We start from the raw sequence: 54,099 nt of genomic DNA on the forward strand, positions 1-54,099 counted from the left end.
ATACAGCTCCCTCTGTGGCCCTTCTTCCCAAGAGCCAGGAGGGATCTTTGGATGTTTGCTTGGTCCAGTTTTGCTCTCCTGGTTCCCAAACAAGCACCCTTTTGCTTATTCATAGTCCCCTCAGAGACTGTGAGACTATAGTCCCCTCAGGCCTTCCCCTCCCCCCAGCCTACTCCCCTTTACAATCATCCTATTCAGGGATGATATACAGTAAACATTTGTATGGTAAAGGCAAACTCACGCTGATTTCTACTGAGCCCCTGAAATACTCAGGTCTTACATGTATATACCCTAACTCACCTGGGCTCTGATTGACATTAGGGCTTCTCACCATAAGTCACCTGTGGTTCTGGAGGGAGAAAGAACACCCCTCACCCCCAACTCAGGCCAATCTTGTCCTGAGCTACTGAGCTTTCCCTAGAGCACGAAGCTCTTTTTGGCTCTCCCAGCTTTCTTTGCCCAAGGTCTTCCTTCTCTCCTCAGGACCTGAACACCAGCTGGTTCTTTAGGTCTCACAAGCCACCCCCTCCAGGAAGCCTTTCCTGAATACCCACTCCAGCCTGGGTGAAGAGCCGCAGATGCACCCCATTATTTCTTGTAGCACATATCCCACTTTGATACATTTCTTTTTTAGTTGTCCGTGAACAGTGTGAGGGCTGACTTTGGGTCTTGTTCACTGTTTTGTCCCTGGCGCCCACCACAGAGCCAGGCGGTTCTGTGGCTCAATACATATCTGTTGAATGAATGAACAAATGTGAAGTGTGCAAGGAGGGGGGAAGCCACCAGAGTCCCAGATGCCACATACACGACGTGGTCTCTTACAGCTGGGAAAGAAGCATTCTCTAAGGGACAAAAACCTGGCTTCCTGCAGATACCTTCAAGGAGTCTGTCACAAGACAACTGGCAACCCAAGGGAAAGAATGGAATAACAAAAGAAACTGGTCTCCAGCTGCCTCGCTCCAGGGAATGTTTGTCAGTGTGACATTCACAGAAACCCTGCACAGGGCTGACTGAGGGGGAGAGCCTGCCTCAGCCAGACAGAAGGGAGTTCAGCTACTGGTGCATGTGTTAGCACTGAGCGATGTGTGGCTTAGAAACTTCTTGGCTCTGCGTTCATTTTTTTTTTTTTTTACTTAAAAAAAAAACTCCGGATATTTCATATTCATATATATATATATATTTTTTTGCCTTTAAGAAAAGTTTTTATTTTCCAGGTGCTGTTTCCAAATTATATTGACAGAGTTCATTCAAAATCTGCTTAGTACAAAATTGATTTGATCCAAAAACATTAGGATTCTAATAAATAAGTGCGTCTTCTTGCTGCATAAATATATATCTATATACATATCTGTATCTATCTATCTATCTATCTATCTATCTATATCATTAGCATTGTCATGAATTCACACTGCTTCAACCCTTTGCTTGTGTTTCTGGTTTACTCTGCCATAAAATGAGTTTCAGAGGTATGTGATAGGGTGGGGACATGTTTAAGTAATAGTTCTGGGTTGAGGGTAAGGAATTTGGGGCTTAGAAAATAAAACGTGGTGAACTAAAGGAGCCCATCTGTACCATTTTGTACCTCAGTTCCCCTTTTCTGGAGCTAGAATAACTCTTTTTTGAGTACTAGTTAATAAAGTCAACAGGTGATTAAGCACTGGGGTTTTTTTTTTTTACTTTTACTTTTACTTGACAGACAGAGATCACAAGTAGGCAGAGAGGCAGGCAGAGAGGGAGGATGCAGGCTCCCTGCCAAGCAGAGAGCCTGATGTGGGGCTTGATCCCAGGACCCTGGGATCATGACCTGAGCCAAAGGCAGAGGCTTTAACCCACTGAGCCACCCAGGTGCCCCATTAAACACTGTTAAAAAGAAAACTGCAGGGAGCCTGCTTCCCCGCCCCCCCGCCCCTGCTTCTCTGCCTACTTGTGATCTCTGTCTGTCAAATAAATAAATAAAATATTTTAAAAAAGAAGAACAAAAAAACCCACAGGCCCAAAATGGTGTCACTGAGGTTAAGACCCCAAGTCGGTAAAGCAGGACTTAACATCTAACCCAACTGCAGTTTCAACCCCACCCCTCCGCCAGAAATGTAATGTTTAACCAGTCAACATGGGAATTTTCTGGTTAACACTAGGAAATTTACTGATAGGCCCCTTCAGTTCCCCTCGGGAGGGTGACTTTGCCTAAAACAATGGATTCTTCGCTAATCATTTGCTTTTATCTATTCCCTCTCTACCTTTAAAAACCTTTCCTTTTCCGTAGCCTTTTGGATCTCCTGTTTGCTTGGTAGACTGGATGCTGTCTGATTCACAAATCAATTAATGAAGCCAATTAGAGGGATCGTCTGACTGGCTCAGTCGGAGGTGCATGTGACTCTTGACCTCAGGGTTGAGAGTTCAACCCACAATGGTGTAGAGATTACTAGAAATAAATAAATAAATAAGTAAACTTAAAAAAATAAAGCCAATTAGATCTTTAAAATTTAAATTTTTTATTGTTATTTCATAGCACCTACTATGTGCCAACATAACATGGCTGTAAAGGGAAGTGATTGGTCTATGCACTTCTTAATCTTTTCTGGGAGGATGTTTTACAGATCATTGTGAATGATGAACAGCACAGCCCTATATGGTAGCCACTAGCCACAACTGGCTATTTAAATTAATATTAACCAGGGCTTGGTGGGGCAGGGTACGGTGAGGGTGGCGCTCACTCAGTTAAGCATCTGACTCTCGATTTCAGCTCAGGTCATCATCTCATGGGCTGTGAGATCAAGCCCCGTGTTGTGGGGCCCCATGCTCATCACGGAGTCTGCTTGAGATTCTCTCTCTCCCTCTGCCCCTTCCCCAACTCTTTGCGCTTCTCTCTCTCTAAGGAACTAAATCCTAATAAAGTAATAAAGTAATATTAATTAATTACAATTAAAAGTTCAGTATCTCAGTTGCAGTAGTCACATTTTGAGAGCTCGACAGTCACATGGTGCTAATGACTACCACACAGAACTCAGACACAGAATGTTTCCAGCATCACATGAAGTTCTATTGGACAGCACTACATATATATTCTCCCCAGAATAAAGACTTTTCTGTTCACATGCAATACTTTGCATCCAACTTTACAACCTTCACAATTTTGCAGGGTTGGGGTGGGGGTTATTCACTGGTCCCTAAGGCCCCAGAATCCAAGAAAAAGAAGCCCTGATATGACAAGCAATTTGAGGACTCCATCTCAGAATATAGCAAGTTGGGGTGCCTGGGTGCCTCAGTGGGTTAAGCGTCTGCCTTCAGCTCAGGTCGTGATCTCAGGGTCCTGGGATCGAGTCCGGTATAGGGACTCTGCTCAGCGGGGAGCCTGCTCCCCCCACCCTGCCTGCCTCTCTGCCTACTTGTGATCTCTGTTAAATAAATAAAATCTTAAAAAAAAAAAAAAGAATATAGCAAGTTGACAAAAATAAAGCAACAAAGCTACTACAAATTCAGTAAGCTCACTGCTTTAATTTTACCTCCTCACGTAAAAGGGGGGATGCCTACCTTCTGGCCACATTCAAAAAAAACATCAGCTTAGGGGTCCCTGGGAGGCTCAGCCTTTAAGTGTCTGCCTTCAGCTCAGATAATGATCTTAAGGTCCCGGGATCCAGCCCCACACCGTGCTCCCTGCTGAGCAGGGAGCCTACTTCTCCCACTCCCTCTGCCACTCTCTCTATCTCTCTCTCAAATAAATAAATAAAATCTTTAAAAACAACAACAGCAGGGGCACCTGGGTGGCTCAGTCAGTTAAGCATCTGCCTTCTGCTCAGGTCATGATCCCAGGGTCCTCACATCAGGCTCCTCCCTCAGCAGGGATCCTGCTTTACCCTCTCCCTCTATTCCTCCCCCTGCTTGTGCTCTCTGTCAAATAAATAAATAAAATCTTAAAAAAAAAAAAAAACCCACAAACTATCCCAATAGCAACAACAACAATATCAGCTTATTATCCAAAAATAACTGAAAAACAATGTTAAGGATTTTGTGCAGTCTCTGAAGGAGACACCAAAGAGGAATAATATTCACAACACACTGTAAATCTTCTTCAATTATCTCTCCTATCTTTTTCCTCTTATCCTCCCACACATGGCACTTGCTTCCTGAAAGCTCTCTGCATCCAAACCCCCTCCAAACCTAGTCTGCTGCTGCTTCTCCCCTTCCTCCCCTGCACAGCAAAGTTCTCTGTTATATAGCTCTGCAGAATATGTTTTATTTTATTCCATCACACAAATACAGTGGCAAAGAATAACAAAGAGAGAGCTCCCAGGGTGATGTGACCAGGCACACATTCCACAGTGATCCAACCCCACAGCTCTCCTTGGCACCCTGGACCAGTTTCTCTGAGATGACTCATTTTCCCACCAATGGTTTACTTCCCACATCACTTCCTCTTCGGTCCACTGCTCCCAAGGACCAGAGTCTGGGAGAAACTCATGACTGAGCCTGACCCAGAAGAGAACATTTTGCTGGGATGCCAGAGGGAACTGATGTCATAGGGAAAGGGAAAAAACCAGATGGTCCAGTTCATAGAATGTTTTATCCCCAGTGATAATTGTTTTACTATTACTTTTTATTGGGCACTGCCCTACTCCCTAGTGAATGGCTTGCCTGCCGTGGGAAATACATTAACTCTTAAAACTCTGCCAAGGTCAAAGGCTTCTTTTCAATCTGAAGATAAGCCCAACAGTGCCATTTTATCTTCATATTAGGAATGATCAATGTTCTAGAGCTCTTATGTATTTTAGGTGAAAGCTTATCCCTGTAGAAAGGGCAGTCCTGTCCCATGTATCTGAGAACTCTGATGCCCATCCACTATCATCAAGTCATGCAACCGAAATTAGTGGAGAAGGCACTAGATGTGACTAGGCTGTCACACTTCTTATCCTTCCTTATGTTCTCCACATACAACTGAACTCGTCATCATTCTCCATTCCCTATAGATTACTTTCTTCTGCTTTACTCCCCATCTCAGAATGCTACCCATGCATAACCAGTTCCGCAAGCTAAGAACTTGGAAATCAACCTGGACTCCTCCTCACTCAGCCCCCACACCCAGTCTATCCCCATGTCCTATGATGTCGTCTCCTTGGGATAACTCACCTCCTTAGTATAAATCTCTATTACCTTACGTCAGGCCACTGGCGTCTCTTGCTTGGAGGACTGCAGTGTCTACCAGCTGGGGTCTCCCTGCTGTTTGCCCCCATGTTACTTCCCCATGTAACCTACCAGTCAACAGGCCATTTGGAACTATCTCTGTTCTTTTTTTTTTTTTTAGTATTTTATTTATTTATTTGACAAAGAGAGAGAGAGAGCGTGAGCGAGCGAGAGAGCGTGCACAAGCAGGGGGAGTGGCGGGCAGAGGAAGAGGGAGAAGCAGATTCCTCGCTGAGCAGAGACCCCGACATAGGACTTGTTCTCAGGACCCAGGATCACGACCCAATCCAAAGGCAGACATTTAACCAACTGAGCCTTCCAGGCACCTCTAACCCCTGTTCTTACCTACATGCACTTTTAGGCCAATTTGACTATACTATCATAACTTCCCAGAACGGTAAGAATCCATTGCAAAATCACAAATGAATAACGTAGTTTTAAATAAAGGACTCCACAAAGTCCGAGGGAGGGGCTTACACTGCAATACACAGCAACACTTCCTACACAGACCCTTTGTCTGCCCCCCCCCCTCATTATGGCAGGTAGTGCCACACCCGTCCCTCACTCATTTCTTCCGCAGCTGCACTCTAGTCTAATTAGCTTTTGGTCTCCTCCTCCCTATCTCTTACTCCATATCTCTAATCCTTTCAGCTGCCACTTCCTTCTGAAACTATCTCATTCCAACATAACTCTTTTTTTTTTTTTTTTAAAAGATTTTATTTATTTATTCCACAGAGAGAGAGATCACAAGTAGGCAGAGAAGCAGGCAGAGAGAGGGGGAAGCAGGCTCCCTGCCGAGCAGAGAGCCCGATGCGGGGCTCGATCCCAGGACCCCGAGACCATGACCCGAGCCGAAGGCAGAGGCTTAAACCACTGAGCCACCCAGGCGCCCCCCAACATAACTCTTTAGAGTCCTTCCTTCATGGTTACTCACTGCTCTCAGTGGAGTCCACACTCCATAATGTGGTCTACTAGGCTTTGCAAGCCCCAGACCCAGTTCCTCCTCCATCTTCCCCACTTGAACCTTCTACCCCAGCCATACTGTAGGGCAGTGAGGATCACCCCTGGTCTGGCGTGCTCTCTTCTATGTGGGAGATCTGTCATATTCCTCTTTTTTCCCTATGATTAACTCCTACTGGTCTTTCAGGGCTCAACCTAAACATCTCCTCCTGGAAGCGTTGCTTATAGTCTCTAAGATTATATTAGGTGGTCTCATAGCGGTTTACCCTTATCACATATGTGCTCTCTATGGCTGTTTGAATAGCAGCTTGAATACACACTTTGAGAACAAAATTATATTACTGCATGCCATGGGCCTCTTATATGGCCTAAAATTTAGCCATAATGCTGAATAGATAAGCAAAAGCTCAAAAGCATGTTCCCACCTAGAGTCTGCGATCTTAGTAGAAAATGGAACCCATGACCCCTTAAGCATTTAAGCCATAATTCTGGCCTTATTTGTGTTCTGACCTGCAAAGGTTAGTACCTGGGTTCAAGGAAAAACAAACAACAAAAAAATCCACCTTTAGGATTCCATGGATGGCCATAAATGCCCCCTAGCAATTTATCTGTGTTCTTTCTAATTCTACACTTGGCCCTCTCTCCACATCAGGGCACAACATTTTCATGTCTATGAACCCTCTGGTGATTGCATGCTGTGAGAGCACAACATAAGCTGCATCATTACTATTCATAAGCAATCTTCCACCTTGAGTCCTAGTAGGCTACTTGGTTGACTCAACTTCTCACCATAGGAGATGACCAAATTGTCTCCAACCGGCATTTTTTGCGGGGGTGGGGAGGCTGATCTTTCCAAGCAACAATTATGTAGAAGTGGTAGGAGTCAGATAGTGGTATTAACACACCTAAACACACCCCAAAAATGGGGAGGCATCTGGACTTCTGGATGCCTTTAGGATACGTAAGCTCCTAAAAGTCTTTGTACTTTGATTCAAGATCATATTTGGCCAGGACTCTTTCCTGCTTGATTTCTGAAGGCTAACAAAGAACAACTAGAAGCTTTACATCATCCAGAATACAACAGATGGTTCTGTTTTATTTTAGAAATAATTTATTGTGCTTTATTCCAATTATAAAAGTAGTACATGCTAATTACAGACAATTTGATAAATACAGAACAGCATAAATAAAAATTTAGAAATCACTTCCAACAAGAGATATCTCCACGAACATTTGGAAAGGTATTTTGTTCTATGCTTCTCTGTTACAAGGAATGAATATATATATGTGTGTGTGTATATATATACATTTTTTTTGAGGAACCTCCAATGTGTGTGTGTTCCCTTGAACAGAACTGGATAGTACTGCTTAAATTTTCTCTTTTTTTTTTCAGAATATAAAAAAACCACACAGTTGCAGTAACTATTTTCAACTTTACAGAACTATACAAGTTCTAAAGTGAAAGTTCCCAAAACTGCATTCTTTGGAGACAACTGGTGTCAACCAATTTAATAGATTCCTTGAGAACATATACTTATATGTGTATAATGTACTTATTAAACAATATATCTTTTTAAGCAGGCTCCACACCCAGCGCAGAGTCCAACATGGGCCCAGACACAACTGTGAGATCAAGACCTGAGCCAAGATCGAGTCAGCAGCTCAACCAACTGAAGCCATCCAGGTGGTCCTTAAATAACATTTTAAATTCATTTTAGGGGCGCCTGGGTAGTTCAGTGGGTTAAAGCCTCTGCCTTCGGCTCAGGTCATGATCTCAGGGTCCTGGGATCAAACCCCACATCGAGCCCCACATCGGGCTCTCTGCTCACCGGGGAGCCTGCCTCCCCCCCCCCCCCCGCCTGCCTCTCAGCCTACTTGTGATCTCTGTCGAATAAAGAAAGAAAAATCTTAAAAAAAAAATCACTTTAATTATAACTAAATTAGCATGACCTTAATATCCTCCAAAATATCATTTAATAATTGTAACATTCAAAATTACTATGTTGAACCACTCTCTTATCAAGGGTTCAATTTTTTTTTAATTGCACAGAATCCAATGAACATACATGATTTATTGTAAGGATTTCTTATTTCCTAATGATAAAATCCTACAAGTGAAATTACTGGACCAAAAGCTATATGTATATTATCAGGACCTGATGTATACCATCGCTCTACCTTCCAAAAAGGATATACACTCAGTAGTTATGCATGGGTGCCTAATTTTTGTTTTTATTTTAAAAAGCTCAGAGGTGGGGCGGTCTGAGTGGCTCAGTCGGTTGAGTCTGAGACTTGATCTCAGCTCAGGTCTTGATCCCAGGGTCCTGAGTTCAAGCCCCACCTTGGATTCCACGCCAGGGTAGAGTCTACTAAAAAAAAAAAGAAGAAAACAACGACAACCTCAGAGGTGGTGTAACTACAAATCAACTACTGTACCTTCAGATTAAATGTTTGGTTTTACTCTCTTGCTATTGCTAGTATTAATGGAGTCCTTGTTTGTTTTTTTTTAAACACCCAATGTGGGTCCCAAACTCACAACCGGGAGATCTAAGAGTCACCCATGACTGAGCCAGCCAGGCGACCCTAGAGTGTGTTTTTAAAAAGTTTCACGGGTGCCTGGGTGGCTCAGTGGGTTAAAGCCTCTGCCCTGGACTCAGGTCATGATCCTAGGGTCCTGGGATCGAGGCCCGCATTGGGGTGGAGGGGGGGTTTTCTCTGCTCAGCAGGGAGCCTGCTTCGCCTCTGCCTAATTGTGATCTCTGTCAAATAAATAAATAAAATCTTTTGGGCACCTGGATGGCTCAGTGGGTTAAGCCTCTGCCTTAGGCTTGGGTCATGATCTCGGGGTCCTGGTATGGACCCACATCGGACTCTCTGCTCAGTGGGGAGCCTACTTCCCCCTTTCTCTCTGCCTACTTGTGATCTCTCTGTCAAATAAAATATTTAAAAATAAATAAAATCTTTTAAAAAATAAATAAAATCGGGGCGCCTGGGTGGCTCAGTGGGTTAAGCCGCTGCCTTCGGCTCGGGTCATGATCTCAGGGTCCTGGGATCGAGTCCCGCATCGGGCTCTCTGCTCAGCGGGGAGCCTGCTTCCCTCTCTCCCTCTCTCTCTGCCTCTCTGTCTACTGTGATCTCTCTCTGTCAAATAAATAAAATCTTTAAAAAAAAAAAAAATAAATAAATAAAATCTTAGAAAAAATAAAAGGTTCCATACCTGCCCCCCAACATTTATTATAAAGATGTCCAGATATACAAAAAGGTTGAAAGAATGGTACACTGAACACACTGAATGCACCCGCCGTCTAGATTCTACAGTTAACATTCGGCTGTATTTGCTTCTGCGCACCTGCCCATGCATCAGTTCAGAGATTTCATTTTTAATACACAAGTTCTTTTTAGATGTCTATTTTTTGTAACGTCCCCATGTTCAGTGCCCTGAACAATGGGTAGTAAATGTGGAAAAGTGCCAAAATGGCAGTCTACCTGAGCTCCTGAGAGGCTCGCCCCACAGGCTGGGAGCTCAGCTTCGAGTTCGAATCCCGACCCCACCAGGAGACCTCAGTTTTCTCACCTGTTAACATCGGAATCCCACCATCTTCGGGGAGGATTAAAAGCACAAATAGTGGGAGTTACTCTGCAGCGACAGCTGAGATAGCTGAGACTCTTTTACACCCTCCTAGTCTCCCCTGAATGTCAAGGCCAAGTTCTGGAGGCCATCTCAAGCCCCTCACACTCATCTTTAGTCCATTTGAGACCCTCAGTTCCAAGCGATTGTAAAATGGGGACAGGATCGCCCAGAGGGCTACTGACCTGAGTTTGAAGGCCGCGAAGGCCCCACCCAGCCCACCGTCCAGGACTCCTTCAGGCCGCAGCGGGGTCAGCCTGCGGCCCGGGCCTGGCTCCCTCCCTCTGGCGCCCCGCACGCAGAGTGACTGCCCGCGGGCCCCACACTGGCCGCTACCCGCGTCACCTCAGGGAGTGCTCACAAAAGCCTGTGAGGTAGCGCTACAGAGGCAGAAAACTGAGGCCCAGGAAGCCTGAGGCACTTGCCCCTCTCCCGGCCACTTGTCCATGAATCCGGCGAGGGAATTGCCTTCAGAGAATTCGGGAAATCGAACCCAATTCGCCCGACTCGAAGCTCTCCCTCACTTTGCTCCCGGGCCCTCCCGTACCTACAGGGGGCGCCAGCCTGCGCGCAAGCGCAGTCATCGCAGCCGCGTCCCCTTTAAGACGATTCCTTTTGCTTCCTCCGACCCCTCCGCTTCCGCTCCGCCGTTCCCACAATGCAGTGCGGCTGAGCGCCTCCGAGCCCGCGGGGACGCTGCGGGGGGACCCCGGCTGAGGCGGCGGCGGCGACGTGGGCTGCGGCGGGCCCGCGGCGTCGGGCGGTGCGGATGTCGGGCTGGGCGGACGAGCGCGGCGGCGAGGGAGACGGGCGCATCTACGTGGGGAACCTTCCGACCGACGTGCGCGAGAAGGACCTGGAGGACCTGTTCTACAAGTACGGCCGCATCCGCGAGATCGAGCTCAAGAACCGGCACGGCCTCGTGCCCTTCGCCTTCGTGCGCTTCGAGGACCCCCGGTGAGGCCCCGCTCCACCCGCCCGCCTGAGGCCTCGGGCCCCTGCCTTCTTTCCTCCCCCTCCCCTCCGGGACCTCCCCTCCCCCCTTCGCGCAGACCCCTCACGGCGCCCCCGGGTGGAGGATGAGGCCTCCTCTCACAGCAGGCTCCGGCCGTCCTTTGCTTCGTCGTCACTTCCTCTAGGATTATTTTTTTTTTTACTTTACTTAAAAACACAAAAGCTGGGCGTTTGGAGGGCCCCGGCCCGCCCAGACCGGCCTCGGGGATGGTACACACGACCCATCTCTCCCTCACCGCTGGAGAGGCACCCTTCAGGGGAAGCGGCCCAGAACTAGCCGGGAGAGGACTTCGTGAACAGAAGTGGCCAGTCGCCCTCCCTGCCCACCCCTCCCCCCAGCCCGAACTCGCCGTTACGGGGGAACAGACTGCGGGGATGTGGTCGTCTTTGGAGGTCGTAAAGGGGTGTCTGTGATGGAATAGATCTCCATCCTCGCGCGCCCCGGCGGGCCATGGTCTCGTCCTTATAAAAGCACCAGGGATTTGGGGAAAACTTCTAAAATGGTCTGAGGGGAGGACTCTGATTTCACTCCACTCCTCTGAGGAGGGAAGCACTGCTGGATGCTTAGCACCCCAAGCGTTGGGAAGCTCTTGATCCCTAAACTGGTTCAAAGAGGTCTTTGTGATTTTGCAAACTTTGTCGGCCCGAGGCCGGGGAACTTTCAAAACTGGTGGTTCTTAGGAGCCACCGCATGGACTGGTCACTGCACTTGGGGTAGATAAGAGCCCGCTCAGCTTCCCAGCAGTGACCCAGGCAGTGCTTTCCATCTAGTCTGCACCTGCCAGGCTTCACTACAAGGACTGTCCATAGGGTGTCTTGCCTTCCTGGTGTGGTAGTATAGGGCAAGGAGGGCATCTGAGGACAGGGAGGTAGGAAGCACCCTGAGGCTTTGATGACTGACAGAGCTCATTCTTAAGCGCCTTGCCATTTGCCTCAAAAAACGGAAGTAGGTATTTTCACACCTAAACTGGAGAAGGTTGCACCTCTGTAACACTGTGTGTTTTTTGAACAGTTACCATGTGTCAAATACCACTTCAGCATTTTCAATAACCTATAAAAGAGGTAGTATTAGCCATATTTTACAATGTAAAAAACACAGAGAATTTAGAGTTGCTGATAAGAGAGAATGCTAGTAAGGGATCAGGGTAGCATTTGAACCCCCTATGCTGTTACGCTGTTCTTTAAAACACAGACTTACTGTATGATATGCTACATTGTCATTTCTTTTCTCCTTCCTTCCATAATAGAAAAGCTGTCTTTTGATATCACTAGATGCCAAGTTTCTAGCAAAGCACTGCACACATAGTATCTTATTTAATCCTTTCAATAACCCTGTGAGATAGGCATATTACATTTAAGAGACATGAAAACTTGATATAAACATTTACCCAAAGAGAGATACTAGTAAGTAGCAGAAGAATGATTTGAACTTGTCAGTCGGTATTCAAAATCTGCTCTTCAACCCTAGCAGTTCTGCCCCTCCTTCACTTCGTTTTAAATACAGCACTAGTCATGGTCCTCATTGCTTTTAACCTTGTGACTAGAATCTTGAGCAATTATGTGCCTGTGACAACTGAATGATACCTTTTTCATTAGTATATCTTTGGCTTTGCTTGTCCATCCAAGCTCTGAGGCCATTCTTTCTCCAGTCCAATACTGGAGAACCAACTTGGTTCCCCTAGAGCCCTAGGGAAGATTGGAAGTAACTTCATTGAATATTTACCTCTTTTGGCAAAGCTGTACCGAGCTTTGGTCTTTACAACTTAATTTTCCAAACCATGCTGAAAAGGTACACATGAGAGTTACATATTTCTCACAAAGCACAAAGCATCTGTCTTTTGAGCTTCATTTCTTTTTAAATGAATTTTTCTTTCTATAGACTTGATGGTACTAGGCTTTGTTGAAGAATATTAAAGGACTAGTGTGTGGTGGGCATTCTGAGAAACTGCTCACAGGGTTAGAGAAATCTACTGAAATCATCTGTCAACATTTTTTTTTCTCTGAATTAGTCTTATAATTCATCTGTTTGCCCCATTTTTAACATTCCATACTTAGAAAACCCTGTGACAGTTGTAAAGTTTAATTCTAATATTATGAAAGGTCTTCACACGAAAGCAGTATTGCATCAAGATTGTTTTGTTTTTCTGATTCATTTTCCCTTTTATACTTGTTATGCAAACCCCTCACTGGGAAGTAAGTCAGCCTCCTGAACAGCACTAACTCCTAACTTTTCTTTGCAGAGATGCTGAAGATGCAATTTATGGAAGGAACGGTTATGATTATGGCCAGTGTCGGCTTCGTGTGGAGTTCCCCAGGACTTATGGCAGTCGGGGTGGGTGGCCCCGCGGTGGGAGGAATGGACCTCCTACAAGAAGATCTGATTTCCGAGTTCTTGTTTCAGGTATGTTCCTTTAAAACTGAATGAGATGATGCATGTAAAATACTTAGCACACAATCTGGCCTCCAAGAAATGTTAGCTGTTACTCTTCAGTGCATAGGACACATGGGGCTTTCTTTTCAATAGCCTTTGCACAGTCTGAAGCCCTGCCATCTTGCCGCTGAGGCAGGTATCTTGCAAATGAAACTGCATTGGTAGTGTAGTCTTGGTAGAACATCAGCTTGCTTCTTATAAAGAAGTTTTCTGGTGTTGAGAGGAAAGAGAGTAGCAAAACCCTGTGAGCTAGAATTCTGTAGAGATGCTTTCTTTTGTAATGTACTGGGTATCAGACTTGCTAGACATTCCAGGAACTAGATTTGAACTACTGCCCAGCCTTGGATGCTGAAAAAGGCCAGATTTTGGTGGTGGCTTTGGAATTATATAAAAAAGAAAACAAAAGAACTTGGAGTTTTAGGGGTTGTATTGCAGAACATAGAATGAAATGTCCAGTGTTGACAAGTGATGAAATGCCAAGCTCAGGGGCGTATGCATCTTTTCAAAATACTAAAGCCCTGGTAAAGACCTGGGCCCTCTGCACACTGCAGGGACATTTTAGGACCATGGTGGAGTGAAATGTATTGAGAAAGCTGGCACTTTTCTTAGATGTAAATGTCACACAGTTACAGCAGACTTAAGAGCAATCCTCTCAGTATCTGCCTATCTTGTGTCCCTTTGTAATTTTTTAACCCCAGAACTATTCCCTCCTTCAGGATGTCATACATATTTTTTTTTCTCTCCATGCTGCTCTGAAATCCTGCTTAGAAAACTATTAGGAAATGGCTGCAGTCCTGAGCTGTGAGCGGTAAACACAGCCTTTGAGAGCAGGAGCACATTTCCCTTTCATGATATCAGGTAGGGTTGTATAATTCCCGACTAGTTATAGCGTCTGAGTCTTACCTTTTCCCCCACTGTATTGAAGAATGCTGGTGATCTTTTGAAAGGTACTTTGTTTAGTTTGTTAGTCATTCACACCTACAGGAAAACAAACTTTAGATTTTTGTTGTGTTGTCACCTTCAGCTATGCCTTGGTTATTATTTCATTGGATACTTTCAAAATTCCCATGTCCTGAGAACCCAGTCAAGCAAGAGATAATTGGTACTGATAAGTTTCATAATGGAGAAAATGAGAACTCAAAGTCTTGGAGTTTTTCTTAAATATGAAGGATAAAGAAAGAAAGGCTGTGAATTCTCAGAGATACTAAACTGTAATGGGGTGGACTTCTTACTCTGTTGGAAGGGCTTGGTCTCTGGAAGATTAGCCTAGAACCAACTTCTAATGGTGATTTACCACACATACTTTAGTACTCTCTGCTGGTTTTATGCCCTTTATGACTTGTCATTGAATTTGAATTTGAATTTGAAAGTAGTGATGGATAAAAAAGGGATCCTAGGTACTGCTGGCTCTTAACAGGTCAGTTAACGTGGCTCAAGGATATGGCCTTTTCTCTTCTGTTGTCCATGCATAGGACTTCCACCATCAGGTAGCTGGCAGGACCTGAAGGATCATATGCGAGAAGCTGGGGACGTCTGTTATGCAGATGTGCAGAAGGATGGAATGGGGATGGTTGAGTATCTCAGAAAAGAAGACATGGAATACGCCCTGCGTAAACTGGATGACACCAAATTCCGCTCTCACGAGGTGGGTTCCCAACTTTTTTGAGCTTGCACCTAAGCCACTCCACCTGAAGCTGACCTAGCAGAAGTAGCAGCAGGCCATGCGCTTGGCATTTGATAACCTCATAGTACCATTAAAGATCTGAAGTGGTTAAAGCCAGGGAATTCATCATGCCCAAACCCTTCAGGGTCATAATGAAGAAGTTTGCAGTCATAGTATTTTTAACCTGGAGAGAATACTGGTGCAGTCTGTCATAATGTGGTGAACTATTCTGTCATACCATCCCTTTCACAACTGGCTTAATCTGCAGTGTACCTCTGTGAACCTAATTAATTACGGTTGTCCCTCTGGGTCTAGTCTGTGCTCTGCAAGCCAACCTCATCATTTCAGCTTTTCTAAGGCTCTCACCTTATTTTTCCCTTCCGAGAGTAATGCATGCAGATTTGTCACCTTGGCATTTTCTTGTAATAACCTTAGTTCTCAGGACTTAGTTCTTGGTCTTTCAGGAAGGCAGCTGCTGCTTTGGATCTCTCAGTTTGATTCATATGTTGACTATCCCTTTGATATCACTGAGATAAGACAGCAGACCCAACTGGACATTGCTTTTTCTGGTTATCTTGTCTTAACTGTGGAGTTTATATATGTCTGGGGTCCATTTCTTTTTCTAAGGATTCATATAGTTCCCTGATTTTATGACTTGGAAAATGCATGGCTTAACAGTGCTCTTGCTCAGGCTGAATTTGGACCAGAAACAAAACAGGACCTGGGGGCGCCTGGGTGGCTCAGTTAGTTAAGTGACTGCCTGTGGCTCAGGGAGTCCCACACAGGGCTCCTTGCACAGCAGGGAGTCTGCTTCTCCCTCTGACCTTCTCCCCCTCATGCACGCTCATTCTCTTTCTCAAATAAATAAATAAAATCTTATTAAAAAAAAACAAACAGGATCTGGTCCTCAGTTATACTACAAAACAGGATCTCAGTAATGATATATCCAATTACTGACTTTACCTAGGGAATTCTGCATCCAGCTTCTTCCATCTTAGCATTTTTAGATTCTCTGAGAGTGTTGGCTGAGGGGAAAGGGCATAGGCCAGCCTGGACATGAGTCCTCTGCCACTTAATAATTTCTCTTGTTTTTTTTTGTTTTTTAAATTTTACTTATTTATTTATTTGACAGAGAGATCACAAGTAGGCAGATAGGCAGGCAGAGAGAGGGGGAAGCAGGCTCCCTGCTGAGCAGAGAGCCCCGGTGCAGAGCTCAATCCCAGGACCCTGAGACCAAGACACGAGCTCAAGGCAGAGGCTTAACCTTCAGGCGCCCCTCACTTAGTAATTTCTTAGCTGAGCTATGCTCTGATCCCTGGTTTCTCGCTATGCAAAACAGGAACAATAATAGCACTGTCTCGTAAGACTTGCCAGGAAGCTAACTTATGAGGATAACTGGATAACTGTATCTAACTCAGGTCCTGACATCTGAGAGGTGTTGAATACAGGTTAGCTTCTGCCATAGGCATCTATCCAGAGATGCATATATGAGGTGGCAGGGGATTGAATTGTATGACCTCTGAGATCCTTTCTGGTTCTTAGATTCAGGGATCAGTGGCAGTAATTTAGTTATATTAACAGTAGTGGCTAGTATTTGAGCATTTACCACATGTGAAGTTGCTGTTTATTATTTGTGTCACCCTGGAACAGATAAGAACATTGTTTTCCTCATTCTTGAAATGAGCTGTTAAGCATACCTACCTCATAGTATTATTGTGAGGGTTTAATGAGATAACATCATGCCAGACAAACAGTAAGTGCTTAGTACTTAACTATTGTTAGGCAGCCATGTTAGGTATTAGTGTGCTATATTCTTCTGGGTCTTATTTTTTCCTGTACTCTTTTTGTTTGAATTTCAGGGTGAAACTTCCTACATCCGAGTTTATCCAGAGAGAAGCACCAGCTATGGCTACTCACGGTCTCGGTCTGGCTCAAGGGGCCGTGACTCTCCATACCAAAGCAGGGGTTCCCCACACTACTTCTCTCCTTTCAGGCCCTACTGAGACAGGTGATGGGAAATTTTTCTTTATTTTTTAGGTGAACTGAGCTGCTTTGTGCTCAGAATCTACATTCCAGATTGATGATTTAGTGTCTTAGGAAATTTTTTTAATTTTTTTTTAAGGAAATAAAATACATAATTTCTACCAGGGCCATATTGGCAGTGAAGCATTTTAAACTGCAGAAATTGTGGTTTTGGTTCAGAAATAAGTTGTATATTTTTCACCCCTGATTATGGGAAAAAAATCAGTGCTGTGTCTTTGTGGGTTGCTCTACTATGGAGATCAGCAGTTACTGTGACTGAGTCGGCCCATTCTGTTTAGAAATATATTTTAAACGTTTAGTAATTGACATGTGTGGTTGTCCTTGATTAAGTTAATAGATTTCACCAAACAGGCTCACTGATTAAAAAGAAAGTCATTGAGTTGTAGCAGCAGCTTGTACCCAACTGGTAAGGAGAAGTGGGTAACTTTATTTGGGGACAAAGGTAGTTGCTATGTTGGTGGTTTGAGAATTTCAATTCCAAGAGTTGCTTCAGGATTATCTTACAGTTCATGGCCAAACTTATAAATGAAGCTGCCTTAAAGAAGGGAGTGTTTAAGATAGGGCAAAGGAATGAAAAGAATAAAACAGACTTTTTAAAGTTGGCAACAGCATAAAGATGATTGAAGATTCTTAAACAAAACCAACTGTGGCAGTTTGGAGGGGAAGAAAAAAAATCTTTAAATTTTGGTTGTCACTTTTACCCCTAAATCTGTTTAATTTATTCTTGGTATCTGAGCTTTCTTAAAACACAAAACAAACCAAAAACCTCCACTATCTTGCATTCAGTAATCATGGTGGGGGTGGGTAAGTTACTTTGTTTCAGGTCTGGGGCTTTTTTTAAAAAGCCACTTTATTGAAGTAAGATTGATATGTAAAAAGTTGTACTTATTTAATGTATACAACTCAGTGAGTTAGGGGTTAAGTGTTTATCCATGAAAGCATTCACCACCATCAAGACTGTAAACATATCCATCACCTCCCGAAGTCTCTTCTCTACTTTTTTAAGATTTATTTGTGGTAAGAGCATTTCATATAAGATCTACCCTGTTGGCAAATTTTTAGTGTACAGTACAGCACTGTTAGCTATTTTTGTCATAGGTTCTTTTCAGAAAAACTAGCTGTGGCTAGCATCCCTTTTGCATGTAATCACTTTGTGGGATAGTGGATCACTGCAGGTTAAGCGTTCACAAGCTGTAGAGTCTAACTTTGAGTACTCTTCAGACCTTAGGAGAAACCCTCCTGCTGGGAACTAAGTGGGTACCCAGGAACAAAATGGAGTTTGGTAAAGATACAAGGTTTCTTGGGTTGATAGAAACAGCAACTAAAAAGTACAACACAGGTTATCACAGAGTGATCAGATGCATGGTCTAATAGTTACATCAATAGAAAAATTCACTCAAGTGCCGTTTGGTAGACAGTCTTTCTGGAGGAGATAGAGGAGGATAACATCTTTACATACTGAACAGTCTGTGAATAAATACTTGATCCATTTCCTCAGAAAGTAACAATACCTCTTACTTCCAGTAGCAGCAGGAACTCATTGCCTTGTTTTGGGTAGATTATTTCCCAATTCTGTCTTCAGAGAGTTAGTTATTAAAACATACTTAACCATCAGTTTTTTTCAGGTGACTGAAGTGGGGCCATTAGTGTTCATAATAGCAAAATACTGTCTTTGGGCTTCCACGGGTTCACAGGGTACCCCTTCCCAGAATTGCTACTCAGTTGTCTGAAAAAGGCTCTTGTTCATCCTGCTTTGGCAAAGAGATATTACCTGTTTGAAAATAGTAACAAGAAAGAATGTTATAGCTGAGTCTGCTTCCAAACTGGTTGTACTGAGCTAACTTATCACTTGGTTTGTCATGAAGAATAAGCAATGCAGATAAATGTAGTTTCTGTTCTATTTTTCTGAGTGTCTGAAAGAACAACAGTTGTAAGTGAAGCCTAGTAAGTGCATCCTTTTCAGTAAGGAGCAGAGACAGTTTAGCCAGTTATGCATATGGGAGTGGAAGGAAAGACTAATGATTGTGAATTCACTTTGTCTCAAGAAGTCTGACACAGAGTTCTTTTTGGAGAAACAGCCTGTGTGATGAATGGATAGGTCTGCTAAAATAGCAGATAGGTCTGCTAAAATAGCAGATTCTGAGAGAGATTATAAAATTTTTTTTTCTCTTCAGTTAATTTGAGGTGGTTTAGTGAATCAGAGGCATGATTAAGAGCCAAGTCCACAATTTCCTAAGCTTGCTTTCTCATTCTTGCTTCAAGCAAAGCTTTCCTTTAATTGGCTGGTCTTGATCAAAGAGAGAACCCCTGAGCTGGGGGGACTGATGTTGTTTCTGAGGCTAGTTAGAATGGTTCTCTGGGATGATCTCCTGAACCTGAAGCTGGCACTTGGAAAACCATCTACCTGAGCATTTAAGCTAGTCCCATTCCCAAACATTCAGAAGGGTGCAGCAGTTCAGAAGACCCATGTGTCTGCAGAGCAGATTAAAAAGTTCAACCCACCCAAGATTCTGGACTTTAGTATTAGCCCAGAGTCATTTTTAAGTTTTCATTTAAGTCACAGTAAATTTTAAAGATGCAAATTTCAACAACAAGGTTGCAAACTGATGGCTTACAGGATGCATCTGGCTTGCAGGTATGTTTTATTTATGTGGTATTTTATTTTATTTTATTTTATTTTTTTTAAGATTTTATTTATTTATTTGTCAGAGAGAGAGAGGGGGAGAGAGAGCGAGCGAGCACAGGCAGAAGCAGAGGGAGAAGCAGGCTCCCCGCCAAGCAAGGAGCCCGATGTGGGACTCGATCCCAGGACGCTGGGAATCATGACCTGAGCCGAAGGCAGCTGCTTAACCAACTGAGCCACCCAGGCGTCCCGGTATTTTATTTTTTAAAAAAGTCTTGGAATTAGTTCCCATACTTAAAATTTGGGAACTACCATACACACATGAAAAAGCCATATGTCCAGGTTCTCAGGGAAAATGGGCTCCCAGTACTGTCTGGCACTGAACGAGAAGTAGTAAGTGCTAGTTGCGCCTTTACGCAGAGCTTGAGCTTCAGGTTTGATACCATGTACATACACATCTCCCCGCCCCAGTCCCCATTTTGCTCATTCCTATTACAGATTGGCCCTTAGGGGTGAATGTGACCCCTATACTCTATTGCCATCTAACTTTTTTTTCCACTGTTAATATATGTGGGGTTTTTCATTCCACTTTTATTAGGATAGAATCGACATACGAGGGCGCTTGGGTGGCTCAGTTGGTTGAGCGACTGCCTTCTGCTCAGGTCATGATCCCGGAGTCCTGGGATCGAGTCCCATGTCAGGCTCCCAGCTCCATGGGGAGTCTGCTTCTCCCTCTGACCTCCCTTCTCATGTTCTCTCACTCTGTCTCTCTCTCTCGCTCAAATAAAGAAATCTTAAAAAAAAAAAAAAAAAAAAAGAATCGACACATGACATTGTCTAAGTTCTACAACACAATTTTATATATATATATAATACATATATATTATATATATATCAAAATGATTACCAGAACAAGAGTACTTAATATCCATCATCTCACATTAGTTTTGTCCTTGTGATAAGAACTTTTAAGATCTACTCTCTTAGCAACTTACAAGTACAGAATACAGTATTAAGTATAGTCATTCCACTGTATGTTGAAGTTTGTACCTTTTGACCACCTTCACCTAATTCCCACTCTATACTTCTTAAAGTACTTTCATGTAGCAAATTTGGACCTCACAGCTCCCACTATATTCTTAGTTCACTGAGGGACAATCTGTTAAGCCACTTTGGGGAACACATACCTGGGGGGGCCACAAAATACTCCTCCACAACTTGATGGGCATTTTGTAGTAGTTCTTCAGCACAGTTGCCTTCTACCACACTGTCAGATCTCAAGTACAGATATCTACAAAACCAGAAGCTCAAGGTTACCTTCTCAGAGAATAGGCTTCTGTGGCATGGGTGAAGAGGGTTGAGAATGGGAGAAAACAGAGCAGCATATTCTTGAGGTATGGTCACTACTCCAAGATGGAGGAGCGCATGGTCAACAGTTGACCAAATAACTATCGGCAGTTTATAGATTCTCAACCACTCAGTGAGGTAAGTGGTAATCATTCCTCAGAACTGATACATTCAGTAAATATTCCTGCATCGTTACTATGGGTAAGCTGCTTTTGGTGGATACAGGTAAGGCATTTACAAGGTTTTAAGTCTAATAGGTAAGCAAAGCTTGCCAAGGGAGTAGAAAGGGGGCACCTAAACCAGCCTGGGTAAGGAACAGGTACTTAGAATAGGTGATATCACTGCTAAAGGGTGGGTAAGAAACTGCTGCATGGGAAGGGGACTTCCAGGCAGGTGAGGAAACTTGCTTGAGTAGTTGTAAGTGACTTAGATATTAGGTCCCAAGTGACAGGACTGGAATCAGCACAGTTCTTGTACACCAAAGATGAGCTGCTTTTCACTGCAGCCACCTTCATGGACATGGAGGTTCCTGTCCTTGCACAGCTGAAGAATATTCCACTGTTCTCTGGGCCTACTGGCTTCTTTAAAGTGTCCATTGAAACCAAACAGGAGTTGAACATATCAGTGGGGCTTCACTGCTGTTTCAAGGCTTAAAAGTGCCAAAAAAAAAAAAAAAAAAAAGTCTGAGCCTGCTTCCAGACATTTGGGCTGAAAAATGAGCAGTCTGCTCAGTCACTGATAGAGTAGCCAAGCTCCTTCTGCTTTGAACCAGACATAGACTGAGGGCTAAACCTAATGGGACAAAAGGGCAAGGATGTGACATGAACATCCAGGCAACGGCTGCAGAGGGTGAAGTTGTCATGGTAAGATTCTCTTAGGAAAGGACTTTTTCTGTTTCTTCTGTGGCACCCACCCTAGGGCCAGACACAATAAGCACTCATGATACGGACTGTGTAGAGCTGCAGTCTATTCCAGGATCTGCACTCTAACTCTGTGGCCTTGGACAAGTATGGATCTTAAGATCCATAACTCCATAACAAAGACCTTAACTTTCTTGCCAAAAAAGTGAAGGTTGCATTTAATTTTTTTTCCCCTAACTATATAGAGGCTTATGAAAACTTGGAGAACAAAATAAAAATCCTTTGTAAGGTGAACATTGGACCTTCTGGAGTTTGCATTTCTGCTGGGTGATACAACAGAATGGCTAAGAGCTTGGGCTCCTGAGTCACAGATAAATTCAAATCTTAAGGCCATACACGGCACATGTGCAAGTTACTTATCCTCTCCATGTACCTGTTCTCTTATTTGTGGAATGCGTCACAGAACTGCTGGGAAGATGAAATGTTAAAGATCTGATAATTGGGGCATCTGTTCTCATTGCAGTAAGAGGTGGGTGTGCTGAACAGCCCCTCCTCCTCTCAAGAGTTAGCGTACCTGGGCACACCTCAGTCCCCACTCCTCATTCAGAGTATATCCCTGCCCTTAACCTGCTGGGATCACGCATTACCTGCCTAGCCCCTAGCAGAGGCTGCTAATTGTTCCTGGGCACTTGGAGAGTTTGATGAAGTGAGACTCTACTACCACCAACAGGTGGTTAGAAGCTATTGCTTCTCCACAGTAGATGTAATAGCAATTGATTTATTCACTCATTAGACAGTCGGTTTCCTGTTAAGTAGTGTTTCCAGAAAAAATTCACTCCTTAAAATACCATGCATTTTCACATAATTACTGTTTATGATGGAGTTGTTTCCAGAAGAAATCCACACCTTCCTATTTTCATAATCATAGGCTGCTGAACTCAGGGTCTCTGTGAGGGTGGCACATCAGTTATTCATTTGGCAAGTTGCTTAACTTTTTCTTTCCTTCCTTTTTGTTTTTTGTTTTTTTTTTTTTTAAGATTTATCTATCTGTCAGAAAAAGAGCAGAAGTAGGGGAAATGGCAGGCAGAGGGAGAGGGAGAAGCAGGGTCCCAGCTGAGCAAAGAGCCAGATGCAGAACTTGATCTCAGGACCGTGGGGTCATGACCTGATCCAAAGGCAGACACTTAACCAACTGAGCCGCACAGATGTCCCGCTTAACTTTTCTTGATCTCATAATCATGCATATAACTCCCAAACAGGATCAGGTGCCTATCAATTACTGATTGACTAAATGTCTATCTCACTTCTCTTTCTCAGGGTTCTACAAGAGAACTTAAGCCCAAATACTATAGGACACCCATTCTGATAATAAATCAACTGTGGGCTAATATTAATTATATACTATCCTGGGAAGCACTAAAAAAGAATCACTTGAATCTTACGTGTTCTGGTTCAGATGAAATCCTGGTTGAGAAAAGCTCACAGACAAAGCACTTTAACCAGTAACTGTGGGAAATGGTAATAAAAAGCAATTTAATGGAAAGCACTACAGCAGCACTGAAGAAGAAATGCCTTTATTGGCCATTGGACTGACCAGATAGGAGTGCTCTGCTGCTGGTGTCAGGCTGCCAGGAGTCATTTTTTTCTGGGCACAATTCTATTTCCATCATCTACAATCCTTTCCCTCCTTCCTAATTAATTTCTAGTTTGATTTAGACTGGAATGAGAGTTAATCAATTTGGCTAAGAATTTTTGGTTCAAGTAAGATCCTGAGGGACATCCTAAGCACTGAAGTATTTGGCTGCAGTCAGAGATGTCATCATCTGAGTCAGTCTCTGGAGATGGGAGAAAATAAAGGTTCTAAGGGTTGACTTTTTATTTTTATTTTTTTATTTTTTTTAAGATTTTATTTATTTATTTGTCAGAGACAGTGAGCACAGGCAGACAGAGAGGCAGGCAAAGGCAGAGGGAGAAGCAGGCTCCCTGCTGAGCAAGGAGCCCGATGTGGGACTCGATCCCAGAATGCTGGGATCATGACCTGAGCCGAAGGCAGCCGCTTAACCAACTGAGCCACCCAGGCGTCCCTTTATTTTTATTTTTTAAAAAAGATTTTATTTATTTGACACACGGAGAGAGGTCACCAGTAGGCAGAGAGGCAGGCAGAGAGAGAGGGGAAGCAGACTCCCTGCTGAGCAGACAGCCCAATGTGGGACTCCATCCCAAGACCCTGAGATCATGACCTGAGCTGAAGACAGAGGCTTAACCCACTGAGCCACCCAGGCACCCAGGGGTTGACTTTTTAGATGGCATATCTAGAACAGTATTTGAGAGCTGAGGCTCTGAATTTCAAGTTCTGGATTCTCTTATTACACTGCGCAACTCTGGGGCATATTACACTAGTTTTCTGTGCCTCGGTTTCTTCATCTATAAAGGAGATACTAGCATTTACCTTCCAGAGTTGTATGTGATAATTGAGACAATGCATATAAAATCTTAGCGCCTGGCACATAAGGACACTAAATGCTTTTTAGCTAAAACCAAAGGTTAGGTATTAATATGCCAAGATATTTCTTTTTTTTTTTTTTAAGATTTTATTTATTATTTGCCAGACAGAGATCACAAGTAGGCAGAGAGGCAAGCAGAGAGAGAGAGAGGAGGAAGCAGGCTCCCTGCTGAGCAGAGAGCCCGATGTGGGACTCAATCCCAAGACCCTGAGATCATGACCCAAGCTGAAGGCAGAGGCCTAACCCACTGAGCCACCCAGGCGCCCTGCCAAGATATTTCTTATAGCCAGTCAGTGCTTTTACACCTCGTGTGGCCTAAAACGGTTGAACACTTGTCTTAATTGGGTTCCATTTCAAACATCAGGCAATATGTTCAAAGAAACAGGGTCCTGGGATCGAGCCCCATATCAGGCTCCCTACTCAGCGAGAAGCCTGCTTCTCCCTCTCCCACTCCCCCTGCTTGTGTTCCCTCTCTTGCTGTCTCTGTCAAATAAATAAAAATAAAATCTTTAAAAACAAAAAAGTCCTGGGGCGCCTGGGTGGCTCAGTAGGTTAAAGCCACTGCCTTTGACTCAGGTCATCATCCCAGGGTCCTGGGATTGAGCCCCACATCGGGCTCTATGCTCAGCAGGGAGCCTGCTTCCCCCTCTCTCTCTGCCTGCTGATCTGCCTACCTGTGATCTCTCTCTCACTCTGTCAAATAAATAAATAAAAATCTTAAAAAAAAAAAAAAAGTCCTATAAGTGCTACATCTCTAAAATGGAATAATTAACTCAAACTGGTTTCCAAGTTAATGGCAAGACTGCAGATCACTGAATATGAAGTCACTATTCCAGCTACCAGATACAAATCCCTCTTCATTTTTTTCACAAACTCTTCCTTAAGTAATAGTTTCTTTATAGTTTCCCTCTACATGGTCTGGGAAATTGTCTCCTCTTTGTGCTTCTATGCCCTCCTTTCCCAAAGATATTAATAAAGAACAGTCAACGGGGGACCTTGGTGGCACAGTTGGCTAATTTTCTGACTTTTGGTTTCAGCTCAGGTCGTAATCTGAGTGTCATGAGATAAAGGCCCCCGCTGGGCTCTATGCTCAGTGCGGAGTCTGCTTGAGACTGTTGCTCCCTCTTGCTCTGGACTGCTTCTGTCTCTCAAATAAAATCTTTAAAGAACATTCAACAGGGGCGCCTGGGTGACCCAGTGGGTTAAAGCCTCTGCCTTCGGCTCAGGTCATGAGCCCAGGGTCCTGGGATCAAGCCCCACATCGGGCCCTCTACTCTGCAGGGAGTCTGCTTTCTCCTCTCTCTCTCTGCCTGCTTCTCTGCCTACTTGTGATCTCTGTCTGTCAAATAAATAAATAAAATCTTAAAAAAAAAAAACATTCAACAAACATTTACTGAGTGCTAGGTAGTAGATACTGAGAATATGATGAGTAATAATAGATATGCTGCTCCCTGGTACATGGATGAGTAGTAGAAGAGGGACAGAGAATAAAATATGGCACACCTGGCTGGCTCAGTCACTAAACATCCAACTTTTGATCTCAGGGTCATGAATTCAAGCTCTACACTGGGTGTAGAGATTACTTAGGAAAATAAATTAATGTATAAATATATACATAAATAATATATTACTCAAATAGACATAGAAACACATGTAAAATTACAGCTCTATTGAATACCATGAGAGAGCCACAGGTCCTGAAAGCCTGACTTGGTAAGAGAAGAATTTGAGGAAGAGGCAGTTGAAATCTGAAGAAAGTAAAGTAGACAAAAAGAGTAGTGGGTGGGATGAGGTAGGGGATTCTGAGAAGGAAACAGAATGGAGAGCTTGAGGAATTGAAAGTTACAGCCCTATCTTGGAGGTGGGCAGGGGCTAAGTTAAATGATGCTTTGTAGGCCCTGGTGGAGCTTTTGTCTTTATCCTAAAGAACACTGGAGAGCCACCTGAAGAGCCTGGGTAGGTGAATGACCTCAGATTTCTATTTTGAAGTGCTATGTAATTTGGGGCAAACTGACTTCTGTAGATCTGAGCATCAGATTATAATATAGAGAAAGGATGTGAAGGAATCAAAGATTGGAGGTGAGGGGCACCTGAGTGGCTCAGTGGGTTAAAGCCTCTGTCTTCGGCTCAGGTTGTGATCCTAGGGTCCTGGGATCGAGCCCCGCACCGGGCTCTCTGCTTAGCAGGAAGCCTGCTTTCCCCTCTCTCTCTGCCTGCCTCTCTGCCTACTTGTGATCTCTGTCAAATAAATAAAGTCTTAAAAAAAAAAAAAAAGATTGGAGGTGAGAATGGGAGGCTAGCAAGCACTTTACACAGAGGTTATGGTTACATACAGGTCTGGTTCTCTATTCTAATAGAGTGCTAATGCCAGCTCATCTTTTTTGCTCCCGTCTATATTGAGTATTTGGAGCTCAAACTCATGGCCTTGAGATCAAGACCTGAGCTGAAGTCAAGAGTTGGACACCTAACTGACTGAGCCACCCAGGCATCCCAAGAATGTATTTTTTTAAAAATCCCATCAAGGGGGAGCATGGGTGGCTCGGTTGGGTGTCTGTCTTGGTTTCAGCTCACATCATGATCTCAGGGTCCTGGGATCGAGCAGAGAATCAGGTTCCCTGCTCAGCGAGGAGTCTACTGGTTTCCCTCCTTCTCTGATCCTTCCCCCACAACACCATGCTGCACTCTAAAATAAATAAATCTTTTTTTAAAAATCCCATCAAGAAAAGGGTAGGACAGAGTTGTAGACTGCCTCTGTCTTTATGAGCTACATACCCATTCACCCAAGAAACTGCAGTCCCAACCAGCAAACAAGTCTGCTTTTCAGAAAAGAGCATTTTCTTTAAAAATGTATTAAGATTTAGCAAAATTTGGTAGAAGTGTGGAAAGACTGCACCCTTTTAGTATAATATTCACAAACTGCTTTGTCAAAGACCTGTCCCTCCCTATTACACTATACTACATCACTTCTTGTGTTATTACTCTTCTCCTTTAGGCATTTGTGTTTTGGCCCTCACTATAAGATGAAAAGTTAGAATTTTCCTTTGCATTTCCACTTTCTTTAAAACTATTATTACAGTTTCTTGCATGCTCTGAGGGAACAAAACAAAAGTTAATGCATATACCAGAATATGTCAAATAGAGGACACATTAAAGTACTGATAATCCCATACACAATGTTCTGAACTTTACCTTTTTTTACTAAATGTATCTTTTCATATCAGTATAGTTGCATTATTTTTAAACAACTGTCAATATTCCATTCCATGATGATGTATTTAGCCACGAAGGCACTTAGGCTGTTTCTGTTTTGTGTTTCTCGGGGTTCAAAAATTTTTTTAAATTAAGTAAACTCTACCCCCAACAGGGGCTGAAACTCATGACCTGGAGATCAGAGGATGCTCTGCAGACTGAGCTGGCCAGGTGCCCCTTGTTGGGAGCTTTTTGTTTTTTGTTTTGTACTATAAACAGGTCTGGATACCCTTAACACTCGTGCATACATCTTGCTGCACTTTTACAGATGTTTCCACAGGGAACCACTAGGTCAAAAGATATGTACAGGCCATATTTTGGGACAGGAATCTAACAAGTAAGCAAGTCAAACACGAGCTCACATTCTATTAACAAGAGACAGATCAACAAAAATAAGATAATCAAGAAATTGGAGAAAATCCAACAGGATCAAGAGTCGGTGATTTTTAAGGGAGAGGATATTTGGAGAGGCCTTACCGAGGAGATACCTACGACCTGCCAAGGAAACAGGCTGCCCAAGGAAAGGGGAAGAGCAAACGCAAAGATTCTAGACAAGAAACAAATTTGCCATGTTGGGAGAAACAGTAAGAAAGCTAATGTAGATGCAGTAAAAAGAGCAGTACGCCCGAGCGGTAGGCAAGGACTCTGTGAAGTAGGGCCTCAAAGGCGATGATTAGCAGTTCGGGCATGGTTCCTAGCTACACTGGGAGGCCTCGAGGACTTTAAACGCGAGTGATAGGACCCATAATGAACAAAGGAAACCATGAAACTTACCACGGGGTGACCGTAGACAAGTTCTTCCATCTCGCTAAAGCTCTTTTCCCTTATGTGAAAGGACACACTAATAATCGCCACCTCAAATGTCTGCGAAGGCGCCACAGGCAAGGCTTCAGGGTGCGCAGCCGCGAGTGTTTACCTGTCCTCCAGTACTGATTCCATGGGCTCCACCCCGTTGGTGTCCACCGCGCGGAGCCGGTCGGCAAAGGCGATGGCTTTCTCCAACCGTGCCACGGCCTCTTGGCTGCCGAAGTCCACAAGCGCTAGACGCTCCAGGTGTTCGATCACCTCGGCCGTAACCCTGCCACTACCCTGGAGGGATGAGGCGGAGAACAGGGGTCACGGGTGGGGCCTGCTCCGCCACCCGCTTGACGCCCCCGGCCTTTACCTGAGGATCCGCCTCGGAGGTGAAGCCCCGGCGCCAGCCCAACCAAGACCGAAGGCCCAGCCTCATCGCCCGGGCCCACATTTCTCTCTTCAGCTGCCGTAGTGCGTCTCCACGTAAAGCCGAGCGACGCACTCAAGAGTGACGACATCAGAGTGCGCCGCTATTGCCGCCGCCGCCGCCATGAATAGCGTAGGGGAGGCCTGCACCGACATGAAGCGCGAGTACGACCAGTGCTTCAATCGCTGGTTTGCCGAGAAGTTTCTCAAGGGGGACGGCTCCGGAGACCCGTGCACCGACCTCTTCAAGCGCTATCAGCAGTGTGTTCAGGTGAGCCCTTAGGTGGCCAGAGCCCTTTCGTGTCTACCCCCCTGGTTATCTCTGCGGTGTCCCAGGCCACACGGGTAGTACTTCGCGGAGGCTGGGTTGGGAACGGTGAAGAAGCGCTTCAGTGAGGACAGTAGCAGGAGCTCTCTCCCCATTATCACCACCAAGGCCGCCCGGTATCTCTCTGAATGACAAAGTTAAATATTTTTACAATGTGTGTTACATTTTACGGAGCACAGGGATATCCTTTGGTTCATTTGGTGCTCGTCCTAAACTCGCAAAGTGCGCATAGCTGTCCGTATTTTATACATGGAATGTTCCCCAAATAGGAAGTGATTAGTTCATGTTCACCAGAATCGTTTCCTTGATTTTTGCGGTGGTGCGCCATTTCACTATTAGTGTTGGGGGTTGAAGAGGGGTGTTAGACTCTGGCCTGTTAGGAGGATCTCATTTTGTTGTTGTTGTAATTCCTTCTTTGGCCTGTTAAATCTCTCAACCCGCTAGGAAATTTTCATTCTAGTTCAGTGAATGTGAAATTGCTTTGGATTTTAAGAACCTCAGTGGGCACAACATTTCCAGTTAGTTAACTTAAAAGATCTTCAGGGTAATTGCAAGTTGCTATTTTTATCCCACTTATAGACAGGAAAGTGAGGCTTGTCCAAAGTCACATAGCCACTGTCCTGGAACTCAGATTTGAATTTGTGTCTGTCATAACAGAGTGGAGATACTGTTTAAATTCCACATCTGAAACGTTGATGATTCCTCACAACTCCTTTCCAGTCGCTCTCTGGTCTTACATTTAATTTCTCCATAATCGCACTCAGGTTAAAAAAGAGTACAGGTCTTTAATCATGGTTGGGTGTTCTCTTGGTCCCATATGATTTACTTTTGCACCATCATATTTACAAAGTTTGGTCCTCAAGCTTCTTACAGACCTGTGTCATGTGTTTTCTCCTCCATCAGAAAGCAATAAAGGAGAAGGAGATTCCCATTGAAGGACTGGAATTCATGGGCCATAGCAAAGAAAAGCCTGAAAGCTCTTCTTGACCTTGACAGTCACCTTGAAAATAGACTCCTCCAATCAGGAAATTGATGACACTGGATTTCGTCAATTAAGGCTGTGAAAATAGCCACGGATTTGATGAGGAGTTTAGGAGGGAGTAGTTGTCTTTCCTCCTTGATTTCCTCTCTTGTAAAAGATGATGAACCATCACTTTGCTTTGAGATTTCTCACTTGCTCTGGCATCGTACAGGAACTCCATGTGCTTAAACTGAATGATTGCTTGGGACTATGGTTGCAATACTTGGTCTGGGATCAGCTTTAAATATCCTTTTTTATGTAAATACTGATAAACTTGTCAGGATGATCAGGGTTGCCTGACCTCTTGAGTTTTGCTGGGAAGGACAGTAGGTACATTGTACTAGGGTTATTATTCATGGAAGCAATTTGTTAGTATCTCTCTTTTCTCGCAGGGAGCTAAGGCTCTGAAAAGGGATCCCAGCACAATGGTTTTAATCAATGCTTGGGAGCACGGTTTTACTTTTATAATAACTTTTAAGATTGCTGGTGGACTGAGTGAGCCAAGAGGAAGACAGCTTTAAGAGTTCCCTGCCTTAAGAAGAGATGTCAGATTTCTGATTAAGATGTGAAAGCTTGAAGAATGTTACAGTACACGCCATTTCGGAGCTCATAGTGTAGTTTAGGAATGAAGATTGTTGGAGTAACAATGAAGGAAGATCTTAAATTGCCAAGATTTGCTTTTACCAGCTTTCAGCCCAAGTCAATTAATTAAGCCATCCTGTATTATCATAAAACTGCCAAAATGCTGCATCTAGTTAAATGGGAGAAATTAGTCCTATTTGCTTTGTGTACCCACCCTGCCCTGTAATATCTGTAATCATGAAGATGGAATAAATTGTAATACTTAGTTTCATTATTTGCCCCTGGAGAACTCAGTGCACTTTACAGAACAAGTATTATACTGCAACCTCACAAATCCCATATGTACACTGGAGAAAGTTTTGTTTTATAATTTAAAGGTGAAAAAGTGAAAATTTATCTAAGGTCAATAGTGTGCTAAAACAATTAGGAACCTCACTGATTTCTAAAATTTATTTCCACAATAAGTTACACAAGTAACTTAATATGCTTCTGTACCTGCACCAAAAAAATGTCAGGATCAGGTGAGCACTTACACACTTTGAAATGTCAAGTAGCCACCAAAATTGCAGATCTTGAGTAATCTGGTTCAATTATATATCCCTAATATAGTATGAAACAACTTACAGAAGGTAGAAATTGTATTAGCCTCGCTCCAGTTTACGTGACTACTTCATATTTAACATGACCAGTCCTGAATGTCATTTCAATACATTCTGCATTTATATTTTGACTGGTTATGGTCTATTATACAAGAATTATAAAAGATATTTGAAGTCCAGCTGAGGGAGGCCAGGCAGCAACCCAAAGTAAAGTCCTGAACTCAGACTCAGCACAAGTACAACGGTTCTATGGGGACTTGAAGCACAAGCACAGGCTGTGGTTAGATCACAAAATGGAAAAGACAGCAGGGATCCCTTTCTCCCTTACTGTAAAAGGCTTTCAAACCCTGTGTTTCCATACGCCTCACCTTTGAGTACCAGTTTACTTTATGTACTATGCAATGCCAAAACCTGGTAGCTTCTTGAATCTTACTACAAAACTGTATGGTTGAGCCTCAAGAATAAAACCACTCCAAACCAACCATGTTCTTTCATTGTAACTGCTACCGAGGGAATAATAAAGAGGGAGAGAAGACAGAGAATCTAGGCAGGCTCCACACAGCGTGGAGCCTGATGCAGGTCTCAATCTCACAACCTTGCAATCATGACCTCAGCCACAATCAAGAGCAGACACTTAACCAACTGAGCCACCCAGGCACCCAACTGTTCTTCATTCTATTTTGACTTTATAGTGACTTCATCTATCTCAGCTACTTCAAGGACTTTAAATTTTGAGGAGAAGTTAAATGCTCTATAAGGGTGACTTTGTTACTATTACTATTATTTCTCCCCAATTCTTAATGCTATGGAAAGGTTTTAATTCTAGAAACAAATAAAGCTAATGCTATATGCAAAAATGTGTAATACTGCCTTTTATTTTATTTTTTCAAGATTTTGTTTATTTGTCAGAGAGAGAGTACACACAAGCAGGGAGAACAGCAGGCAGAGGGAGAAGCAGACTCCCAGCTGAGCAGGGAGACTGATGCCGGACTCTGGGATCATGACCTGAGCTGAAAGCAGACCTTTCACCAACTGAACCACCCAGGCGTCCCCGTACTGCCTTTATTTCTCCAAAAGTTTCTGACCCTTCCAGTCTTCAAGGTGCTAAGAGATGACCTCAAGAAGAGAACTTGACACTTTTGGAGACAATTATCTGACTACAGGGAATATTCTTCAGCAAATGCTGGTGGAATGGAATAAGAGAAAGCCAGGACACAGACTAAGCACTTCCTCTGGATAATCAAAAGATACCTCTTTCAGATGTAAACTGCCACTCATTCTACTGGCCACTCAGTATCTTTGCCACCCAAAGTCTGTGAGGACCCAATCTTGATACTTAAATTAGTTCCACTTATGGTCGCTTTGCTTTACCTACCCCAGGTACAAGAAACCAAGGACAAGACTGTTACACTGTTATCCAGAGGCCTGTACACGGGAGCCATAAACCTTCATTACAGAAACAAAAATAATGCTGATTTCGGAGGGAAAAACACCAAAAAATGCAACTCTCAGATCATTGACCAATCTAAGTTATTTATTTAAGCCATCTCCTGCCACAAGCAAAGGGATGGAAGATCAGTATACTGGTCATCATTTGATACAAGTAAGGAAGGTGAGCTTATGGTCCCATAGACTTTTCTGGTCCGTGTGCAGAGCCATGGTCCAAACCAGTGCTGTGGTCCCCATTGGGTGGCGGTCCAGGTTCTATTCATCTTCATAGCCGGTTGGAAGTGGATTCACGTGAGAGTTATGGAATAGAGTATGATTACCATCTCCCCAGGGAAAGGGCTGTGGAGTGAAGATGTCAATTAGGCAATTCCAGAAAAGAATTCAGAACAGCACTGCCATGAACTGCTTCAGATAAGGGTTAAGTGACAAACTATACACAAAAACAAAATGATAATTAGTCCTTTAACTATTGGGGTATTTCAGCCTTCCCATAATTTAAGGGAGCTCTTTTAACTTCCAGGAGAGATTTTAAAGTAGACAATAGGAAAGGCAAACTCAAGTTTATTATTCATAAGCCTCTCCCTGGCACTGCAGTGTTTGTGGAAGTGTAATCTTCACATCATCCTATCAGTATGGTAGAGGTAAACAAGAGAAGATGCTTATTTAAATGTAGACTTTGGGCTTCGTTCCAGATCTAAAACAAACCTCTGGATTGGAAACTGCAACCTACCCTCAATTTTTTGCATGCTGCCTTTGAAAAAACATTGCTCTAGGGCAGTGGTTTCCAAACCTGGATGATTTTGCCCCTCCAGGGACATGGGGCAATATTTAGAGACATCTGGGAGAGGGCATGCAGTGGGTAGAGGTCAAGGATGCTGGTAAATATCCTAGGACTCATAGGATAGCCCCTTGCTGCAACAAGAATTATCCAGACCCAAATGTCAATACTAGTGAGGTTAAAAACTATGCTTAAGTGGCTTCTACACCTTTGTACAAGGGTGGGAGTGGGGCTCAGACTCAAAAATTCTTTCTGAATCTAAGAATCTAGCTTAAGTTTCTGTTAAGGCCAGTCCTATCTTGGCTAAGTGATGTAATAGTTATTAAAGAGCCAGCAGGGCATCTTGTTAAGAATAGTTAAAAAAAGCAATGAAAAACAAATGATTACGTCTACACCAATAGCAAAAGATAAAACAGTTGTGAAAATAACTCGCAGAGGTAGGAATAGGAGAAAGTTTTAGTCTCTTCATCATGCAGCTAGTACCTGTCAGATGCCCAGGTCAGAGAGGGGTGAATCACCTTCAGATTTTGCCGCTCTAAGGGAGATTCCCAAACCCCTAAGTCTCATACAAGGGACAACCTTTTCAAAAGAGTATGAGAAGGCAGAGGGCGGATGGGTCAGGGGAAAAAAAAAAATCTGAAGGGCACTTACTGTATGACCTTGAAAAAGAAAACAGATGTGACTCCCCCCAAGTCTGTTACATTTCCATAAAACCGGAGAAAATAAAAATTTGTAAAAATCAAATGACAAATTTTGCACGATTTTAGAGAATGAAGAACTTAGACTAGGCATTTGTAATAAAACGGGAATTGATGCTCGAAGAGACTACAAAGGCCTACCTTGGATCTGATGCGGAGATGGGGGTAGGCGACGAACTCGGGTCTCTCATGCTCTCCATGATGCGACTTCAGGAAGACATTCAGCATGCTCACACCCACGCCGGGGAGCGCTACGAAGTAGGTGAGGGCCTTCCACATGCGAGCTGCAAAGGAGGCACGATCGCTCAGGCCTGATGGGGACCCCGCCCGGGTCTCACCCCGCCCCCCCCAAGACCTCAAGCCAAGGTCACAGTCATGCCCCGCCTCGCTCGAGTGGGGCTGAGGCCCGCCCCGCGAACCGCAGCTCCAGTACCTGAGCCCTCCTCGCCGTGGGCGCCACTTGACATGGGCCGCCCCAGCTGTGCCCCGGACCGACCTAGCAGCCCAGACAGCCGGAACAGAGAAGCCCCCGCCGCCGCCGCCATTTTCAAGCTGGACAGCCTCGGCACCGGAAGCGGAAGTAGAATTTGGGTTGGGGGCGGGACCACAATCTCGAAAGCAAACTCCTATTGGGCGGATCCTTCCCACTCGCCTTAAGGCGAGGAGCGTGCGTACTATCCTCCCGGCGGTCGGAGTTCTAATTAAAATCCCCAGAGCCACGCATCTCGAGGGAGCATGCGCTCTCCACCCACCGTGTGCACGCCCATCTCCCCACAGTCACCACCCCGGGGAGGCTAGGTGAGGCTAAGCGCGAAAGAGAGGTTGGAGGGGTGGGGGGCGGGGCAAGCGGGCCTTCGGAAGCGCTGTCTTGGTTGGAGTCCGCGGACAGCAACTGGAGGTTCTGAGCTCAGAACACCCCATCTAAAATGCCATTCCTGTTCCTCCCCGTTCTGTGACGCCATTTTTCTTTGCACTTGACATAATAATCGTCGTCATCATTATTATGTCTGCCTCCCCTACTAGAATATAAACTCTTTGATGCCGGAGTTTTCCACAGCACCATTCCCAGAGCCTGGAATTGTACCTGGCACGGAGCAGGTACTCGGTACAAATGAATGAGTGAGTGAGTGAATGAATGAATGAAAACAACGGGAACCAGAAGGAGCCCTGGAATTGGTACCAGAAGATCTGGATTTTAATCCTGCCTCAACATCCTTAACTTTCGGCTTTTTTCGTCACGTTAGCCTTCTCTCGAAATTCTGGAAACAAAAATTAGCATGTTTTGCCTCTTCAATCCTCTTCCCCCAGTTCTTTTGTCTTTCTTCTACTCATTTAAAACAGTTTTATTAGTAAAATATGGGGGCGCTTGGGTGGCTCAGTCGTTTAAGCGTCTGCTTCTGGCTCAGTTCATGATCCCAGCTTCCTGGGATTGAGTCCTGCATCAGGCTCCCAGCTCAGCAGGAAGTATGCTTCTCTCTCTCCTTCTACCCCTCCCCCTTGCTCGTGCTCTCTCTCAAATAAATAAAATCTTTAAAAATTTTTTAAATTAAAATAATAACAATAGAGGAGAAGGCAATGTTAAGACTGAGGTAGAGATTGGAGTGATGTGGCCACAAGACAAGCTAGAAGAGACGCCGTATGGGTTTTCCCAAGAGGCCATTCAGAAGGAGCATGGCCCTGCTAACACCTTGATTTTTTACTTCTAGCCTCCAGAACTATGAGAGAATAAATTTGGGGGTTCTTTTAAGCACCCCCAAAAATTCATAAGAGAAAATGTAAGGAAACTTTTGGATCATAGGCCTCTTTGAGAATGTAATGAAAGCTATGAACCCCTTCTCCCAAAAATGCACCTGCTCCTAAGCACACAATGTTGTAGGAAGAATGTACCATAAAGTACATCCAGAGACACCCCTCCAAGAGTCCTTGTACCCCAAGTTAAAAATCCAAGTAGGAGAACAAATAGGACACTGGTGTGGAAAGACTGGATTCACATTCTGTTTCCATCCTTTCACCCTGCGTAACCTAAGCTATGCAGTTTCATGAAGACAAAAATTTAGGACCATGTTACTAGAGCATCACAATCTGATCTCGCATTAGCTCTTTCTTTCTCTGAGTAGCTAGGGTTTTTACATATTATGGTATGCTGTCGGGATCATCAGGATCATCAAATTCCTAGGCATCCTCAAACACAGCCAAAGGGCCACATTATGAAGCTCCATAGTGTGGCCATGGAAAGGGTCCACACTCAAGGATCAGGATATCCTGGGTTCAGTTCTTTGGTCTGCCACCAGCTGGTTCCTCTTCTCCAAAATGGGAATGTAATACCCATTTATAAATCCCTCTATCCAATAAATATTTATCAGAACCCAGTTCCACCTTCGGATGTTACTCAGCCTCCATCTATAATCATGAGATTTCATTCCATGAATATTAACCAAGGTGCCTGCTATGTGCCAGGCATGTGTGGTAGTACACAGTAGGCGTAAGATCTCTCTCATGTAACTCACATTCTAGTGGTGGGGAAAGGAATCAATGAAAAATGTCTGAAATATATTAAAAATTCTACAAATATTCATTTTCTCATAGGGCTTTTGTATACTTTGTAGGGGGTACTGCTAAGTAAACATTCTATCATGTGCTTGGCTCACAATAAACATATTAGGCATGATGCTTATGATGTTTTTGCCGGGTATGTTCATCATTTCCAGAGCCTCGGGTGACTGAGTTTGGATAGCCTGGGACACCAAAATCAAAACCACAAAGAATAGCTAATATTTATTGGGCATTTATTTTGTGCCCACACCCACAGTGAGCACTTCATACAAACTGTCTTCCCCACCTCACTAAGTGACTATTCCATTCCTCAAGTTAAACACTTTGGAGTCATCTTTGACTCGACACACACACTCTCTCTCTCTCTCATGTACACACACACACACACACACACACACACACACACACACTTTATATCCAATCCATCATCCAAATCCTGTCAGCTCTTCCTTCAGGCACATCCAGAATATGACCATTTCCTACTGCCTGGCGCTACCAGTTTGATCAAAGGTGTTCTCATCTCTCTCCTGGACAACTCTAACAGCCTCCTGACCGGTCTTGCTGCTACCTGGTTCCCCTCCAGTCTATTTTCTACATGCCAGTCAGAAGGATCCTTTAAAATCTGTCAGATTGGGGCGCCTGGATGGCTCAGTCATTGAGCGTCTGCCTTCAGCTCAGGTCATGGTCCCAGGGTCCTGGGATCAAGCCCTGCATTGGGATCCTTGCTTGACAGGAAACCTGCTTCTCCCTCTCCCACTCCCCCTACTTGTATCCCCTCTCTCATTGTCTGTCTCTGTATCAAATAAATAAATAAATCTTAAGTAAATAAATAAATAAAATCGGTCAGATCATCTTCTTTTTTGGCTCAAAATCCTCCTATGGCTCCCATCTCACTCAGAGTAAATACCAAAGTTCTTAGAGTAGGGTACTGAGTTGTCCACGCCCTGCCCCTAGTCACCTCTCTCATATCATCCTTTCTCCCTGCCCCCTTGCCCATTTCACTCCAGCTACATTGGCCTTCTTGACTTTCCTTGGACGTTCCACCCATGTTCCTGCCTCAGGACTGTTGCACTTGCTCATTTCTCTGCCTGGAAGAGTTTTCTCCCAGATGGCCCCATGAATTGCATCCTCATTTCACTCAGGAGTCTGCTCAGAAGTCCTCTTATCAGAAAGTCCTTCCCAGACCACCCAGAAGTGAAATAACTCCTCCCCACCCTGACACTCTATCTCTATCCTCCTTACTGCGCCTTATCTATCTTCACGGCACTTACCACCATCTGTTGTATTAAATATTTATTGGTTTATTGTCTGCTTTCCTTCACCAAACACCAGGGGGCACGGACTGTTTTGTTCACTGGTATGAACCCCACACTTGGCACACAAGAGGCACTCACTGAATATACATTAATCCCAACCAAGATCCTGTGAATCAGATACTATTCTACTCAATTTTCATATAAGAAAACTGAGACTCTGGGAGGTGTAGGAAATTGACCACAGTCAGAATCTTTACACAGGTGCTTTAGACCCAGACAGTCTGGGACTCAAGCCAGTTCTTTTAACCTCAAAGCCATACAGGATTTGCTTTAGGTAGAATGATACCAAGCCTAAGAGGTCACCCTGTCAAGTTCATGCTGATCTGAGGCTCTGAAAAGAAAAGGAATAGCTATCTGATTTCTGACATCAGTGGGTTTTGGAAAGAAAAATATTTCAAGTCGTGGGGTCCTTGAGAATGGACAGAATCATCAAATGTGTCCTCAGGGTACTGAGCTGGCAGTCACCAGCTTGTGCTGCCTCTCACAGTGACCCCCAGGGCACCAAGCCTCTCTGTGCAGGGAGCCTCCCCAAGGCCATGGCCAGCCAGGCCTGGATTTGACGTCATCCTCTCTGGCAGCTGGCGATGTTTATGCTCATGCTGAAGCCACTAAGGTCTCTGATGCTCTATTTCCTTGAAACAGGGAGCTGGCAGGTGGACATCGCAATACTAGGGGCAGCTGATGAGGGGAGGCATGGTTGTTAAGACTGGGGGAGGCTCCCTGCCAAGGACAGTGCTTGCTTAGGGGAAAGCTTATTTATCTAGGGGTATCCTGCTTGCTGTTCCTAAAGTGGCTTTTCCCTATAAGAGCACCTCCAATTCCCGGACTAATAAATATTTGTCTGCTAACAGACTAATCCTAGGAACAGACACTGAAACCTTTTTCAAAGCATACTGCAGGGGAAGCCAGGGTGTTACGACCACCACCTCCATCCTCTGAATAACTTGTCTGAGCTGTTCAGCATCATTAGCTCCTTTAATTAGGGAATCAACTGTGTCCCTGGACTGGGGTGACAGAAATTATCCTCAATGGAACACCCGGTCTAGAGGGAGAGACTGACAAATAAACAGTTATTACAACCAGTGTGAGGGGTTCTACAATGGGAGGCAGTGCAGCATGCACCTTGGTGTCAAGTTCAAGTCCCAGGTCTGCTACTTACCTATGTAATCAAGGGGAAGTCAAGTTACCTCTTAGATTTTCCACCTGTGAATTAGAGTCATTACAAGGACTTAACAGAATAAAAGTTATTAGCTAATATTCATTAAGCACTTACTGTCAGGGTGCCTGGGTGGCTCAGTCAGTCAAGTGTCTGCCTTCGGCTCAGGTCCTGGGATCAAGCCCCACATTGGGCTCCTTGCTCAGCAGGGAGCCTGCTTCTCTCTCTCCAATTCCCCCTGCTTGTGCTCTGTGTGTGTGTGAGTGTGTGTGTGTGTGTATGAAAAAAAATAAATCTTTAAAAAAATATTTTTTAAAAAACCCACTTAGCATGTCCTGGGCCCTTCACAGCTACAACAGTCCTATGAGATAGGTGCTATTCTTATCCCCATTTTACCGACAAGGCAACTGAGGTACAATGGGAGATTAAGCCATTTGCCTAAATTTCACAGCCCTTTAAGTGACTGAGCCAGGATTCAAATCCAGAAAATCTGGTCTAAAAACTTGCATGTTTAGGGGTGCCTGGGTGGCTCAGTGGGTTAAAGCCTCTGCTTTCGGCTCAGGTCATGATCCCGGGGTCCTGGGATCGAGCCCCGCATTGGGCTCTCTGCTCCGCGGGGAGCCTGCTTCCTCCTCTCTCTGCCTGCCTCTCTGTCTACTTGTGATCTCTGTCAAATAAATAGATAAAATATTTTTTTAAAAACTTGCATGTTTAATTACTGTGTGATACTGCTTCAACAACTCAAGTAATGTTAGCACAAAGTGGAATGCTCAAAAATTGTAAACTATTATTATTATTGCCATGATTAAGAGAAGGTGTATAAGGTCATGGAAGCAGAGCATAAGGGCCTGGATTATAGAGGGGCAACACAGGAAGTCTTTCTGTAGGAGGTGACATCTAAGTCATGGCTCCTTCCCAAATAAATATAAATGAGTCAGGGACAAATTTGAATTGGGAGGGAGATAAAAAGAGTTTTCCAGACAGAGAGAAAAGATAAGGGCACTATATCTGGAATTCCAAACAGTGCCTTAAGGCTGGAGGTGTGAAGGCAGGGAAGGAGCAAAAACTTAAAGGGTCCTGCAGGTGGTAGAGTTAAGATTTTATCTGAAGGGTACCGAGAAGGCTTTGTTTTAAGCTAGGAGAAAGATGATCAGCTTTGCAATTTACAAAGATCCCTGGCTGTAATACACCTGAAGGTTTGCGCAGGGGGCTCGCTGTGAAAGTCTGTTTCTTTGGGGGCAGTTAGGGCAGGCAGAATAGTGTAGCTTGCCAGTTAGAGCACCAGATTCAGACCCTGAGCCGCCTCAGTTGACTCTCTTGGCCCTAGCCCTCCCTACTCAGGGACCTACAGCAAGGCACTTATTTCTCTGAGACTTCCTTTCTTCATTTATAAGGAGGCCAACAACTGGCAATCTTCACAATCTGTTGTGAAGTTAAATGTGATAGTGTAGGTAGAAAACCTGGAATGTGGGATGTGCACAGTGAAGGGTAACTATTATTTATTTCCATGGTTCCCCCACCCCTCTGAGTAGTTTTTGGAGGGCAGACCACAGGTGTCACCCATCTCTTTATTCCCAGAGAACTTGGGGCTCAATTATTTTCCCCTACTGGTCCCTGTTTGTGCTCATACACATGTCTGAACCTGAAACTTCTCTGAGGCTGGCCCCTCCTGGCTAGAAGTGCTCTGCCCACCCTGTTGCCCATCTATGTCTACACACACCCCACCCAGTCCTCTCCTACAGGCAGCCTTTCCTGATTAAATCATGGCTCCCTGTTGTGGTCCCTCAGTGATGTTTAAGCTCAGTGTACTGTGTATGAAGAACATTCTACGCCCTCATTTACACTCTGAGCTCCAGGACAGCCTCTCCCCTTTTCCCCCCTGATTCTTCTGAATTCCATACAGCGCAGAGCAGGCATAACAAAATAGTTAAGAACTCATGTTCTTGGGGCACCTGGGTGGCTCAGTCAGTTAAGCGTCTGTCTTCAGCTCATATCATGATCCCGGGGTCCTGGGATCCGCTCCCAGCTCAGCAGGGAGTCTGCTTCTCCCTCTCCCTCTGGCCCTCCCCCTGCTTGTGTGTGAACCTCTCTCTCTCTCTTTCAAATAAATAAATTCTTTTTTAAAAAAAGATTGTATTTATTTATTTATTTATTTATTTATTTATTTATCAGAGAGAGAGAGAGCCACAAGCAGGCAGAGTGGCAGGCAGAAGCAGGGAGAAAAGCAGGCTTCCCGCTGAGCAAGGAGCCCAATTCGGGGCTTGATCCCAGGACCCCAGGATCATGACCTGAGCTGAAGGCAGCTGCTTAACTGACTGAGCCACCCAGGCGTCCCTCAAATAAATAAATTCTTTAAAAAATAAAAAAAGAAAAAAAAATAAAAAATAAAAATAAAAAAAGAAATCATGTTCAGAGAGCATTCAACTTTTGATCTCAGGGTCGTGAGTTTGAGCCCCATGTTGAATATAGAGATTACTTTTTTAAAAATTACATTCTCAGACAAGGCTGGATAACTTTTACTGGAAAACCCCCCCACCTTTTTTATGCATGTATTTCTATGTCCAACATGGGGCTCTATCTCACAACCTCAAGATCAAGAACTGCACACTCCACGGACTGAGCCAGCCAGGTGCCTCTCACTTTCCTTTTCTGTGTCTGTTTCTTCATCTCAGAACGAAGAAGATATTAGTGCCTACATCCTACAGTTTTGGGATGTGATGTGATGATGTGTGTGAAAAATCTCAGCACCTTGCTCAACAAACAGCAATTTGCACTGCATTATTATTAACCCTCCACTGTTAAGTTAAAAGCAAGGCTGGTGTATGTTATGTGAAATATATCTCAATAAAGCTGTTAAACACAACAAAGCAGGCTACAAAATGTTATGAAATGCATGTTTCCACTTTTTGTAAAATGTACCAAGAAATACTGTAAGGACTATACTCACATGTTAACAGAAGTAATGTCTTGGCATTAATTTTCTTTTCAAATTTACTGCAATGAATGTATATCACTTGTGTTATAAGAACAGGGGCTTTTCAGGGAAGCCTAGGTGATGCAGTCGGTTAAGAGCCCAACTCTTGGTTTAGGCTCAGATCCTGATCTCATGGTCATGAGGTTGAGCCCCCATCTCTGGCTCTGAGCTCAGCGTGGAGTCTGCTTGACATTCTGTCTCCCTCTCCATCTGCTCCCCCAGCTCGTGCTCTCTCTCTTTAAAATAAATAAATCTCAAAAAAAAAAAAAAAAGGAACACGGCTTTCACAAAAAAGCAGATTATGAAGTTGCTGCTATTCTTCCCATGAGACCATAAGCCCCATGAGGACAGAGACCCCTTCGCCTGGCGCAGAAAAGGCGCTGAACAAACATTGACGCGAGGAGGACTCGATGGCGATGGGGGTTTCTCTGGCACCCGCGTCTGCAGTACCGCTCTCTCCCTGTGGGTGGCAGGCTCCGCATGTGCGGGCACCGCCCACAAGTCTGGACGGAGAAGAGTAGTGTCTGCGACCTTCAACTTGGCTGTCCGACCTCAGGATCCCTGAAGGAGAATGGGAGGTGGAACCTGCGAGAGGGATAGACGGAGCCCGACCCGTCCTCAACCCGACCCATTGAGGACTCCTCCTCAATGCCTTGCCTCTGAAATTTTTCCTGCATCTTCCCTGGACTGGAACAAAAAAGAGAAAACTCCACTTCCTGGAGAATGTCCCCACCTCCAACTCACCCCTTAGTGGGAGGCAGACAGGAGAGACTTGACAGGGCCCCTGGGTTGAAGGTGGAGGTGTGGGGGGCGGGAGAGAGAGAGAAAGAGAGATCATCCTGAAAACCTTGGCCTTCCTTACTCATAACTCACAGGGCACTGCACTTGGCATTGACTAACCGTCCCCACCCAGTAGCTCTTTGATCTTAGGAGGAAGTTGTGTTAGCATCCTCATTTGCAGAGGAGGGCCGTTGTGGCTTAGAGACGTAGTCCTCACTTAGTGAGACAGAACTCAGCTGTGTTTGATTCCAAATCTCTTCCCTTGACCCTCCCCTGTGTGTCAAGCCGAGATTATCCTTGGAGGGGGTGTGTGCCCATCTAACTTACCATTAAATTATTAACACTAATAGCATCTATCTAGCCTATCCTTACTGCAGTACAGACAGACATTCAACATATATTATCTCATTTAATTTTTCCAACAACCCAGGAAGTAAGTACTATTATCCTCATTTTACAGATGAGGAAACTGGGCCGAGAAGCAAAAATTGACACAACTAGAGATAAGCTTGACTGAGGCAAGATGAAATGCACAGCTCTCTGACTCCAGTCTTTTTTTTTTTTTTTTTAAATGTACGCTCTACATCCAGCGTGGGGTTTGAACTCATGACGCGGAGATTAAGAGTCACATGCTCCACTGACTGAGACAGCCAGATGCCCCCAGTACCTGCTTTTTTCTTAATAATTATCTAAGTAGAGGGGTGCCTGGGTGGCTCAGTGGGTTAAGCCTCTGCCTTCAGCTCAGGTCATGATCTCAGGGTCCTGGGATTGAGTCCCACATCGGGCTCTCTGCTCAGCAGGGAACCTCCTTCCCCCTCTCTCTCTGCCTGCCTCTCTGCCTACTTGTGATCTCTGTCCGTCAAATAAATAAATAAAATCTTTAAAAAAAATAATTATCTGGGACGCCTGGGTGGCTCAGTTGGTTGGACGACTGCCTTCGGCTCAGGTCATGATCCCGGAGTCCCGGGATCGAGTCCCGCATCGGGCTCCCAGCTCCATGGGAAGTCTGCTTCTCCCTCTGACCTTCTCCTTGTTCATGCTCTCTCTCACTGTCTCTCTCTCAAATAAATAAATAAAATCTTTAAAAAAAATAATTATCTAAGTAGGGGCACCTGGGTGACTCAGTGGGTTTGGCCTCTGCCTTCGGCTTGGGTCATGATCCCAGGGTTCTGGAATCAAGCCCCACATTGGGCTCTCTACACAGTGGGGAGCCTACTTCCCCTTCTCTCTCTCTGCCTGCCTCTCTGCCTACTTGTGATCTCTCTCTCTCTCTGTCAAATAAATAAATAAATAATCTTTTTTAAAAAATAATTATATAAGTATTGGAGTATCAAATAGGTAATACATCTACATGGTTCAAATCACCAAAAAATAAAAAAATAAAAATAAAGAAGGAAAAGTCATCTCCCATCCCTGTCCTCCAACTACAGTTTTATTGCAAAGAAGGTTACCGTACTAGAGATTTCTAATGAATCTTCCCAAGATATTCTGTGCGTAGATGACTACCTCTTACACACTCACCACTGAATTTCTAAAACACAGGAAGGACCAAGTCCTTTTCTAGAACTGAGTGTGAGTTCTCTTCACTGACTCTTCGGGTGGCCAGAGGTATGGCCTCCTGGGAGAACCTCCAGCCACTTTATGTCTCAACCACATAGGTCTTCTCCAAGCCCTATATCATGTGTCGTCTTCCCAGCCTCCTGTCTCCAGCTTCTCTCCAACTGTTCAATCTGTTGTGATCTCTTTGCTCTTTGAGGCTCCCCAGTCAGAACCCATCTCCCCTCCCTCTTTGCCCCCAGAGGCCCTACCAGCATCTCTCTTCTTGCACATTTCATTATCCTGTGTGTGATGAATGGTTGTCTCCCTGCCTGGCTCTCCTGCTAGATTATTAATTTCAGGCATCTCTTGTCAGTGGTTAGGTGGCCTGAGAACAGCACTACCATCCATGCAGTCCCCACACTAACAAACTAGGGATAGGTCTTTCTCGTTGTCTTCTTCCCCTTCATCCTTGCATTTGGTCAACCACCAACTGGATTTTACCTTAGAAATGTCTTTCCTGGGGGCACCTGGGTGGCTCAGTGAGTTAAAGCCTCTGCCTTCGGCTCAGGTCATGATCCCAGGGTCCTGGGATCGAGCCCCACATTGGGCTCTCTGCTCGGCAGGGAGCCTGCTTCTCTCTCTCTCTGCCTGCCTCTCTGCCTACTTGTGATCTCTGTCTGTGAAATAAATAAATAAAAATCTTTAAAAAAAAAAAAAAGAAAGAAAGAAATGTCTTTCGTGGGGCACCTGGGTGGCTCAGCCGGTTAAGCATCTGACTCTTGATCTCAGCTCAGGTCTCGATCTCAAGGTTGTGAGTTCAAGCCGCACATGGAGTTCAAGCTCCATGCTCAAAAGAGAGCTCAGGCTTTCTCATCTTCTCCATCCCTGCTTTAGTTATGGCCACTGTTCTCTCTCCCTTGGGTGACCCTTCTAAAGCACAATTCTGACTATGCCACCACTCCACTTTGCAACCCTTCAATGGCTTCCTGTTCCCTTAGACAAAACCCTTATTCTGACCTCCACCATCCTGAAGGATACAATCCCTGCCTCTCTCCACTGTTTTCACCAAGGACACATCCCCTGAGCTAACCTTCTTTCTGTTTCTATTTCTATTTCTATTTCCAACCTCGGGGGCTTTGTTCGTGCTGTTCCCTCTGCCAGGAATGCTCTTTCCGCTCCTCAGCTCCCTAACGTCTAAGTAACCTGGGAGCTCCGTGACAGCAGGGACCTTGTCTGCTTTGCTCACTCCTATATCCCAACACCAAACACAGTGCTTAGTCAATATTTTTTATTTTTTAAAATTCTTTATGTTTCTTTTTAAATTTTATTTTATTTGTTTATTTGACAGACAGAAATCACAAGAGGCAGAGAGAGAGAGAGAGAGAGTAGGAAGCAGGCTCCCTGCCAAGTAGAGAGCCTGATGTTGGGCTCCATCCCAGAACCCTGGGATCACGACCCCAGCCGAAGGCAGAGGCTTTAACCCACTGAGCCATCCAGGCGCCCCATAGTACTTTATATATATTTATATATATATATATATATTTTTTTTTAAAACAAGGTGATTCTGCTTTATTTTTGTTATTATTATTATTATTTTTAAATTTATTTATTTGTTAGAGAGAGCGAGCGAGCACAGGCAGACAGAGTGGTAGGCAGAGGGAGAAGCAGACTCCCTGCCGAGCAAGAAGCCCGATGTGGGACTCGATCCCAGGATGCTGGGATCATGACCCGAGCCGAAGGCAGCCGCTTAACCAACTGAGCCACTCAGGTGTCCCTCTGCTTCTTTATTTTATTTTTAAAAAGATTTTATTTCTTTATTTGAGAGAGAGAGAGCATGAGCAGGGGAAGGGCAGATGGAGAAACAGACTCCCAGCTCAACGGGGAACCCTACTGGGGACTCGATCCCAGGACCCTGAGATCATGACCTAACAGTCAGACACTCAACTGACTAAACCACCCAGGTGCCCCAAAATTCTGCTTCTTTAAATTTTGACACAACTGGGGCACCTGGGTGGCTCAGTTGTTAAGCGTCTGCCTTCGACTGGGGTCTGATCCCAGGATCTTGGGATTGAGCCCCACATCGGGCTCCTTGCTCGGCAGGAGGCCTGCTTCTCCCTCTCCCACTCCCCCTGCTTGTGTTCCCTCTCTTGCTGTGTCTCTCTCTGTCAAATAAATAAATAAAATCTTTAAAAAAATAAAATAAATTTTAACGCAACTTTGAGACTCTAACAAGCAGTATAACATATCTTCTGTTTTTATCTGACAACATCATGCACAGTAGGGCTAGAGCATAAACTCCACCCAGGTAATCACCACACCCCTATGCCTGCATCTCCCGTGACAGGCAGTACACTAACAAATACTAATTCTTCTAAAACAAATGTTTTTTTACCTTGAAAATTTTTATTATTATTTTGCTCTCGTTGTTCTAATGACAAAAGAAAATATGCCTGTTGTAAAAACTTCAGACAGAAGTAAATTAGAAGGTAAAAGTCCCCTGTGGACCCACCCTATAGAGTTATTGTTTGATTTAAATGGCATCTTTAGGGACGCCTGGGTGGCTCAGTCTGTTAAGCTGCTGCCTTCAGCTCAGGTCATGATCCCAGGGTCCTGGGATCGAGCCCCACATCCGGCTCCTTGCTCAGCTGGGAGTGTGCTTCTCTCTCTTCTTCTGCCTGCTGCTCCCCCCTGCTTGTGCTCTCTCTCTGTGTCAAATAAATAAATAAAATCTTTAAAAAAAAAATAAATGGCGTCTTTAACCTTGTTCCTATTTGTAGACTTTGCAGGAGAGGAAGAGAAGAGAACCTGGCCTGCCCATGGTCAGTTCCTCTCTGTAATTCCTACGCCCCATCTGCTCCCCGGTTAGGCACATAGCATCGTTCTTGACATTATACATTATCCGTGTTGAAGTTGGCAGACATTGGCACAAATGGCTCTGATGGAGAGGAGGTCTATTTAAACCTCACCTGTGATGAAGATCACTCTGACACTTCAGTCAGACTCTAGATCTCCATTCAAGCTTGAGAACATCAAATGAACTTGAACCCTGCTGCAAATTGGTGCAATTAAAACACGTGATGAAATTCCCGGTCAAACTGAACCCAGGTTCATATCTTGCCTTCATCACTTCCTGTGTCACACTCCAGCCGTTTGCCTTTCGTGATCCTTGAACAAGCCAACCTCATTCCCACCTCAGGGCCTTTGCGCTGGGCCCTCTGCCTGGAACCCTCTTCCCCTGCTTGTCATGTGGCATGCCTCCCCTTAAATATCAGCCTTTCAGGAGAGACCTTATCTGGTCACTTTCTCCAAAGGTGAAAAGTTGATACTTGTCTTTATCACAAGGATCATTTTTTAAAAGAATTTCTTTAAGTTTATTTATTAAATAATCTCTACACCCAGGGTACCGGGGTGACTCAGTCAGGAAAGAGTCTGCTTTCAGCTCAGGTCACGATCCCCGATCCCGGGTTCCCGGAATCAAGCCCCTCAGGCTTCCTGCTCCCAGGGGAGCCTGCTTCTCCATCTACCTCCGCAACTCCCCCTGTTTGTGCTCGCATGTGTGTTCGCTCTCTCTCAAATAAATAAATAAAATCTTTAAAAAAATAATCTCTACACCCAGTATGGGTCTCAGGCTCATGATCCCGAGATCAAGAGCCACAAGCTTTTCTGACTGGGCCATCCAGGTGCCATGCAAATGTCATTTATTTTTATTTTTTAAAGATTTTATTTATTTATTTGCCAGAGAGAGAGAGAGGGAGAGCACAAGCAGGGAGAGCGGCAGGTAGAGGGAGAAGCAGTCTCCCTGTTGAGCAAGGAGCCTGAAATGGGACTCGATCCCAGGACCCTGGGATCATGACCTGAGCTGAAGGCAGATGCTTAACCAACTGAGCCACCCAGGCATCCCATAGGTATCATTTAAAATATATATATATTTTATTTGTTTATTTGACAGAGATCACAAGTAGGCAGAGAGGCAGGCAGAGAGAGAGGCAGAAGCAGGCTCCCCACCAAGCAGAGAGCCCGATGTGGAGCTCGATCCCAGGACCCCGGGATCACGACCCGAGCCGAAGGCAGAGGCTTCAACCCATTGAGCCACCCAGGCACCCCAATTTTTTTAATGATTTTTTATTTATTCATTTGACAGACAGAGGTGACAAGTAGGCAGAGAGGCAGGCAGGGAGAGCGAGGGGGAAGCAGGCTCCCCGCTAAGCAGAGAGCCCGATGCGGGGCTCGATCCCAGGACCCTGGGATCATGACCTGAGCTGAAGGCAGAGGCTTTAACCCACTGAGCCACCCAGGTGCCCCAGGCGCCCCAATTTTTTAAAAAAAGACTTATTTCTTTATTTGAGGGGGAAGAGGCAGAGGGAGAGGAAAAGCCTCAAGCAGACTCCACGCTGAGTGCAGAGCCTGACACAGGGATCAGCTCACTATCCTGAGATCAAGACTTCAGGTGGAACCAAGAGTTGGAGGCTCAACCTCCACCCAGGTGTCCCAAGCATCACTTTCTTTAATAGCACAAATCGTAACCTCTTTTTGTTTTGTTTTTTTAGTTTGGTTTGTTCTTCATCTCTTCCATGAGTGTGAGTTCTTTTTTTTTTTTTTTAAGATTTTACTTACTTATTTGAGAGAGAGAACGTGAGCGGAGAGAGGAACCAGGGGAGAAGCAGAGTCCCCACTAAGCAGGGAGCCAGATGTGGGGCTCAAGCCCAGGACCCTGGGATCACGACCTGAGCCCAAGCCAGGCGCTTAACGAACTGAGCCACCCAGGCGCCCCTAGAGTATGAGTTCTTTGAAGGCATTTAATTTGTTTTTTTGTTGTTGTGTCTCCAACACTTAGTGCTGTTCCTGGCGCCTGAATGCTAACACCCAACATTTTCTGTGGTCCTACTGTGTGTTAAGCACTCTTCCTAGCATTTCGTAGGAAAAGTCAGTCTATTCTTTAAAAACACAGCAAAGCAAAACCCAAAGAAACCCACAAGCGAACAAACTAACCTCTTTGGAGATTGTAGGTATTATTATTAGCCTCCTTTGCCAGAGGAGGAAATTGAAGTCTTGGAAAGTCAAGTAACATGTGTCCAAGGGTAAGTAACTAGAAAGTGGCCCAGGGCAGATTGGAACCCAAGCTAGCCGGCTCCAGAATCCTACCTCCCACCTCAATATGAGTTATCAGTGGGGACCACAAGAGTCGTTCCAACTGAGATCCTGCAATTGCTCTGTAATAGAGCGGTCGAAGGAGCAGGTGTTCTCCGGACCCCTTTACAAAGGAATTCTCCTCCACTTATTCAAATATTACCGCTTGCTGCTGGGTGCTAAGACTCTAGATAGAAGGCCTTAGTTCAAACAAACAAAGGCTTAGCATCAACAATGGAGGTGAAAACAGCATCCAAATTAGAGGATGATCGGTTTCCGCCCACCATTAGGCTGATAAGAGAAACCTCCAAAGTCCTGGGAGACCACACTGCCCCCCCCCCCACCCCCGCTGGCCGGCCAGGATTCCCTTCCACGCCCCTTTTCTTCACCCAGAATGGGATGACGCAGATGCTTCTATCTGAGAAAGCATTGGAAAGCAGTCACTTCCTCTGCAAAGTCCTCATGATCACCTCAGGCTAAGCCAGCTGCCTCTTCCCCCAGGCTCCTGTCTCATCATTCTGCTAGGTTGTATCTTTTTCTCCAGGTTCTCCTGACTGTGAACATGAAGGTCATAGGCTTATACTCTGCTGGAATGGGGGTGGGAAAGTGTTGAGACTCGTGTCCACAGGGCTAAATTGGGAACTAAGGATACTTCTTCCTGACTTGCAACATGAGCAACTTATTTGGTCTCTAAGCCTCAGTGTCTTCATCTGCAGAACAGAGATGGTAATAATAATAACAATCATACCTGCATCACAGAGTTTTGGAGAGATGAAATGAGGTAAAGTTCTTAGCACAGTGCCTGGCCCAGAGGTGGTGTCCAAAAACTTCTGGATCCTATTATTATGGGTGTTGTTATCATTACAACTATTTTTTTTTTAAGATTTTCTTTATTTATTTGACAGAGAGATAGGAGCACAAGTAGGCAGAGCGGCAGGCAGAGGGAGAGGGAAAAGCAGGCTCCCTGCTGAGCAGGGAGCCCCATGTGGGACTCAATCCCAAGACCCTGGGATCATGACCTGAGCTGAAGGCAGCCACTTAACCGACTGAGCCACCCAGGCGTCCCATTACAACTATTTTTTAAAAATATTTTATTTATTGGGGCACCTGGGTGGCTCAGTGGGTTAAGGTCTCTGCCTTCGGCTCAGGTCATGATCCCAGGGTCCTGGGATCGAGCCCCACATCAGGCTCTCTGCTCAGCAGGGAGCCTGCTTCCTCCTCTCTCTCTACCTGCCTCTCTGCCTGCTTGTGATCTCTGTCAAATAAATAAATAAAATCTTTAAAAAATATTTTATTTATTTATATGAGAGAGAGAAGGAGAAAATGAACTGGGGTGGGGGTGGGGGGGCAAAGAGGGAGAGCGAAGGACAAGCAGACCCCCACACGGAGCACAGAGCTCTATGCAGGGCTGGATCTCAGGACCCTGAGATCATGACTGAGCCAAAACCAAGAGTCAGCTGCTCAACCGACCCCGCCCCCAGGGCGCCCGGTCATTACAACTTTTACCATCAGAACTAAAAGGGTTCTCAGATCCTCCAATTCAAGAGCTTTCTGCTCAAGTTTCCATGGATTCCTCTCCTTTCCCAGGGAATCTATAGCGGGGGTCCAGGAGGGTGTTCTATGAACATCCAGAAATAGAGGACACAATTGTGTCTGTTCATATTTCCTAAGAGAACCCTAACTTCTAAGTTAAAGATGGAGAGACTGACACCAGAGAGAGAGAAGGGGCTTGGCTCCAAGTTTCTTCATTCATTTGTTTGTTCATTCATTTATTCACTCCTCATTTCTTCGACCAAGCATTGACTATTTCCCCGAGGGCCTTCTATGTGCCAGAATCCAGAGGTGAACCAGACACAGTCTCTATTCCTTAACCCCTACCTCACACCCTGAGGCCTCTTGGCCTCAATTGTTAAAAGCTCAGTACTTGTATTCTGATTCCTTTGTTCATGCAATGCCCTAGGGGTAAGTTAGGCACTTCCATTAAGTCTTGCCCCAGGTTGAAAGCCCTGCTTTACTTGAAGCCTTTATTTCCCTTCTCCAAACCTCATTTTCCCCACCTATAGAAAGGGGGTAATAACGCCTGCTGCCCAGAGTAGTTGTGAGAGATAAATAGGACTTGTAAGTGTTTTATTTTTTTAAAAGATTTTATTTATTTATTTGACAGACAGAGATCACAAGTAGGCAGAGAAGCAGGTAGAGAGGGGGAACTCCCTGCTGAGCAGAGAGTCCAATGCGGGGCTCAATCCCAGGACCCTGGGATCATGACCCAAGCCGAAGGCAGAGGCTTTAACCTACTGAGCCACCCAGGCGCCCCTTGTAAGTGTTTTATAAACTGTAAAGTGCTGTGCCAATATTAGATATTACTGGCTGGAGAGAGATGAAATAGAAATCAATAAATAATTAAGAACTGCACAACCCCCTTCCCCCCTTTTTTAAATAAAATATTCTGTAGTAAGAGCTCTTATGTAATCTGATCAGATGAGTGGTTGGTAAGTTTATTGAAAAAGCCCACTGAAACAGGAAATGGTAAAAATAATACTTACAACCCTTAAATATTCTATTCTAATGTAAAAATCTATTGCTATATATTCATTCGCCGGTCTTTTGATGTAGGTCCAAAGCCTTGTCTTTGAGCCTGATCTGAGCCAGCTGGTTGGAGTTTTCCCACATCCTTCTTACGGGAACCACTCCCCTGAGCTTCTTAAAAGCTGATGTAGATCTGAAGGCCCTCGTTGTCCAGATTTTTAGAATTCCACCTCCATCCCCATCCAGAGTCTCTCATTGTCTACACCACACCTGACCCAACTAGCTTCCCCTACAATCAGTGGCTTATGACAAAAGTTTATTTTTTGGTCATCCTGTATAACCATAGTGAATCAGGCTGGGGCTTTGATTCTTTCTTTTCTTATTTCTCATCTTTTTTTCTTATTGATTTTGGTTTGGAGAGAAGGTTTAATTCACAGCAATTATTAGCAAAAGATACAGAGATGTCTCATAGGCTCCCCGTCCCAGCCCATGCATAGCCTCTCCCGCTATCAATGTCCCCTACTAGAGTAGTACATTTATTGGAACTGATGAACCCACATTGACAGATACATCATCACCCAAAGTCCAGAGTTTACATTAGGCTGCATTCTCAGGGTAGTGCACTCTATAGGTCTGGACAATTGCATAATGACACGTACCAACTAACTTTTAAAGAATCTTTCCAGAGCATTCGACTGGGTTTATGGAAACATCAGTTTTCTTTTCCAACTTCCATGTTATCAATTTGTCACATACAATGACATGATTTAGTAACGAGAGTAACTGACAGAAGAACCAACCCAGCTGACTCTTGGGAGGCTCACAGTCACGTCGCTAAGTCATCAGGAGGGGTTACTGGAGGAATGAGTCCTCCAGCCGCTGTGGGCATGACATTGTTCTGGGTTTTGCAGGAGGCAAGATGCCTGTTGGTTAATCCGGAGAGCCAGCTTCAGGGAGTTCTTAATCCAGTGAGCTAGTTAATCCAGAAAGCTTCTACTATACCACCTCCTATAATGAAAAGTCATTCGCTGAGTAATTTGCAAGACCAAAGCAGATTCTGCCCTTCCTTCTCATATTTTTAAGTTTTTTTTTTTTTGCACCTTTAAAATGGGTGAAAGGTTTTTTTATTTTTTTAAAGTTAATTAAGAATATACAGTCACATATGCCAAGTGCTGGGTGAATATACTAGACTTCAAATTCTTTGAATCTAGCCCATTGTAATAGGATAGGCTGGACGTGACATAACATGCCGGAGTGGGATAATGACAGTGGAGAGATCCTGGTATTAGGCAGTGGTTGTCAAAGTGCGCTCCAGGACCGGCAGTAGCAACATCACCTGGGAACTTTTTAGAAATGCAAATTCTCGAGCTCCACCCCGGACCTGCCGCGTCAGAAATTCAGGGGTGGGGCCCAGCAATCTGTGTTTGAACAAGCCCTCCAGGAGATTCCGGTGCTCCCTCCAGTGAACAGATGTTACCCGTCCCAGGCTTATCATTTGAAGGCTGTGTGATCTCAGACAAGTCACTGCACCTTTCTGAGCCTGTTTCCTCCCTGGAGGATAAGAATGATAGCAAAACTACCTTACAAAGAGATTGTGAAGATTAAGTGAGATAATACATGTAAAATGCATAGCACAGTGCCTGACCCATGACAGGAACTCAACGTTAGGAAGAGTTGATGTTATTGTTAGAGGTTCACAAGGGGCAGCTCTAATTAGGGCTAAAAACATTTGAGAGAAACAAGAAACGGCGTGAGATGTCTTTAAATGTTTCTGAGCAGCTACACGAAAGCAAACACTTTGATCTCATTATGTCACTTTGCCTTTCTAATAAACTTGTTGAAGTAGGTATAATTATACTCTCCCCACTACCCAGATGTGGAGACTGAGGCTTGGTGAGGCTGAAGAACAGCTAAGAATAAGAGCTAGAAGCTGACCACATCCATGTGCCCCA

At 44.5% G+C, this 54,099-nt stretch overlaps 4 protein-coding genes across 4 annotated transcripts; 2 read left to right on the top strand and 2 right to left on the bottom strand.

The window, feature by feature from the left end:
- The first annotated feature begins 10,407 nt into the window (after positions 1-10,407).
- On the top strand, positions 10,408-17,223 carry SRSF9 (serine and arginine rich splicing factor 9). Its single transcript, XM_080821401.1, has 4 exons — positions 10,408-10,723; positions 13,021-13,181; positions 14,684-14,856; positions 16,734-17,223. Exons 1-4 carry the CDS (start codon positions 10,536-10,538, stop codon positions 16,875-16,877), a joined length of 666 nt encoding a protein of 221 aa, XP_080677527.1. The 5' UTR covers positions 10,408-10,535; the 3' UTR covers positions 16,878-17,223.
- A 1,048-nt stretch (positions 17,224-18,271) lies between these two features.
- GATC (glutamyl-tRNA amidotransferase subunit C) lies at positions 18,272-28,774 on the bottom strand. Its single transcript, XM_080821402.1, has 4 exons — positions 28,666-28,774; positions 28,417-28,589; positions 20,728-20,831; positions 18,272-18,688 (listed from the first exon to the last, which is right to left on the bottom strand). The coding sequence occupies exons 1-4, from the start codon at positions 28,744-28,746 to the stop codon at positions 18,636-18,638; spliced, it is 411 nt and encodes a 136-aa protein (XP_080677528.1). The 5' UTR covers positions 28,747-28,774; the 3' UTR covers positions 18,272-18,635.
- A 37-nt stretch (positions 28,775-28,811) lies between these two features.
- On the top strand, positions 28,812-32,113 carry TRIAP1 (TP53 regulated inhibitor of apoptosis 1). Its single transcript, XM_080821404.1, has 2 exons — positions 28,812-28,992; positions 29,953-32,113. The coding sequence occupies exons 1-2, from the start codon at positions 28,846-28,848 to the stop codon at positions 30,034-30,036; spliced, it is 231 nt and encodes a 76-aa protein (XP_080677530.1). The 5' UTR covers positions 28,812-28,845; the 3' UTR covers positions 30,037-32,113.
- A 651-nt stretch (positions 32,114-32,764) lies between these two features.
- COX6A1 (cytochrome c oxidase subunit 6A1) lies at positions 32,765-34,867 on the bottom strand. The gene is made up of 3 exons (XM_080821403.1): positions 34,610-34,867; positions 34,318-34,460; positions 32,765-33,039 (listed from the first exon to the last, which is right to left on the bottom strand). The coding sequence occupies exons 1-3, from the start codon at positions 34,719-34,721 to the stop codon at positions 32,956-32,958; spliced, it is 339 nt and encodes a 112-aa protein (XP_080677529.1). The 5' UTR covers positions 34,722-34,867; the 3' UTR covers positions 32,765-32,955.
- Between the last annotated feature and the right edge of the window lie 19,232 nt (positions 34,868-54,099).

The sequence above is a fragment of the Martes martes genome, assembly GCF_963455335.1.
Source record: "Martes martes genome assembly, chromosome: 13".
NCBI lineage: Eukaryota > Metazoa > Chordata > Mammalia > Carnivora > Mustelidae > Martes > Martes martes.

Excerpts from the sequence above, each read along its gene's own strand:
- SRSF9 (XM_080821401.1), top strand. The coding sequence starts at position 10,536 with ATGTCGGGCTGGGCGGACGAGCGCGGCGGCGAGGGAGACGGGCGCATC. Across the intron at positions 10,724-13,020 it reads GTGCGCTTCGAGGACCCCCG|AGATGCTGAAGATGCAATTT; the intron begins GTGAGGCCCCGC and ends TTTTCTTTGCAG. Across the intron at positions 14,857-16,733 it reads CCAAATTCCGCTCTCACGAG|GGTGAAACTTCCTACATCCG; the intron begins GTGGGTTCCCAA and ends TTTGAATTTCAG.
- GATC (XM_080821402.1), bottom strand. The coding sequence starts at position 28,746 with ATGTGGGCCCGGGCGATGAGGCTGGGCCTTCGGTCTTGGTTGGGCTGG. Across the intron at positions 20,832-28,416 it reads GAATCAGTACTGGAGGACAG|ATATCTGTACTTGAGATCTG; the intron begins GTAAACACTCGC and ends CTGGTTTTGTAG. Across the intron at positions 18,689-20,727 it reads GTATTTTGTGGCCCCCCCAG|GTAATATCTCTTTGCCAAAG; the intron begins GTATGTGTTCCC and ends ATTTTCAAACAG.
- TRIAP1 (XM_080821404.1), top strand. The coding sequence starts at position 28,846 with ATGAATAGCGTAGGGGAGGCCTGCACCGACATGAAGCGCGAGTACGAC. Across the intron at positions 28,993-29,952 it reads GCTATCAGCAGTGTGTTCAG|AAAGCAATAAAGGAGAAGGA; the intron begins GTGAGCCCTTAG and ends CTCCTCCATCAG.
- COX6A1 (XM_080821403.1), bottom strand. The coding sequence starts at position 34,721 with ATGGCGGCGGCGGCGGGGGCTTCTCTGTTCCGGCTGTCTGGGCTGCTA. Across the intron at positions 34,461-34,609 it reads CCACGGCGAGGAGGGCTCAG|CTCGCATGTGGAAGGCCCTC; the intron begins GTACTGGAGCTG and ends CCTCCTTTGCAG. Across the intron at positions 33,040-34,317 it reads ATCTCCGCATCAGATCCAAG|CCCTTTCCCTGGGGAGATGG; the intron begins GTAGGCCTTTGT and ends TTCACTCCACAG.